A 65,911-nucleotide genomic window follows, 5' to 3' on the forward strand; every position below is an offset into this window, starting at 1 on the left:
GACAGGACCTCTGATTGACCTCCAATGGCATAATGTAACCCTCAGATTGCACCAAAGGACAGATAATTATAAACAAACTATCTGCACCCCCTCGGGATTTAAATAAACTCATCAATACGTTGGCACAGTGCAGCTGACTTCCTCGATATACCTGCATGTTTAGCCTTGACGGTTTATAGTACCTGTGGTCCTCCCATCGCTATAGAAACAAGGCCTGCCAACATCTCTGGAGAGGATCCTAGCAGGCCTTTGTGGCCTCTCTGACATTTTAGTTTAAACCATCTCAAGCGAATGGCTCACTGGCCAAATTGAAACAGCGGGCAGGTTAAACTCTGCATTTGGGTCAACTCCAGGCTGATGGCCGCTGCAAGGCCAGTGCACCAAGATGGCTGCTGAGATGTCTGGGGACCTGCCTGAACAGTCCCTGGGCCTGCGATGACAGCGCTCCAGTGCCGACAGGGTTAAGGCGCAGGAACACTTCAGGTCTTATTTGTTGCAGTTCACTGGTCTCCAATCCCACCTCCCCGCACACCCCGCACCAACCCCCACCACCCCCCACCACCCCTCCCCAACCAAACCGCGCCCAACACACAACCACCAACCCTTCATCTCCCAAGACTCCCAATTATCTGGTAATGGATCAGCCGTCCTTCAGGCATGCCAGGGGAATAACACAACAGCCAATGGGTTCTCTGCCTCTCCTCAATGTAAACAGGTGAGCAGAGGGGAGCGGGGCTCCTGAGCGGACCATACGTGGGAGAGGTCGCACCAGGGGCCCTAATCCAGCAGAGAGAGAGAGGGGGGGAGAGAGAGAGAGAGAGAGAGGCGCATTGCTTCAGCAAACAAAACTCCCCGACTCACTGAATCACCTTGACAGCACCTTCAGCAGCAGCAGGTATGTCACTCTCCTTCCCCTTAGTGTTCCTCTTTTCTTTAACATGACTCTCGGCATTGTTTCTTTTCCCTGGGCTTGTTTAAGTTGAAAGCTGGGTGTGGGCAGGGTTAATCGGGCAATGTGTATCTTTTAACGGGTTAAGCTTGTTAAAACCGAGAACCTGTTGATTTTAATGACTGTGTGTCGGTGAGACAGATGGACACTTGCTAACCGTTTATCATTAAGTGTTGTTGTGACAGGCTTTTATTACCAGGACTTCCCTTCTTGTAGTTTACAAATACAAAAGCTGCCAGCTGGCTTGAGACAGCCCCGGAGTGAGGTTATATCGAGGAAAGGTACGGAGCTCAGTTGCACACTCAACTAGAAGGAGTTGGTTTATGATGATAACGTTTGCAATTCTGTGGTTTATCACCCTCCCTCACCAATCTCTGTATAAAATGGCTGCACCTCGAGACATCAGAACTGACGGCATTGCTTAAAGGGACATCGTCCTTTTATTGCCAGCTGGACCAGCCTGGTGGCTGTTGGTGAGGACTGTCACAATGGCACAGCCCAGGGCCTTCTTGGCAAATCCAAGGCATTGGCTGAAACCTTCTTTCCTCCTCCTCCACCTCCCCCCACCATTCCCCCAATGCCCACAGAGGATCGGCGCCTTTAAGATCCGCGGTTGCCTCCTGTTGTCGATCAGCCACGTGATGCAACAGTTATCCCGACAAGAACAGCCGACTGGGTTAACAGGTTGAATGAGGAGTTAACTAGGGGATAGCGTACAGCCCCATGAGCTGATGTTTATCACACTTCATTACTGCCTTCGATGTGTTTAATGCAGATGGAACAAATTCAATCATCGACTGGCAGAAAGCAAAGGCTAACATTTCTATAGCGCCTTTCACCACCTCACAATCTTCTAAAATCTCCTTCAGTACTGACCCTCCAACACTCCCTCAGTACTGACCCTCTGACACTCACTCAGTACTGACCCTCCGACACTCCCTCAGTACTGACCCTCCGACACTCCCTCAATACTGACCCTCTAACTCTCCCTCAGTACTGACCCTCCGACACTCCCTCAATACTGACCCTCTAACTCTCCCTCAGTACTGACCCTCCGACACTCCCTCAGTACTGACCCTCTAACATTCCCCCCGGTACTGACCCTCCGACATTCCCTCAGTACTGACCCTCTAACGCTCCCTCAATACTGACCCTCTAACTCTTCCTCAGTACTGACCCTCCGACACTCCCTCAGTACTGACCCTCTAACTCTCCCTCAGTACTGACCCTCCGACACTCTCTCAGTACTGACCCTCCAAAACTCCCTCAGCACTGACCCTCTGACACTCCCTCAGTACTGACCCTCTAACTCTCCCTCAGTACCAACCCTCTGACACCCCTCAGTACCGACACCCTGACCCTCCCTCAGTACTAACCCCATGATTCTCCCTCAGGACTGATCCCCTGACCCTCCCTCAGTACTGACCCCGTGAATCTTCCTCAGTACTGATCCCCTGACACTCTCTCAGTACTGACCCTCAGACACTCCCTCAGCATTGACCCTCTGACACTCCCTCAGTACTGATCCGCTCACTCTCCCTCAGTGCTGACTCTCTGACGCTCCCTCAGTACAGACCCTCTGACATTTCCTCATTACTCACATCCTGACACTCCTTCAGTACTGAACCCCTGGTACTCACTCAGTGCTGACCCCCTAAGACTCGCTCAGCACTGGCCCTTGACACCCCTTCAGTACTGAGGCTCTGACACTCCCACAGTACTGACCCCCTGACACTCCCACAGTACTGACCCCCTGACACTCCCTCAGTACTGATCCCCTAGGACTCCCTGAAAACTGACCCTCTGACACTCCTCAGTACTGACCCCCTAGGACTCCCTCAGTACTGACCCTCTGACTCTCACTCAGTGCTGACCCTGTGGCACTCACACAGTATTGACCCTCTGACACTCCTTCGTTACTGACCTCCTGACACTCCCTCAGTACTGGCCCCCTGACACTCCATCATTACTGATCCCCTGACTCTTCCTCATTACTGACCCTCTGGCATTCCCTCATTACTGACCCCCTGACACTCCATCAGTACTGGCCCCCAGACACTCCGTCAGTACTGACCCTCTGACACTCACTCAGTGCTGACCCTACGACACTCCCACAGTATTGACCCTACGACACTCCCTTAGCACTAACCCTCTGACACACTCTCAGTACTGACCCCCTAAGACTCCCTCAGTACTGACCTTTGACTATACCCCATTACTGACCTCCTGACATTCCCTCAGTACTGAACCCCTGACACTTACTCAGTGCTGACCCTGTGACAATTCCATAGTATTGACCCAGACAGTCCCTCATCACTAGCCCTTTGACACTCCCTCAATACTGACCCCCTGGCACTCCCTCAGTAATGGCCCCCTAAGATTCCCTCAAACTGTCCCCTGACAATCCCTCAGTGCTGAACCCTGACCCGCCCTCAGTACCGACTCTCTAACACTGTCTCAGCACTGACCCCCTATAAATCCCTCAGTACTGACCCCCTGACCCTCTTACAGTACTGTGCCGCTTGACACTCTTTCAGTACTGACCCTCTGATAGTACTGTCTCTCTCACCCCCCCTCATTACCACGCCACTCGATACTCCTTCTGTATTGACCATCTGATAATCTCTCAGTACTGACCCTCTGACTCTCTTAAAGTACTGACCCTCTGCCCTCTTGCAGTACTGACCCTCCGACCCTCTTAAAGTACTGACCCTCTGCCCTCTTGCAGTACTGACCCTCTGCCCTCTTGCAGTACTGACCCTCTGACCCTCTTAAAGTACTGACCCTCTGACCCTCTTGCAGTACTGACCCTCTGACCCTCTTAAAGTACTGACTCTCTGACCCTCTTGCAGTACTGACCTTCTGACCCTCTTAAAGTACTGACTCTGTGACCCCCCTCATTACCACACAACTTGACACTCCTTCAGTACTGACCATCTGATACTCTCTCAGTACTGACCTCCTTGACACTCCCTCAGTACTGATCCCCAAGACTCCCTCAATTCTGACCCTCTGACACTCCCTCAATACTGACTCCTGACACTCCCTCAGTAATGACCCCCTAAGACTCCCTCAGTACTGACCCCCTAAGACTCCCTCAGTACTGACCCCCTAGGACTCCCTCAGTACTGACCCCCGACCCACTCTCAGTACCAACCCTCTGACACACTCTCAGTACTGATCCTCTGACACTCCCTCAGTACTGACTCCCTGACACTCACTCATGCTGACCCTGTGACACTCCCACAGTATTGATCCTCTGACACTCCCTCAGTACTGACCCCCAGACACTCCCTCAGTACTGACCCCCTAGGACTCCCTCAGTACTGACCCCTGACCCACCCTCAGTACTGACCCTCTGACCCTCTTTCATTACTGACCCTCTGACCCCCCCTCAGTACTGACCCCCTTGACACTCCTCCAATACTGACCCTCTGACATTCCCATAGTACTGACTCTTGACACACCCTCAGTACTGACCATCAGAAACTCTCTCAGTACTGACCCCCTGACACTCCCTCAGTTCTGACCCTCTGACACTCCCTCAGTACTGATCCCCCAAAACCCTCTCAGTACTGACGCCGTCACACTCCCTCAGCACTGACCCCATGCGACTCCCTCAGTACTGACCCTCTGACAATCCCTCAGTACTGACCCTTTGACACTCCCACAGTTCTGACCCCCTAATACTGCCTCAGTACTGGCCCCCGACACTCCCTCAGTACTGACCTCTTGACACGCCCTCAGTACTGATCATCAGAAACTCTTTCAGTACCGACACCCTTGATGCTCCCTCAGTTCTGACCTTCTGACCCTCCCTCAGTACTGAGCCCCTAAGGCTCCCTCAGTACTGACCCTGTGACTCTCCCTCAGTACCAATCCCCTAGACTCTCCCACAGTACTGACCTCCTGACATGCCTTCAGTACTGACCCCCTTGACGCTCCCTCAGTACTGAGCCCCGACACTCCCTCGGTAATGACTTTCTGACACTCCCTCAGTGTCCGTAGAACCATAGAGCATAGAAAAGGTACTGTACAGAAAGAGATCATTCAGCCCATTGTGTCAAAGAAACTAGCCACTCATTTTAATCCCACTTCCCAGCACCTGGTCCGTAGCCTTGCAGGTTACAGCACTACAGATGCAGATCCAGGTACCTTTTAAATGAGTTGAGCATTTCAGCCTTAACCACCAACTTGGGCAGTGAATTCCAAATGCCCACACCCTCTGGGTGGAAAAGTTTTTCCTCATGTCCCCTCTAATCCTTCCACCAATTACCTTAAAACTGTGCCCCTTGGTAATTGACCCCTCAGCTAGGCTGTGAGGAGACATTGGATTGGCTAGGATTGTTTCCCTTAGAATACAGGAGTCTAATGGGCGACCTAATTGAGGTGTACAAAATTATGAGAGGCCTAGATAGGGTAGAGAACTGTCACTTAGCTAGGCACGGATTGATCAGGGATAGTCAGCATGGTTTTGTTCGAGGAAGATTGTGTCTTATTAACTTAATAGAATTTTTTGAGGAAATAACATTGAGGATTGGTAAGGATAGTGCAATGGAGGTTGTGTACATGGATTTCATTAAGGCATTTGTCCTGCCAGATTCAAGGACCCATGGGCATGCACTCCAAGGTCTCTCACTTCCTCAACCCCTCTCAACAAATTCCCATTTATTGAGTATTCCCTTCCTTTGTTTGCCCTCCCAAATACATCACCTCACACTTTTCCAGGTTGAATTCCAATTGCCACTTCTCCACCCAATCAACAACACTATTGATATCATTCTGGCGTTGGCAGCTATCCCCTTCCCCATCAACTACATGGCCAATTTTTGTGTCATCTGCAAATTCCCAATCATGCCTCCCACATTTAATCCAAATCATTAATATATACAACAAACAGCAAGGGCTCCAACACTGAGCCCTGTGTAACACCATTGGAAACTATTTTCCATTGGCAAAGTCATTGATTGATTGATTGATTGAGTGTTGACTCTTTGTTTCCTGTCGCTGAGCCAATTTTGGATCCAACTCGCCACCTTCCCTGTGTCCCATGGGATCTCACTTTCCTGACCAGACTGTCATGTGAGACCTTGTCAAATGCCTCACTAAAATCCATGTAGACAACATCCACTCCACTACCCTCATCAATCCTCCTTGTTAGCTCCTCAAAAAATTCTATTAAATTAGTATATGATCTTCCCCTAACAAAACCATGCCGAATAACCTTGATCAGTCTGTGCCTTCCTAAATGACACTTTATCCTGTCTCTCAGAATTGTTTCCAATAATTTGCCCACAATCAAAGTCAGACTGACCAGCCTGTCATTTTCTGGCTCATCCCTTCGCACCCTTTTTAAATGATGGTATAATGTTCGCAGACCTCCAATCCTCTGGGACCTCGCCTGTATCTAGTGAGGATTGGAAAATGACCCTCAGAACATCCACCAATTCTTCCCCAGCTTCCTTCAATAGCCTGTGATTCAATCCATCCGGCCCTGGTGAATTATTCACCTTCAAAGCTGCCAGTCCCTCCAGTACACCCTCTCTCACTATGCTTATTGTATCTAATATTTCACACACGTCCCCTTTAACTAGAATGTCTGAATCATCCCTCTTCTTAGTGAAGACAGCAACAAAGTACTCATTGAGAACCCTTCCCACATCATCTGCATCAAACGACAAGTTACCATGTGCATCTCTGATAACCCCTACCTACTTTTTCCTTGGTTACTCAGTTGCTCTTAATGCACTGGTAAAACAACCCCTCAGTACTGACCCTCTGAATCTCCCTCAGTACTGATCCCCTGACACTCCCTCAGTACTGAGCATCCGACACTCCCAAAGTACTGACCCTTGACACACCCACAGTCCTGACCCCATGACACTCTCTCAATCCTGATCCCTGACACTCCCTCAGAATTGATCCCCTGACACTCCCTCAGTATTGATTCCCGACACTGCCTCAGCACTAACCCTCTGATAGTCCCTTAGTACTGACGCTCTGACACTCCCTTAGTACTGATGCTCTATCAGTACTGACCATCCGATGACACTCCCTCAGTACTGACCATCTGATGACACTCCCTCAGTACTGACTGCCTGACACTCCCTCAGTACTGACCATCTGATGACACTCCCTCAGTACTGACCATCTGATGACACTCCCTCAGTACTGACCATCCGATGACGCTCCCTCAGCATTGACCACCTGATGACACTCCCTCAGTACTGACCCTGACACTCTTGCATTCCCTCAGTCCTGACTGCGGATACTCCCTCAGTCTTTGTCCTGACCCTCTGACCCTCTGTCAGTATTACATTGGGAGTGTTGACCTGCATCATGTGCTCCAGTTCCCTGAAGTAGGGATTAAATCCACGAGCCTTTGGGTCAGATGAGAGAGTGTTCCCCGCTGGTCAGTAACAGTTAACAGTTCTCTGCTGGACACCAACATCAGTGCAGAGAGCTGGGATGTCTGATCCTCCATGGGGAAAGCTGCATGGAGCCACACCTAACAGCTCAATCGGTGAAATAGCCTCTGCCTCCCGGGGACCTCCTGTTATTGTCAGAGTGGCTTGTGACATTCACCAGCCCTCAAACCTTCGAATACACCAACCCAAATAAAAGCAGAAATTTGTGCGTCCCCTCGCGCTGAACTCCAGACTCTCAAACACCCCCCTGTTACATTTCAGCCCGTTCCCTTGCCGGTGAAAGGAGGCTCCCATTGATCTCCTGCCTGGTGTTTGGGATCGACACGAGGTGAAACAGTTCCCCGCAGACTGAGATTCCAGATGTTTGATTTTGCAGCATTTGAAAGTTTAATTGGGGAAACTGTTTAAAAAGGAAGAGGAGGCAGAAACTCTTATGTCGGGTGGTTGTGGAATAGTATATGGGCCTAGATACTAGAAGAAAGGGATCATCATAGAACCATAGAAAAATTACGGCACAGAAAGAGGCCATTCAGCCCATCGTGTCTGCGCCAGCCAAAAACAGAAAAAGAAACTAGCTGCTCATTTTAATCCCACTTTCCAGCACCTGGTCTGTAGCCTTGCAGGTTACAGCACTTCAGATGCAGATCCAGGTACCTTTTAACTGAGTTGAGCATTTCAGCCTCAACCACCAACTTAGGCAGTGAATTCCAGATACCCACCATCCTCTGGGTGAAAAGTTTTTTCTTCTTGTCCCTGCAAATCCTCCTGCCAATCACCTTAAATCTATTCCCCCTGGAAATTGACCCCTCGGCTAGGGAAAACAGCTATTTCCTGTCTACCCTATCTAGGCCCCTCATAATTTTGCACACCACAATTAGGTCATCCCTCAGCCTCCTTTGTTCTATGGAAAAGAACCCCAGCCTATCCAATCTTTCCTCGCAGCTGCAATTTTCAAGCCCTGCCAACACTCTTGTAAATCTCCTCTGTACTCTCTCTAGAGCAGTTATGTCCTTCCTGTAATCACAGCTTCCAACCATTGGAAAGAGCTTTCCTCCTATAGAAAAGGAGGAATTTTGAGACGTCCCCCGGGATGAATTTTTGTGATGCGCTGAGTAGGAATTTTGTGATGCTCCCTCGGTAGGAATATTGTGACGCCACCTGAATAGGAATTAAGTGTGAATGTAGTGCCTTGATATTTGTTATATGAGTTGGTTTATAATTTGAGAGTCAGAAGCTTTATTTATCCTTTAGTGACCAGCAGTTGTGGCTCAGTGGGTTCCCCCTAGCTCTCACTCTCACCTTTGAGTCAGAGGGGTGTGGGCTCAATTCTCACCCCAGCCACTTGAACACATAACCCAGGCTGACACTCCAGTGCAGTACTGAGGGAGTGCTGCACTGGTAGAGATGCCGTCTTTTGAATTAGACGTTAAACCAGGCCCCCAACCTCAGCTGGACGGAAATGTTCCCATGCCGCTATTTCGAAGAAGAGAAGTAAAGTTCTCTCCCGTGCCCTGGCCAATCCTTATCCCTCAGCCACCATTACTAAAACATATGATCTGGCCATTGTCATGTTGCTGATCATGGGATCTTGCTGTGCCAAAATTGGCTGCTGTGTTTCTTACATTGGAAAAATGATTCCCCATCTGGAATTGGGTAGGACAGTGGATCAGACACTGTCCTTTCCTCCTCTGGGACTGGATGGGTCAGTGGGTCAGACACTGTCCTTTCCTCCTCTGGGACTGGGTGGGTCAGTGGGTCAGACACTGTCCTTTCCTCCTCTGGGACTGGGTGGGTCAGTGGGTCAGACACTGTCCTTACCTCCTCTGGGACTGGGTGGGTCAGTGGGTCAGACACTGTCCTTACCTCCTCTAGGACTGGGTGTGTCAGTGGGTCAGACACTGTCCTTACCTCCTCTAGGACTGGGTGGGTCAGTGGGTCAGACACTGTCCTTTCCCCCTCTGGGACTGGTTGGGACAGTGGGTCAGACACTGTCCTTTCCTCCTCTGGGACTGGATGGGTCAGTGGGTCAGACACTGTCCTTTCCTTCTCTGGGACTGGGTGGGACAGTGGGTCAGACACTGTCCTTACCTCCTCTAGGACTGGGTGGGTCAGTGGGTCAGACACTGTCCTTTCCCCCTCTGGGACTGGTTGGGACAGTGGGTCAGACACTGTCCTTTCTCCCTTTTTGACCAAGTTTTACTCCAGAGTCTCTAGCCCATGTGCAGTACCGAGAGAGTGCTGCACAGCCAGTGGTGCAGTTTTTGAGGAGGAGACATTAAACCCAGGGCCTATTTATCTGCACTCTCAGGTGAATGTGAAAGAGTCCCTCCCCTGCTCACTATTTTGAAGAAGTTCAGTGGAGTTCTCCCTGGTGTCCTCCAGCCAGCAGGTAATCTGGCCATTATCGAGTTGCTGTTTGTGGGTGCCTGCTGTGCATCAATTGGCTGCTGCATTTCCTGCACAACAGTGATTACACATCAAGAAAAATAACTCAACGTTGAAATTTTTTGGGGTTACTGAGGTTGTGAAAGGTGCTATCAAAATGCAAGCTGTTGCTTTGCTTGCTAAGCGCTGTCGCCTCACATTCTCACAGCACAGGCTGTCCTGGGTGTGAGAGACCTGGGTATAAATAGAGTTGACGAGAGATGAAAAGTGAAGCACAATCACTGCAGTGCTCCTGACTAACAGCTGCTTTTGCCCTTTGAAGGAGGAGCAACCGTTGTCCAGGCTGTGAGACCACACTAGGCTGCAACATTGCCCTAGCCCGAGGGTTCAAGGGTCGTCCTGTCCCCAGAAAGTTCTTTTGCGGGCATGGATGGGGACTGCAACTTCCAATATTCCACCATGCTGCTCCACGGATTCCCGGAAGAAGAAATCCGGGAAACTGTGCTGGAGGATGGCGATGCTTCATATCAAACCGGCCTTGGTCTGGAGATGAACATGGAGGAGGTGAGTTATATCTGAATATCTCCTTTGAGAACTGGATTGTGAATCTTGGGATGACAGGAGCGAAGGACACTGGAGACTGAGCCACATCTTAAAGCACAGAGGGAGGCCATTCAGCCCATCATGTCCAACCGGCTCTCTGAAAGGACTTTCCAATCACTTCCGCTCACTGTCCATCTCATTCTCTCCATCCTCTCTCTCCATCTTCACTCTCTCCATCCTCTCTCTCTCCATCCTCACACTCTCCACCCTCAATCTCTCTATCCTCATTCTCTGCATCCTCACACTCCATCCTCACTCTCCATCCTCACTCTCTTCATCCTTATTCTCTCCACCCTCACTCTCTCCACCGTCACTCTCCGCTCACTCTCTCCATCCTCATTCTCCATCCACACTCTCTCTATCCTCACTCTCCATCCTCATTCTCTCCATTCTCATTCTCCATCTTCACTCTCTCCATTCTCATTCTCTTCGTCCTCACTCTCTCCATCCTCACACTCCCTCTCCCCACTTTCTCCATCCTCACACTTTCTCTCCTCTCTCTCTATATCCACACCCTCACAACCCTCATTCTCTCTACCTTCCCTCTTTCAATCCTAACTCTCCTCAATCTCCGCTCACTCTCCACTCACTCTCTCCATCCTCACTCTCTCCATCCTCACTCTCTCCATTCTCACTCTCCATCCTCAGTCTTTCCATCCTCACTCATCATCCTCATTCTCTCCACCTTCCCTCTCTCCATACTCACTCTCTCTTTCCTCACTCTCTCCATCCTTATTCTCTCCACCCTCACTCTCTCTACCCTCACTCTCTCCATCCTCACTCTCCAACCTCACTCTCCATCCTCACTCTCCATCCTCTCTCTCCATCCTCATTCCCTCCATCCTCACTCTTTCCATCCTTATTCCCTCCACCCTCCCTCTCTCCAGCCTCACTCAAAGTTCACTCTATCCATCCTCACTCTCTCCATTCTCTCCATCGTCACTCTCTCTATCCTCACTCGCTCCATCCTTATTCTCTCCACCCTCACTCTCTCCACGCTCACTCTTCGCTCGCTCTCTCCATCCTCACTCTCCATCCTCATGCTCGTCACTCTCCACTCACTATCTCCATCCTCACTCTCTCCATTCTCACTCTCCTCTATCTCCGCTCACTCTCTCCATCCTCACTCTCTCCATTCTCACTCTCCTCACTCTCCGCTCACTCTCTCCATCTTCACGATCCTCACTCTCTGCTCACTCTCTCCATCCTCACTCTCCACCCTATCTCTATCTTCACTCTCCACTCTTACTATCTCTAACCTCACTCTTTTCACTCTCCACTCACCCTCTCCACCCTCACTCTCTCCATCCACAATCTCTCCGTCCTCACACTCTCTCTCCTCTATCTCTGTATCCTTACCCCTCCACCCTCACTCTCTCTATCCTCACTTTCTCCACCCTCACTCTCTCTATCCTCACATTCTCTATCCTCATTCTCTCTATACCCACGGTCTCCATCCTGACTCTCCATTCTCGCTCTCTCCTTCCATACTCTCCACCCTCACTCTATCCATCCTCACTCTCCGCTCACTCTCTCCATCCTCACGCTCTCCATTCTCACTCTCCTCGCTCTCCACTCATTCTCTCCATCCTCACTCTCTCCACGCTCACTCTCTCCATCCTCACGATCCTCACTCTCTGCTCACTCTCTACATCCTCACTCTCTACCTTCACTCTCTTTATCCTCACTCTCCACCCTTACTATCTCTATCTTCACTCTCCACTCTCACTATCTATAACCTCACTCTTTCCATTCTCCACCCTCTCTCTGCTCACTCTCCGCTCACCCTCTCCACCCTCACTCTCTCCATCCTCACTCTCTCCATCCACATTCTCTCCGTCCTCACACTCTCTCTCCTCTCTCTCTGTATCCTTACCCCTCCACCCTCACTCTCTCTATCCTCTCATTCTCTATCCTCATTCTCTCTATACCCACGGTCTCCATCCTGACTCTCCATTCTCGCTCTCCTTCCATACTCTCCACCCTCACTCTTTTCATCCTCACTCTCCATCCTCACTATCTCTATCCTCATTCCCTCCAACTACACTCTCGTTACCCTCACATTACACCCTCACTCGCAGTCCACCCTTACTCTCTCCATCCCCACTCTCTCCATCCTCACAATCTCCATCCTCACTCTCTCCATCCTTATTCCCTCCGTTCTTACTCTCTCCAGCTTCACTCTCTCCATCCTCCCTCTCTCCATCCTCACACTCTCCACCCTCATTCTCTCTATCCTCATTCTCTCCATCCTCACTTTCTCCATCCTCAGTCTCTCCATCCTCAGTCTCTCCATTCTCAAACACTCTCCCCTCACTCTCTCCATCATCATACTCTTCTCCTCTCTCTCTATATCACACTCTCCATCCTCACTCTCTCCATCCTCATTCTCTCCATCCTCATTCTCTCCATCCTCACTCTCTGCTCACTCTCTCCATCCTCACTCTCCATCCTCACTCTCTCCATCCTCACTCCCTCCATCATTGCTCTCCTCACTCTCTGCTCAATCTCTCCATTCTCACTCTCCATCCTCACTCTCTCCATCCTCACACTCCATCCTCACTCTCCATCCTCACTCTCGCCATCCTCACTCTCTCCATCCTCACTCTCCATCCTCATTCTCTCCATCCTTATTCTCTCCACCTTCCCTCTCTCCATCCTAACTCTCCTCACTCTCTGCTCACTCTCTCCAACCTCACTCTCCGTCCTCACTCTCTCCATCCTCACTCCCTCCATCATTGCTCTCCCCACTCTCCATCCTCATTCTCACTATCCTCACTCTCTCCATCCTCACTCTCCACTCTCGTTCTCTCCATCTTCCCTCTCTCCATCTTCACTCTCTCCATCCTTATTCTTTCCACCCTCACTCTCTGCTCCCTCACTCTCTCCACCTTCACTCTATCCATCCTCACTCTCCGCTCACTCTCTCCATCCTCACTCTCACCGTTTTCACTCTCTCCATCATCACACTCTCTCCATCCTCACTATCTCCACCCACACTCACCACCCTCACTCTCTCTATCCTCATTCCCTCCACCTTCCCTCTCTCCATCCTAACTCTCCTCACTCTCTGCTCATTCTCTCCATCGTCTCTCTCTCCATTCTCACTCGCCTCACTCTCCGCTCGTTCTCTCCATCCTCACTCTCCTCCATCTCCGCTCACTCTCTCCATCCTCACTCTCCATCCTTACTCTCTCCATCCTCACACTCAATCCTCACTCTCCATCCTCAATCTCTCCATTCTCACTCTCCATTCTCGTTCTCTCCACCTTCCCTCTCTCCACGCTCACTCTATCCATCCTCATTCTCTCCATTCTCACTCTCCTCACTCTCCGCTCACTCTCTCCTTCCTCATTCTCACCATTCTCAATCTCTCCATCCTCATACTCTCTCTCATCACTCTCTCTCCTCTCTCTCTATATCCTCACCCTCACCACCCTCACTCTCTCTGTCCTCATTCTCTCCATCCTCACTCTCTCCATCCTCACTCTCTCCATCCTCACTCTCTCCATCCTCACTATCTCCACCCACACTCTCCATCCTCAATCTACGTCCTCATTCTCTCCACCTTCCTTCTCTCCATCCTAACTCTCCGATCATTCTCTCTATCCTCTCTCTCTCCATTCTCACTCACCTCACTCTCCGCTCGCTCTCTTCATCCTCACTCTCTTCATCCTCACTCTCTGCATCCTCACTGTCTCCATTCTCACCCTCCTCACTCATCGCTTGCTCTCTCCATCCTCACTCTCCTCACTCTCCGCTCACTCTCTCCATCCTCACTCTCCATTCTCACCCTCCTCACTCTCCGCTTGCTCTCTCCATCCTCACTCTCCTCACTCTCTGCTAACTATCTCCTCCCTCACTCTTTCCATTCTCATTCTCCTCACTCTCCACGCTTTCTCCATTCTCATTCTCTCTATTCTCACTCTCCTCACTCTCGGCTCACTCTCTCCATCCTCACTCTCCACCTCACTCTCTTCATCCTCACTCTCCATCGTCCGTCTCTCCATTCTCAATCTCTTCATCCTCATTCTCTCCATCCTCATTCTCTCCATCCTCACTCTCCTCACTCTCCACTCACTCTCTCCATCCTCACTCTCTCCATTCTCACTCTCCTCACTCTTCGCTCACTCTCTCCATCCTCACTCTTTCCATGATCATTCTCCTCACTCTCCACTCTCTTTCTCCATCCTCACTCTCCACCCTCACTCTCTCCACCCTCATCCACTCGCCACCCTCGCTCTCTCCACCCTCACTCACTCTCAACCCTTGTTCCTTTTCCTTTCAAAATGCTCTTGGCCTTTTTCATGAAGCCTCATTTCCGAGCAGAACCCCTTTCAGAATGTCAGCTTACTTATCTCCCCCTCCTGCTTCCATTTCCTCCCCAGGGCCTGCGACTTGACCTCAGTGCCAAGGCTGCGGTGTGTGCTGGCTGTGGAGAACCCATCTATGACCGTTACGTGTTGTTTGCGGTGGATAGGCCCTGGCACGCCCGCTGCCTGAAGTGTTGTGTGTGTGACCTAGCCTTGGGCTCAGAGCTCACATGTTTCTCTAAAGACGGCGACATTTATTGCAAGGACGATTATTACAGGTAAGGTGCCGGGCCATTTCTCTCTTTCAGAGGGTGGGCGAGACCATCCTATTCTCAACTGTCTTTGCCCTACTGTCTCCCTGGGTCATGCAGCAAATGACCCTGAATCTTAACATTAAACTCAACCCTACCCCAAATCCCCAACCCTAAACCCCAAACACAAATCCCCAAATTCTAGCCTCTAACCCTACCACAAATCCCCAACCCTAAACCCCAAACACAAATCCCCAAATTCTAGCCTCTAACCCTACCACAAATCCCCAACCCTAAACCCCAAAGCTCAAATTCAATAGCCAGAACAGTCAATGCTAAGACCTCACACCAACCCCACCCCCCAACTCGAATCATCAACATTAGCCTTAAAGCCAACCCCAAACTTTAATGTGAAACCCCAACTCCAATCCAAACCTCAACATTAAACTCAGCTCTAACCCCAAATCCCCAACACTAAACCCCAAATGCCAACCACAAAATCTCAAACTCCAGCCTTTAACCCGAATTCCCCAGCATGAAACCCCAACCCTGATTCCTAAACTCTAAACTCAACTCCAACCTTGAACCCTCAAGACTAAACCCTAATACCAATCCCACCCACAATTACGAAACCTCAACCCCAACCCTGAACCCTGACCTTAAACTTAATCCTGACCCCAAATCCCAACACTAAACCCCAAAAGCCAACCGAAAAACCCCAACACTGAACTGTAACACAAGTGCCGAGCCTGAACACCTGACACTGGTGCAATCCCGAACCCCCAAATCTCCAACACAACCCACAATCCCTAAATCTCCAACACAAGTCCCAACATTGAACCCAGAACTAAACTCAACCCCAATCCTTATTCACCCCTCAGCCCTAACTTCAATTCCAGCCCCCTTATCTCTAACCCCAATAATATCTCTTCTACCTCGGTCACACAACAGGTAGCCAAACTCTAACTGCCCAAACCATAATCTAATGGAGGCAAGCTAACCCGAACCCTCAAATACCCTCACATCAAAGACAAACCCTAACTGTGATCCTAATCCTGAACCTAAACTAAACCAGTTTTACCCTCAGGAATCTAGAACTTGCCTGGTACCCCAACTTCAAAAACTAAAGCCACCTGCAACACTCCAGCAACCAGAACTCACACTGAACAAACATCCCTCATACAAGGAGTCGGCAATTGGGTGGAACCCAGAACCAACCCCGTTAACATAATCCCAGCTTGGGAGAAGACAAATTACCTGAAGGGAGATATTAGTAAGAGAAACAGGAAATAGAAAGCTTGAACCAAACACTAGTGGCAAGCCCCCGTCAAACAAGAGCTCGCAAAATAAGAAGTTCAACATAAGGAGGACGTTCCCCCTCCTGTCCACAACCCCTAAACCCTAACCCATTCCCTAATCCCATTCACTCAATGACCAAGACACCAAGTGTTGGGCAGGATTCAGGAGTGTGGGGGAATGGGTGTGGTTTTAATTTGATTTGTTAAGACCTGCTGTAACAGCCAACAACAGCAATGGCAGATGCATTTATTTAACTCCGTAAAGCCACTTCATGAAATGATATAAGAGAGAAATTACCACCCAGCCATGTAAGGAGATATTGAGGAAGGTGACTCTATTTTTATATTATTCGTAAAGAGCTAAGAATTAATGGACCTCAAGATCCTGAAGGGTCTTGATAGGGTAGATGTGGAGAGGATGTTTCCTCTTGTGGGAGAATCTAGAACCAGGGGTTTTTGTTTATAAATAAAGGGTCGCCTATTTAAGAGATGAGGAGAAATATTTTCTCTCGGAGGTTGGTGAGCCTTTGGAACTCTCTTCCTCAAACGGCAGTGGAAGCAGAGTCTTATTCACCCTATAAGGCAAAGGCAGGTAGATTCTTGACAAACAAGGGGGTAGGTGGGAATGTGGAGTTGAGGTTACATTCAGACCAGCCATGACCTTATTGAACAGAGGAGCAGGCTCGAGGAGCTGAGTGGCCTACTCCTGCTCCTAATTCGTACCTTCATATGTTATGTGAATATATATCCTGGGGTACCACATTTTATTACTGCACTGCGGTCATGTGCCGAGTAACAATGTATCAGTCTATCAGTCTACCAGCTATGCGGAGAATGGCAAGAAATCCACTTGATGAAGCTCCAGCATTCTGAGTTTTCAGGGTCACTTTTAGGGGAGGCAATGGCATAGTGGTATTGTTGCTGGACTAATAATCCAGAGACCCAGGTTAATGATCTGGGGACCAGGGTTCAAATCCCACCATGGCAGATGGTTTGAATTTGAATTCAATCTCTAATGATGACTATGAAACCAAAATCCATCAGATTCATGAATGCCCTTTAGGGAAGGAAATTTGCTCTCCTTACCTGCTCTGGCCTACATGTAACTGCAGACCCACAGCAATGTGGTTGACTCCTAAATGCCCTCTGAACAAGGACAATTTGGGATGGGCATTAGATGTTGGCCTAGCCAGTGATGCCCCCATCCCATGAATGAATTTAAAAATAAGTTTGAAGTGTGTTTATTTCTAACTTACAAGAGTTGGGATTCAATGGAGGTCTAAAAGGAAGAGAAAATAGAAGTAGAGGCAGAGAGGGTTAGCAGAGGATACTCAGAGCTTAGGGTTTAGATGGTTGAAGGCACAGTTGCCAATGCTGGAGTGATGGGATTAACAAGGACAGGAGATACACCAAAGACTTGAGTTAGAGAGAGAGAGAGTCTGGGGGTTGTAGAGCTGGTGCAGGTTACTGGGATAGAGTGGGACAAAGTCATGAAGTCGGTTTAAACTCGAGGATGAGAATCAAGAGTTCGGAAGCCAATGTTGATCAGCGAGCACTGAATATTTGGAGATGGGGGGGGTTTGCTTGGCCATCCCTAGTTGTCCTGGTGACTTTCAGGGTCACTTTTACTGGCACCAGCTCTTTATTAGTTAGTACTAAACCTCTTCAACCTCTCTGTCCGCTCCTTTGAGATGATCCTTAAAACCTACCCCTTTGACCAGGCTTTTGGTCACCCTGCCCTTGTGCCTCCTTATGTGACTCGGTGTCAAAGTCTGTTTGATAATCTCTCCTCGGAAGCACTTTGGAACATGTTACTATGTCAACAGGTGCTTTTTCAATGCAAGTTCTGGTTCTTATTGCATGTATTACATATATTTTCCACATGTCCACTTGCTGCCCATGACTTTCCATCATTCATATCAGACCTTTTATGACCAAAAGTGTTTTTCAGCCCATGAAGTCCTCTTGTAGTCAAGGAAATGGAGCAGCTAATTTATGCACAGCAAGTTTCCTCTAACAGCAATGAGATAACAACCAATCAGTTTTTCTTGTGGTGGTGATTGAGGGATAAATATTGGCCAGGGCGAAACTTTCTGCTCCTCTTCCAAACAGTGGCTGTAGAGTCTTTTATGTCCACCTGAGATGGCTGAGGGGGTCTTTGTTTAATGTCACATCTGAAAGGAGGCACATCTGGCTGTTTGTTATAGTTCCTCAGTACCGCACTGGGAGCACCAGCCTAGAATTTGTGATTGTGTTTCTGAAGTGGAATTTGTAGCCACAACTTCCTGCCTCAGGGGCGAGACAGCTACCCACTGAACCATGATCCACACTGCCCCTTTGCACTCTTTTCCCTTTAACCAGGAGGTTTTGTGTGAAGCAGTGTTCCCGCTGCCACCTGGGGATCCCGGCCTCGGAGATGGTGATGCGGGCCAAGGAGGAGGTCTACCACGTCAGCTGCTTCACGTGTGCCATCTGTGGTGAGGCCCTGATGACGGGCGACCTCTTTGGCACGCGGCAAGGCCTGGTGTACTGCCAGGCCCACTTTGAGCTGCTGTGCCGGGAGGAGGACGAGGCCAGGCTGACGGATGGCCTGACAGAGCTGGCCCTCAGGGTCGATGAGGGAGTCGCAGTGGGTCATGGGGACAGTGACTGGGTCACCCGGAGGGGCAGTGCCCGCAAGCGGAGAGGCACCAAACTCCACGTCGAGGGAGACGACTTTAATCAAGGTGCGTTTTACTGTCGTTCCTTATAATCTTGCTCTTGGAGTCAATCTTTGTGATTGACTCTTTTAAAAGAAACAAGGGAAGAAACAGGAGAGGCATCCCTACGTATATTTGTTAGAAAAAGGTGTGGTGGCAGAGGACTGGCAGATAGTTAATGTAATTCCTATATTTAAGAAAGGGGACAGAACATGTTTAGGACATTATAGACCAATCAGCTTAACATCAATGGCATGAAAAATAATGGAGGCTTTACTAAAAGTGAGAAAAATAATGATGAATAGTCAGCATGGATTTCAAAAGGGATCATCTCTTGCTTGAACAGTTGTATTGAATTTTTTGAGGAGGTTACGGACAGAGTAGACAATGGGAATGTAATAGATGTAATCTATCTAGATTTTCAGAAGACTGTTGATAAGCCCCATAATAGGCTGTTAAGATCAGAGAACAAAGAGTTGGGGACAAGAGGCAGAATGAATGGCCAGTTGGCTTCAACACAGAAAGCAGAGAATGGGAGTAAAGGGGAGTTATCCAGAATGGCAGAAGAAGGATCAGAGCAGGAGCAACTGTTGGTCACAATTTATATTAAAGGTTTGGACTTTGGAATGAGAAACAAATTTGCGGAGGACACCAAATTGGTAGAAAATTGGGAGGGTGGGGACAGGGGATGGTGAACACTGAGGAGAATTGCAACAAATTACAAGAGAACATTAATAAATGTGTTGCATGGGTAAATAACCAGCAAATGAAGTTGAACACAGAAAAATGTGAGGCAGTACGTTGTGCAGGAAGAATAGGGCACCTTGGAAGGTGCAAGTCTTGGTGGAGTAGAGAAACAAAAAGATCCTGGAGTAAAATAATAATCACCAAAAGCTACATCACAGGTCAGCAAGATTGTTAAAAAGCAAACCAAGCACTAGGTTTTATTTCTAAAGGAATAGAATTGTGAAGTTACACTAAAGCTGTATCAAACCTTGGTTAGACCACACTGAGTAGTGCATACAGTATTTTTATAAAACAGATTATAGGAAGAATATAGAGGCACTGGAGACGGTGCAGAGCAGATTTACAAGGATGATTAGCTGAAATACCTGGACACATACATCAGGAAAGGGGTGATAGGCTGGGTCTCTTTTCTCTTGGGAAAAGACGGCCAAGGTGGGGACTAATTGAGATCTTGAAAGTGATGCAAGTTTTTAACATACACCACCCGCGGCCTCCTCCCCTCTCCCTCACGCCGATTCCTCTTGTGGGGAAGAGAATAATGAGCGGCCATCAATATAAGATCGTCACCAAGAAATCTAATAGGGAATTCAGAAGGATGTTCTTTACCAAGAGAGCGGTGAGAATATGGAACTCGCTACCACAGGGAGTGAACAGTATTTAAAGGGAAGCTAGACAAGCAGATGAGGGAGAAGGGAATAGATGGTTACAATGAAAGATTTAGATCAGAAAAGATAGGAGGAGATGTGAGTGGAACATCAACGCCAGCATCAACTGGTTGGGTTGAATGGCCTACTTCTGTACTGTATGTCCTGTGTTCTTTTGCAGTGGGAAATGTGTCCCTCCTTACCCAGTCTGGTCCATGTGTGACTCTAGCCTCAGTAATGCGCTTTACAGAGAGAAATCTGCCCTCTTTACCCAGTCTGGTCTATGTGTGACTCCAGTCTCAGTAATGCCCTTTACAGAGGGAAATCTGCCCTCCTTACCCAGTCTGGTCTATGTGTGACTCTAGCCTCAGTAATGCCCTTTACAGAGGGAAATGTGTCCCTCCTTACCCAGTCTGGTTTATACGTGACTCCAGTCTCAGGAATGCCCTTTACAGAGGGAAGCCTACCCCTGCTTACCCAGCTTGGACTATATATGTGACTTTTGACCCATATCCCATAGTGGTTGACTCCTTCGCCCTCTGACATTGTCCAGGAAGCCATGGGATTGTGTCAAATCTCCATACAGGATCAAGAAGACTCACCAGCATGCTCTGGGTAACTGAGGATGGGCAACATGTGTTGGCCTTACCAGTGATGCCCGCCTGATATTGGGTGGCTGCAAGATGGATGGTCCACATGGTACTGCACCTTCTCCTGCACCACCCCACCTCCATCTCCTGAACACCTTCCTCCCATACCCTATTGCTTCATACCCCTGTATCACCCTTTGGAAAAGATATGTTAACATTGGGAGGAGAGTGCAGATTCAGCAGCAGCTTACCAGGGCCCCAAAGGTTACATAATGAGGAGAGATTACATAAACTAGGCTTGTATTTTTTTTTTATTCATTCATAGGATGTGGGCTTCGCTGGCTGGGCCAGCATTTATTGCCCATCCCTAACTGCCCTTGAGAAGGTGGTGGTGAGCTGCCTTCCTGAACCACTGCGGTCCCTGTGATGTAGGTACATCCACAGTTCTGTTAGAGAGGGAGTTCCAGGATTTTGACCCAGTGACAGTGAAGGAACGGTGATATATTTCCAAGTCGAGATGGTAATTGGCTTGGAGGGGAACTTCCAGGTGGTGGTGTTCCCATCTATTTGCTGCCCTTGTCTTTCTAGATGGTAGAGGTCATGAGTTTGGAAGGTGCTGCCTAAGGAGCCTTGGTGAGTTGCGGCAGTGTGTCTTATAGATGGTACACATGGCTGCCACTGTGTGTTGGTGGTGGAGGGAGTGAATGTAGATGGGGTGCCAATCAAGCTTTGTCTTGGATGGTGTCAAGCTTCTTGAGTGTTGTTGGAGCAGCATTCATCCAGGCAAGTGGAGAACATAGAAGGAGTTTTTAGCCTGGAGTATATAAGGTTAAGGGGGGAATTTGATTGTGTTATTTTACTGATGGGATAAAAAAAAATCTTTTTGTTGGTGTCAGAGTCTAGGACATGGGGACATAACCTAAAAATCAGGCAGGCCATCTGAGAGAAGTTAGGAAACACTTCTTCACACAAAGAGTGGTGGAAGTGTGAAACTGTCCCATAAACAGCAATGGGTACGAGCAAAATGAATAATTTTAAATCTGAGATTGATAGCTTTTTCTGGATAAGGATATAGAGGAGGTGGAGCCAAATTGGGTGGGTAGAGTTAAGATTCAGACCCACCATGCTTTCATTGAATGGTGGTAGAATTTGGAGGGGCTGAATGGCTTCCTCCTGTTCCTTCTCGTGTGGGTTTTGTGATTCCGTGTGAAGTGTTGTTTCCGTGTTCTGGTTTCAGTCTGTCCCGAGGGGGAACAGCCTCTGGAGGAGCCCCGCTACTGTGCCCAACAGAAGGCAAAACGAATCCGTACCTGCTTCAAGCACCACCAACTCCGCACCATGGAGTCTTACTTTGCAGTCAAACACAACCCAGATGGGAAGGACTGGGAGCAGCTCTCCAAGAAGACCGGCCTTCCCAAGCGAGTCCTCCAGGTGAGAACAGCTCACAAGCTCCAGTCACCCACCCCCAGGTACTCGTTAAAACAAGACAGAAAGTTAGCTTAACAATACAGCAAATGATCATCAGGTAAATGGCAGGTTGGCCTTTATTGCAAGGGGTTCGAAAATTAAAGAAGTCTTATCCAGTTGTACAAAGTTTTGGTGAGAACGCATCTGGAATATTGTGTGTAGATTTGGTCTCCACATTTAAGAAGGGATATGCTCACATTGGAGGCTGTACAGCAAAGGTTCACTAGATTGGTCCCTGGGATCCACACTGGTTGGTGAAGATAAAACTAAGGCACAGCAGCTTTCTATGTTGGAGAGCTTTTATTGACTTAATTCACAGTAGACATTATTCCAACACAGCCCCCTGCCCTGTGTCCCAGCTATCCCCATTTATAGGTGCACAGGTAACCCATCACCTGTTTAACAATGTAATTGCCATTAAACCTCAACAATATACTGATAAGATCTCCTATGATGAGAGGCTGAATAAATTGGGGCTTATATTCACTGGGGTTTAGAAAAATGAGAGGAGATCTCACTGAAACATAGAAAATTCTGAAGAGGCTCAAGGGTGGACACTGAGAGATTGTTTCCGCTGTTCGGGGAATCTAAAACATGGGGACAAAGCCTCAGGATAAAGGGCTGAGCATTTAGGATTGAGATGAGGAGAAATTTCTTCACTCAAAAGGTTGTGAATATTTGGTATTCTCTACCCCAGAGGGTTGTGGATGCTCCATCGTTGAATACATTTAAGACTGGGTCAGATGGATTTTTGGCCTCTCAGGAAATTAAGAGTTATGGGGACCAGTAGGGAAAGTGGGGTTGAGGTTTACAATCAAGCTTGATCTTTTTGAATGGTGGAGCAGGCTCAATGGGCTGAATGGTCTACTCCTGCTCCAATGTCTTATGTTCTTTTACAACATGGTAGGGCCCTGAGTTCAAATCCTAACCCCAGCAAAGGCTAAATGTAATAACCAAGAGGATTTGATCAGGAAACTGTTTCCACACCTGCAGGGACGGGGTGAAGGTGTGGGGATGTGAGGGGGTGGGGGGGGGGGTTGCAGGGTGGGGGTGTGTGGGTGTGGGGGGGGGTGGAGTTGCAGGGTAGGGTTTGCGAGGAGGGAGTGTGGGGGGTGTGGGGTTGGGGGGGTGCAGGGTGGGGGTGTGTGGGTGTAGGGATGTGAGGGGCTGGCGGGGTGCAGGGTGGGGGTGTCTGGGTATGGGGGGGGTGGGGATGCAGTGTGGGGTTTGGGAGGTGGGGGTGTGGGGGAGGTGGGGTTTTGGAGGTGGGGGTGGGTGGGTGGGGGTGCAGGGTGGGGGTGGGGGTGTAGGGTGGATGATGGGAGGTGGGGTTGTGGGGTGTGGTAGTGCAGGGTGGGGGTTTTGGAGTTGGGGGCATGGGGGTGCAGGGTGCGGGTTGGGAGGTGGGGGTGTGGGTGGTGTTGGAGGGTGGGGATGTGGGTTGGGAGGTGGGTGTGTGGGAGCAGTGAGGAGCAGGGTTGGGGTTTTGGAGGTGGGATGTGGGGGGTGTTGAGGGGGTGGGGGTGCAGGGTGGGAGTTTTGGAGGTGGGGATGTGGGGGTGCAGGGTGGGATTTGGGAGGTGGGGTTGTGGGGGGTGATAGTGCATGGTGGGGTTTGGGAGGTGGGGGTGGTGGGGGTGCAGGGTGGGGGTTGGAAGGTGGGTGTGTTGGGGGGTGGTAGTGCAGGGTGGGGGTTGGGAGGTGGGGGTCGGGGTTGTGGGGGTGCAGGGTGGGGGTTGGGATGTGGGGGTGTGGGGGGTGTGGGGTGCAGGGTGGGGGTTGGGAGGTTGGGGGTGTGGGCGTGCAGTGTGGGGGTTTTGGAGGTGGGGGTGTGGGGGGTGCAGGGTTGGGGTGGGGAGGTGGGGGTGTGGGGGGTGGTAGTGCAGGGTAGGGGTTGTGAGGTGGGGGAGTGGGGAGTGTGGGGGGTGGGGGTGTAGGGTGGGGGTTGGGAGGCGGGGGTGTGGGGGGTGTGGGGAGGTGGTGGTGGTGCAGGGTGGGGGTTGGGAGGTGGGGTGTGGGGGTGCAGGGTGGGGTTTTGGAGGTGGGGGTGTGGGAGGTGTGGGGGGGTGTGGAGGTGCAGGGTGGGGGTTGGGAGATGGGGATGTGGCGGGTGGTAGTGCAGGATGGGGGTTGGGAGGTGGGGGAGTGGGGAGTGTGGGGTGTTGGGGGTGCAGGGTGGGGTTTGGGAGGTGGGGTTGCAGGGGTGTGGGGGTGCAGGGTGGGGATTGGGAGGTGGGGTGTAGGGGGTGTAGGAGGGCAGGGTGGGGGTTGGGAGGTGGGGGTGTGGGGAGTGTGGGAGTGCAGGGTGGGGATTGGGAGGTGGGGCTTTGGGGTTGTGGGAGTGCAGGGTGAGGGTTGGGAGGTGGGGGTATGGGGGTTGTGGGGCTGGGCGTGTGCAGGGTGGGGGTGTGTGAGTGTAGGAGTTTGAGTGTTTGGGGGGTGGGGAGGGGTGTGGGGTCGGGGTATGGGAGTTGCGGGTGGGGGTTGCTGGTGGTGGAGGGGCGGGGATGGTTGGGGCAAGCCCAGGACAACTTAAAATTAGAGAAAGGTCATTCATAAAAGAAGTTCAGAAAGGCTTCTTTGCCCGAACGCTCGGGTTGTGGGACTCTCTCCTGCAGACAGCAGTAGACACTTCCTCAATTAATCATTTCAGATCTGAGATCGATGCAAATGGATCGACCAATGCCCTTCAGGCAAACCCAGCCTTGAATATACTCGAGGGTGGGGCAGATCTACAGCACCTTTCATGACCTTGGGACATCTCAAAACGCTTTAGAGCCAATGAAGTACCTTTTGAAGCGTAGTCACTTAGCAAAGGGGGCACCAAATCCACGCACAGCAAGATCCCACAAACATCAAGTGAGACAACGACCAGATGAGGTCTTTATTTTTAGCAATGTTAATCGAGAGACAAATACTGACTGGGATACTGAGGAGGACTCCCCCGATCTTTGAAAGAGTCGCAGGGGGGTCTTTTACATCCAGATGAGAGGGCAACGGGGCCCTTGGTTTAATGATTCATCTGGAAGGTGCTGCACTGGGAGTGTCGGCCTTCACTGATGTGCTCAAGTCCTGGAGTGGGACTTGAACCAGTGACCTTTCTGACTGGGAGGCAAGAGCGCTGCCCAGTGGCAGTGTCAGAATGTAAAGGTGGAAGGACGGTGGGAGAGGCAAGGGAGGAACTGGGGGGGTGGGGTGCGGGGGCGGTGGGATGGTGGGGGAGGGAAGGGGGTGTAAAGTAGATTGTTCCTGCCCAATGGGTAGATGTTTATTTGTCCCCTTTTAACTGTTTGTAGGTTTGGTTTCAGAACGCTCGAGCTAAGCTGCGGAAGAGCCTCCTGCAGGAGGAGAACACAGACAGCGACAATGTGTCGGATCCTCATGAGCTGCCTCACTCCCCGGTGGCCCAGCACACCACGGGACCCCTGGGGCCCCCGAGCCCCCTCTTCTCCACCCCCAGTGGCATGGCACCCTGCCCCCAACCAACCCGGCCTTCGATGGCACCCATCTTCCTGAACTTCGATCCCGCGGAGCCTCCTGACTCCCTCCAGACAATCGACCGTACCAACCTGTGCTAAAGGCGCTCTTTCAAGGACAAATTGCACCAAATAGAGAAAACTCCCGCGGGATCTTGGCACAGCCTGCACCGGGAGGCGGGTCTCGGCAGTGGCTTTTTTGGGAATTATACATTGACGCATTTAGATTGGGAAGCTAGGTAAGCACGTGAGGGAGAAAGGAATGGAAGGATATGGTGATAGGCTGAGATGAAGAGGAGTGGGAGGAGGCTCATGTGGAAGACAAACACCAGCAAAGGCCAGTTGGGCCGAATGGCCTGTTTCTGTGCCGTGCTAAATTCAGCCTAATTCTATGAGTGAAGGGGTCAGGATCCAGAATGCAGAAACTTCCCACCGGTGAATTAATTGCCAACACACAGGGAGCCCCCACCCTCCAATCGCGAAGGGAGGTAAACCCGTCAGGTACACCGAGAAGATTGATGTGCCATTAAACCGGGATTCTCAGCCATGGAGGGTGTGGGATTACAAAGGAATCAGCCTCCTCCCCTGCCGGGCCATTGAGATGTCTGGCTCCCATTCACTTGTCTATTACCTGAACGATTTGCCCTTGGCCCCGCACACTGTTGGGGTCAGTTAGGGATCGTCCCAATGCCCCCCACCCCTGGGTACTGTGCCAGTCACATGCCTACTGCTGGGGGGTCACCAACCCCCCACAATTTCCTTGGAGTCTCCAGGAATGAAAGATTCAACTCCTGGACCGAGCAACTCGAGGAGAGAGAGAGAGAACTCATTGGGGAATCACACAAGGAAATATTTGTTTCATTTCATTTTCTTTCAACGGTTTTGATAAATTAGCTGTAGAACAATCTGAGCTGGAGCAAGGGTGAAACGCTGTTGGAGCGAGCGAGGTAATTGGAGGTAGGAGTTCAAGTCATAAAGGCCTCTGGGAATATGTCCGCCAGAGTTTGGTTCTGCTCAACGCCGATCTCTTCCGGACTGTATTTGGTATCGAGTAGCTGGCAATATCAAACATTTATCATCCCCATAGATCCTTGCTAGAAAGTGACTGGATCTGTAACGGAAATAGTTTGAGATTCTGTGTGTGTGAGAGGGAGAGAAAGAGAGCCATAAGTAAATTGTGTTAAATCAGTGTTATAACATTGAACACGCTAAAGTTAGAGGGAGTTATGGAAACATGTGGCTCTTACTGAGATATCTTATAGACAGAGAGAGAGAGAGTGTGTATTAAAGAGAGCCATAGTAAGATTTACTGGGGTCTTACTGAGAAAGGTTATAGTACCCCTCTTTTAGAAAGAGCTATCACATGATGTATTGAGAGCTTAGTGAGATACATGATAGAAAGAGAGAGTGAGCGCTCCTTAATGAGAAAAACAGTAGTAAGATTTACTGGGGTCTTAGTGAGGTAGGTCATAGGGAGAGAGAGTATCCCTTTATTAGAAAGAGCTGTCGTATGACTTATTGCCATCTTAGTGAGATAGCTTATAGAGATAGAGCTTCTTATGAAAGGGATCTGTAGTAAGGTATGCTGGAATCTTCATGAGATAGCTTAGAGAGAGAGGGAGCTCCTTATTAAAGGGAGCATGTAGTAAGATATACTGTGCTCTTTGTGAGATAGCTTATATATAGAGAATCCCTTTCTTAGGAAGAGCTGTCTTATGGTGTATTGGGGTCATGGTGAGATAGATCGTAAAGTGCCCAAGCTCTTACTAGAGAGAGAGCTGCAGTAACATTTACCAGAGTTTCAGCATAAAACATTATAGAGAGAGAGTGTGCTTATTAGAAGGATCTGTAGAATGATGTATTGTGGTCTTACTGAGATTTGATAATAGAGAGTGAGAAAGGCCCTCTATTAAAAAAAAGCTGTGGTAAAATTTATTGAGCTTTTAGTGAAATAAGTTATAGAGAAATATTGTAAGCTGCATTGACATCTTCATAAGATACCTTATAGGGAAGGAGAGTGCCTCTTGATTAGGGAGAGCTGTAGTATGATGCATTGGAATCTTAGCGAGATACAATATATAGAGAGCCCAATTAGTAGAGAGACCTATAGTACGATGCACTGGGATCTTAGCAAGATACGACACAGGGAGAGGGCCCCTTCATTACAGAGAGCTACAGTACGATGCACTGGGATCATAGCGAGATACATTACAGAGAGAGAGACACTTTAGAATAGCGAGCTATAGTTCAGTGAGATGATACTGGCTTGAGAATTGGACAGTTTCTCCTCATCATGGCCCTAATTTTGGTGAGTGATTATGAGAATGCTCAGTATAAATAGTCAATTATACTGAACTGGGTAGGACAGTAAGACAAATACTGTCCTTTCCCCCTCTGGGACTGGGTGGGACAGTGGGTCAGACACTGTCCTTTCCCCCCTCTGGAACTGGGTGGGACAGTGGATCAGACACTGTCCTTTCCCTTTCTGGGGCTGGGTGGGGCAGTGGGTCAGGCCATACAGACAGCACTCAGGCCATACAAACAGCATTCAGTCACAGAGCCTAATTGCTGTCTGTTACATCGTTATTGAGTTCTGTCTATTCTAGAGTGACTGGGTGCTCTCTATTACAGTCTGATCGGGTACTGCCTCTGACAGTGTGACTGAGTGCTGTCCGTAACACTGTAACAGAGAGCACCCAGTCACTCTGTAACAGACAACACTAAGTTAGACTGTACAGACAGTACTCAGTCATGCTGTAACAGTCATCACCCAGTCACACTGCAACTGATAGTACTCAATTAGGCTGTACGGACAGCATCCAATTACACTGTAATAGACGGCACTCAGTCCAACTGTACAGACAGTACTTAGTCATCCTGTAACAGAAAGCATACATTCACTCTGTAGCAGACTGCACCCTGTCTGACATTAACAGACAGCACTCAGTATGACTGTAACAGACAGCAATACTATCACACTGCACAGTCAGCACTCAGTCATACTGTAACAGATAACACTCAGTCAGACTGTACAGACAGCACTCAGCCACAATGTAACAGGCAGGACTCAACCACAATGTAACAAACAACATCCTGTCACTGTAGAATAGACAGAGCTCAGAAAAGCCATAATAGACAGCACCCAGTCAGACTGTAACAAACATCACTGTCAGATGGTAACAGAAGGCACTCAGTCAGAATGTAACAGACAGCACCCAGTCACACTGAACAGGCAGCAGTTACTCTGAAACAGACGGCACCCAGTCAGACTGTAACAAACATCACTGTCAGACTGTAACAGACAACACCCAGTTACTCAGTAATAGACAGCACGCAGTCATACTGTAACAGACAGAACCCAGTCATGCTGTAAGAGATAGCATTCAGTCACCATAACAGACAGCACTCAGTCACATTGTAACAGACAGCACCCAGACATGCTGTAAAAGACAGAACTCAGTCACACTATAATAGACAGCACTCAGTTGGGCTGTATAGACAGCAGTCGGTCAGACTGTACAGACAGCAATCAGTTCAGCTGTAAAAGACAGCACCCAGTCACACTGTTAACAGATAGCACTCAATCATACTTTAACAGACAGCACTCAAACTATACAGACAGCACTCAGTCACACTGCAACACAGAGCACCCAGTCAGACTGTAACAGACAGCACTCACTCAGGCTGTACAGGTAGCACTCAGTCACATTGTAACGAATAGCACTTAATTCGACTGTAACAGACAGCATGCAATCACAACACAACAGACAGCACCTTGTCTCACTAACAGGCAACACTCAGTCAGACAGTAGAGACAGCACTCAGTCAAATTGTAACAAACTGCACTCTGTAACAGACAGCATTCAGTCACACTGTAACAGACTGAATCCAGTCAGACTGTAAGACAGAGACCAGACAGGTTGTAACAAACAAAACCGGCACTCTATAACAGTCAACACTTAGTCACAATGTAGCAGAGAGAAATCAATCATTTTGTAACAGACAATACCCATTCAGACTATAAGATGGCACCAAGTCACACTGTAACAGGCATCACCCAGTCAGATAGTAACAGACAGCACACTGTCACACTGTAACAGATAACACACAGTCAGACTGTAACAGGCATCACTCAGTCACACTGTAACAGACAGCAGAAAGTCACAGTGTAACAGACAGCACTCAATAACACCATAACACACAACAGTCAATCACACTGTAGCAGACATCACCTAGTCAGACTGTAACAGACAGCATCCAGTCACTCTTCAAGAGACAGCACTTAGCAACAATGTAACAGAAAGTAAGACAGCACCCAGTTACATTGTAACAGACAGCACCTACTCATGCAGTAACTCGGTTGGACTGTAACAGGCAGCACTCAGTCAGACTGTAACAGAGAGTACCTACTTAGACTGTAACAGACAGCACCTAATCACACTGTAACAGACTACACCCACTCACACTAGAACAGGCAACACACACTTGTGCGGTAACAGACACTGAGTCACACTGTAACAGACAACACCCAATCAGCACTCTGTAACAGACAGCACCCAGTCAGGCTGTGATGGACAGCAAAGAGTTACTCTATAACAGACAACACTTAGCCTGACTACAACAGATAGTACTCAGTCATTCTGTAACAGACAGCACCCAATCAGCATTCTGTAATAGACAGCATTCAATGAACTGTACCAGACAGCGCCCAGTCACTCTAACAGACATCACTCTGTCTGACTCTAACAGGCAGCACCCAGTCAGACTGTAACAGACAGCACTCAATCACTCTGCAATACAGCATTCAGTTAGACTGTAACAGACAGCGTTCAGTTACTCTGTAACAGACATCACGCAGTCTGACTCTAACAGACAGCACCCAGTTAGATTGGAACAGACAGCACCAATTAACACTGTTGTATGCAGCACCAGGTCAGATTGCAGCAGGCAGTACTCAGTCACTCTATAACAGACAGCACCCAGTCATACTGTAACAAACAGCACCCAGTCAGACTGTAACAGACAGCACCCAGTCAGCACTCTGCTATAGGCAGCATTCAGTTAGTCTGTAACAGACAGCACTCAGTTACTCTGTAACAGACATCACTCAGTCTGACTCTAACAGACAGCACCCAGTCAGACTGCAACAGGCAGTACTCAGTCACTCTGTAACAGACAACACCCAGTCATACTGTAACAGACAGCACCCAGTCAGACTGTAATAGATAGCAATCAGTCATAATGTAACAAATAACACCAGTCAAATTCTAGCAGACACTATAGCCAGACTATAACAGGTTACATTGGGTCAGAACTAGTCATTGAAGAAGTTTCCTTGCCTCTGCAGTATAGATATCTGTGGCTTATTGAACCAATCACCTCTTAAACCCTCGAAGATTGGCTTATTACTGAAAATTAATTGGCAATTTCAGGATTTATCTAAATGATCTGATTTGTTAGACTCAGCCTGGTGAACACTGGTTCAATAGCACTTCCATGAGTTTAGAGTGTCTGACTGGCGTATATTGAAGACATTTACAGTAATAAAGTCTGCAAAGTACAAAGTGTTTCTCGTGGTCCCTTTGTGAATGAACAAAGCGTAAGATGTAAGAATGTTGCTATATCCTGTGCAATGAGCTGTTAAATGAAATAATAAAGGGGATTTTCTACCTAATGCTCCTGATTCAATCATTCATGTGTAAGATTTGAATGATGCATAAACTAGATTCACTTCCTTTCCTGACATAACTCAAAACAAATTTGTGTACATCATTTTACAAAACAACCATTTCACAATTGCAACACAAAACATCAAGCCTAGTATGTGAATAAATTGACATTGTGTAATGCTGTTAATCAATAACACCAATGTCTTGCATTTATATAGCACCTTTAATGCAATAAAATGTCTCAAGGGGTCTTCCCAGGAGAGATTATCAAACGGAATTAGACACTCAGCATCATAAGGAGATATTGGGGCAGATTGGTCAATGTGGTCACTTTTATGGGTCTCTTAAAGGAGAAGAGGAGAGATAATTCCACAGCTTAGAACCAGTCAGTTAAAGGCACAGCCATCAAACCTGAAGCAATATCAATTCTGTGGGTGCTTAAGAGGCCAGAATTGAAGGAACACAGGGATTCTGGAGGATTTTTTTCCTTTTCCCTTTAATGGGATGTGGGCATTGCTGACAAGGCTAGCATTTGTTGCTCATCCTTAATCACCCTTGACCTGAATAGCTATTAGGCCATTTCAGAGGGTAGTTAAGACAATTCACATGTAGGTAAGGTTTATTTCACTAAAGGGCATTAGTAAACCAGATGGGTTTTTATGACAATCACTGAGACTAGTTTTACACTGAATTTAAATTCCACCAGTTGCCCTGGTAGGATTTGACACTTTCCCCCCCAAAGCAGTAGGCTGGCTCCCTGGTCCAGTGATATTACCACCACACCACAGTCTCCCCAGCTGATAAACTAGAGGAGATTCTGGGACTAAGGAAGGGTTGAGGGAGGGACTTAATAAATGAGAATTTTAAAAGCACAACTTTTCTTGACCAGGAGGTCAACAAGAAGAGGGATGTTTATGAAAGGGATTTATTAAGATATGGTGAGAGTTCAGATTCAGAGCAGACCTGTCAATGAGCTCAACCTTATGGAGGATGGAAACTGGAAGGACAACCAGGAGTGAGTTGGAACAGCCGAATCTAGGCGGAGCACAGGAATGGCTAAGGGTTTCAGCAGCAGATGAGCTGAGGCTGGGGTGAAGTCGGACAATGTGGTAAATAGACAGTCTTAGTGACGGTGCACATTTGTGGTCAGAAGCACATCTTGGGGTTAAACGTGACACTATTGTGAACAGTCTGGTTGGAACTCAGACAATTGCCAGGGAGAGGGATGGATTTGGTAACTTGGGATCGAGTTTGCAGTGGGGACCAGAATCAATAGGTTCAGTCTTTCCAGTGTTTAGTTGGGGGAAATTTCAGCTCATCCTGTACTCGATGTGAACAAGCAATCTGACAACTCAGAGACAGTGGGCGGAATCGTCCCAGATTCGCAGGCATGAAGAAGGGCGTTTTACCTGTTGGCCACAATGGTGGCTTTTCACACTACATCGCCCGCTTCCCGCCTCATTAATTATGCAGCCACAGAAAACAGGCTGTCTCGCTGGCGGGCGGCCTCTGAATCGCCCGCCATGCTGTTACCTCACTCCGGGTGCCATGTCTAAACTGCAGCCGCTCAATGCTTGCAGCCCAGGTCTGCCCCAGTGATGACACGGCCCTGAAAGCCAAGAACAGTTCAGTGACCTGTCACTGGAACATCTTTCGGAAGCCGCTGTGATGCCCTCCTCCCCCGTCCTGTCTGCAATCTCACCACTCCGACTTGGGAGGCGGTGCCAGTGGTGGTCAGTCTCCCCAGGAGACTGCCTCCTCAGCCCTCACCACCTTGAGGCCACTTGTACAGATCAACATGTGCCCCCACACACACCCTGGGTGACCCTCCTTCCCCACTACAGCCCTCACGCTGCAGCCTCTTCCCTTGCCTGAGGCCACTTCTCCCCCTTCCCCAAGCAAGCCCTAGCTCTGCAGTCGTTGAAAAGCCACCCACATATGGCTGATCTGTTAGGTAGAGACCTACCCGTGAGGCCCCCTAGAAGTGATGTGGTGCTGTCTCCGAAGCCTGGTGCTGTTGACCGCAAGTGCTGCCTGAAGCAAGGTAGGCAAACAAACCTCGAAGTCCTGAGCGAAGTGCAGCTCGCCAGGTGCATGTCACTTATGTACAGTTGTGAAATGCGTCAGCGAATCACGCCCACATTCCCGGAAGACCCAACGTGGGGGATGATTCCGGTGGGCAGGGCTCATAATTAGATGCAGATATATTAAAACGACGTTCCCAATGTGCAGCGGCTGGATGCAGCCTGCCATTGTCGGGCGGTGAGAACGATTGCAAACTGGCTTCACGACGTCATGAAACCGATGTTTGGTCTCACTGCCATATTGTCCGTTCACACCGCCAAGACACCCGATGCCAGCGGGCATGGAAAATTCCGTCCACTTGGCAAAACGACAGACCACTTTCCATTTCTCCCCTTTTTACTTCAATGGAATTAAATCTGGGAAAGAGATGGCAAATGGGCTGTGTCTTGTTCTAACACACCGCCATTTCCACCTTCGCGGCTAAAGTCCATTTTAACCCAAGTAAAATGATGGGGTTATGTACACTATTGGCTTTACATCCCTCCACACGTTCTCCAGTGAAGTCACTGAACAGCAATATTAGGCAGAGAATGCTGCCTTGATGTCAAGGACAGTCACTCTCACCTTAACTCAACATTTCATCCGGTCCCGTAGGATTCCTGTCCGGAGAGTTGGCTTAAAATTAACTCCTAATGAAATGCTCCCCATTAACACAGAGCTGCAATACTAACATTGCTTCACTTAATAACGTCTCTGATAACACAACTATTGGCACCTGAGAGAAACAGGAGGAGACCATTCAGTCCCTCAAGCCTGTAACACAGGAGCAGGAGGAGGCCATTCTGGCCCTCAAGCCTGTTATATAGGAACATTCATCCCCTTGAGCCTGTTACACAGGAATGGGATGAGGCCATTCAACCTCTTGAGCCTGTTTCGCAGGAGAAGGAGGAGGCCATTCTGCCCCTTGAGCCTGTGCCACCATCTAATGAAATCATGAAATCATACTTCTCTGTGTCCGAAGGATATATAGGATGGTTGGGGGAACCTGCTGTGCACAAATAGGCAGCCATGTTTCCTGCATTACAACAGCAACTGCACTTCAGAAGTTCTTCATTGGCTGTAAAGTGCTTTGGGACATCTTGAGATTGTGAAAGGTGCTACAAAAATGCAAGTTATTTCTCAACATCGGTAACAAAGGAGTTAATGTCTTCAATACTTATTAATCAAAGCTAGCATGAGTTAAACGCATTTATTTTCTGCTGACAATGAGAACTCACTTCTGTGTAAACCTCAAACAATCAATCTTTGTAATCGATAAGCAGTGAGTTAAGGTGAGAGTGACTGCCCTTGACATCAAGGTAGCATTTGACTGAGTGTGACATCAAGGAGCCCTAGCAAAACTGGAGTCAATGAGAATTGGGGGAAAACTCTCCACTGACTGGTGTCAGACTGAGCACAAAGGAAGATGGTTGTGGTTGTTGGAGGTCAGTCATCTCAGCTCCAGGGCATCACTGCAGGGGTTCCTCAGAATACAAACACAGGTTTGTAAACTTAATAAGTAAATAACTGTTTATTGAACAAACTGTCTTTAACCAGTGGCAAAAGAAAGAAATATGATCTGCTAATTTCTAACTCTATAAGTTAAACTCTTTCCCTTTTTAAATCCCTACACACACACACACATATAAGACACATAAGATACACAAAAACCTGGATTTTAAGAGTGGAATAAAGCAGTTCAATGACACCAATTCTGGAGTACAGGATTCAATGGGCTGATTTTGATCGATGTCTCCCAAATTTCTCTCAGTTCTTTGTTGATAAAATGAGGTGGTCTCCCAGCACTTTTAGTCTTTAGTTCACTGGTTGAGTACTTAGCTTTCAATATCTCTAATGGTGATTTTTCCTTTTGGCTGTTGACAGGGCTTTTCAGATAGAGAGAGAGAGAGAGAGAGAGCAGGTTATAGCGATATGAGGAGGGAAAAAGCCAGTTAGGTTTATTGTAGAATTACTGGAATCTTACACACAGAGAACAAAGGGGTGTTAGGTCTTTTCTCTTTTCAGGCTGGTAGCTTTTCTCTGCTGCATTGCTCTCATACAAACCCTGGTCACCTGGTTAGGAGCCAATTAAAAATATTGTTCCCTAACAGGTCCCCATTAGACCAGACTCCACCTCAGACCATCCTGTCTTTCATGGCACACTCTGTTCCATGACAGCAACATTGTATATATCCCTCACACTGTTCCAGTAGACATATCTTTCAAACTGCAGCCATTGTAATTTTAATCCACAGTCCAGCAGAAATAAAAAGGTATGTTATTTAAATTATCTCTAGCACCTTCTTGAAATCCAGATTCACTCTAGACAATAATCTTTCTGAATAGCATCATCTTTCACGCCACACACTAAATGATTTATGAACATGTCATTTAGAGTCGTATTGAACTCACACTGTTCCATTAGCTGATTTAAATTTGCCATGTAGCATGCAATTGTCTCAGCCAGGGTTCTGTTTCATGAATTAAACCTGAACCTCTGCATTATGACCCTTCACAAGGTCCACCAATTCATTGAAACTTTTCAAATCTGGGGCACTGGACGCCTTCAAACTTTGAATCAAACCATGGGTTTTGCTCCCACAAATACTCAAGAGGATCTCTCGCACATTCTCTTCCCCTGTAATCTCGTTCACTTGAAAAAAGAAAGTGAGGCATTCTATATATTGAAACCATTCATCTGTGCCTGGTTCAAAAGGATCAATTCTGCCAAATTGTGGCATTTTGAGAGAGGGTAGCTTCTTCAATTCTAATGGAGCTTGCTACTTGCAATCACTGGGCAAGGTACAGTGCCGATTTCTTTTTAACTTGATTTCTTCTGTCCAATCCTGTTTTATCCTCATCACCAGTTTATTGTAGGGTGGCCAAGTTGTACTCTTAGTAATACAGTTGAATTGCAGACACTTCTTAAGTGGAAACATTAAGTTTATTTACCATATACACAGCAGCAACTGCACATGTGCTTTCAACACCCATTCTATCTCCACACTGCTGAGGCACTCCACACTGCTATCCTATTTGTTACTAAAGATAATTTGATCTTTCCTAACAAGAATTATTTTTAAGGTACATTACACACTAGATAAAACTATAACTACTACAATTTACAACAAGAGACAATCTAACCATCAACCCTTGATGTTCAATGGCATTACCATCGCTGAACCCCCATTATCAACATCCTGGGGTTACCATTGACCAGAAGGTGAACTGGACTAGCCATATAAATACTGTGGCTACAAGAGCAGGTCAGAGGCTAGGAATCCTGTGGTGAGTAACTCACCTCCTGACTCCCCAAAGTCTGTCCACCATGTACAAGGCACAAGTCAGGAGTGTGATGGAATACTCCCCACTTGCCTGGATGAATGCAGTTCAACCAACACTCAAGAAACTCAACACCATCCAGGACAAAGCAGCCCGCTTGATTGGCACCACATTCACAAACATTCACTTCCTCCACCACTGATGCAAAGTAACAGCAGTGTGTATTATCTACAAGATGCACTGCAGAAACTCACCAAGGCTCCTTAGACAGCACCTTCCAAACACACGACTACTACCACCCAGAAGGACAAGGGCAGCAGACACATGGGAACACCACCACCTGGAAGTTCCCCTCCAAGGCACTCATCATCCTGACTTGGAAATATATCACCATTCCTACACAGTCGCTGGGTCAAGATCCTGGAACTCCCTCCCTAACAGCACTGTGGGTGTACCTACATCACATGGACTGCAGCGGTTCAAGAAGGCAGTTCACTACCATCTTCTCAAGGGCAATTAGGGATGGGCAATAAATGCTGGGCATGCCAGCAAAGCCTACATCCTATGAATGAATAAAAAAAGCTCCACCTGTGTAAGGCTGTGTGTGAGAGAGAGTGTGTGAGTGTGTGTGTGTGTGGTGGGAGTGTGTGTGTGTGTGTGAGTATGTGTATGTGTGCATATGTGTGTGTGGGAGTGTGTGTGAGAGTGTGGATGTGTGTATGTCAATGTGTGTGAATATGTGAGAGTGTGTACATGTATGTGTGTGAGCGTGGGTGTTTGTATGTGAGTATGTGCCTGTGTGCGTGAGAGAGAGAGTGTGTGTGTGAGTATGTGTGTGGGGGGAGTGTGTCTGTGTGTGGGTGCTTGTGTGTGTGTGTGAGTATTGGTGTGTGTGTGTAAATGTGAGTGTGTGAATGTGAGAGTGTGGGTGTGTGTATGTGAGTGTGTGTGTGGGAGTGTGTGTGTGTGCACAAGAGAGTATCTGTGTGCATGTGAGTGTGTGTGTGTGTGTGTGAATGTGTATGTGTGTGTGGGGGGTAGTGTGTGTGTGTAAATGTGTGTGTGTGTGAGTGTGTAGGAGTGTGTGTGTGTGTGTGTGTGTGAATGTGAGAGTGTGTTGGTGTGTTGTATGTGGGAGTCTGTGTGTGTGAATGTGTGTGTGTGTTTGTGGGAGTGAATGTGTGTGGGGGGAGTGTGCGTGTGTGTGAATGTGAGAGTTTGTGTGTTGTGTGTGTGGTCACGAGTATGTGTGTAAGTGTGTGTGGGAAGGTGTGTGAGTGTGAATGTGTAAGTGTGTGTGGGGGAGTGTGTGTGAATGTGTGTGTGTGTGGGAGTGTGTGTGTGTGAGCATGTGCGTGTGGGTGCGTGTGTGTGTGTGTGTTATGAGACAGCCTTTCGGTAAAGCTGAGTTACTTAAAAACCCCAGAGGGAAACTTTAAACAACTGTCATTACCTATAATTTTAAGTGTTATGTTTGAGATGCAACTCTAAATTCAGGAATCAGACCACCAGTTCTTGAGGTTTTATGTTAAACTAAATGAAACATTTTATTAATTTACACAGGTTAAAATATATATACACATGGCTACAAATTACGACTATCATAACTTTTATCAAATTCCCAAACTAATCTCCATTAAGGCACTAGTAACCTATAGACTTAACCAGACACAAGGCAAAGCATTTTCACCTTACAAATTCAAAATGAGCTTCCTTTCTTATGGTTCCTGTGTCTATGGTTACAGCTACTTTGATATTATATTGCCTCCGCTCTGCACACACAAAACTGCTGAAGTTATACCTAGCACAGCTCTTTGAATGTAAATTCTCATTGTATCACCAACCTCTTTGAACTCACCTCTTCTAACAATAAAACCCCTTTCATAGTATAAATTTTATTAATAATATAAACATATTGCTTGGTCTCTGCTCACTAGGTGCCAAATTTCACCCCACTTCTTGAGTGCTCTATTCAAAAAATGCAAATGCACTCTACCTCTCGTATGTCTCAAAACTAGTACACATCAAAGCACCCAGACTAGCTGGCTTTAATTCACACACCCACAGACTAAATCTCTAATTTAAAAGAAAAATATTTTCCAATAATATTATATACATCAATAGCTTTATGTCAATGTGTGTGAATGTTGATGTGAATGTGTGTGTGCATGTGTCTGTGTGTATGTATGTGTGTGAGAGTGTGTGTGTATGTGAGAGTGTGTGTGTGAATATGTGTGTGAGTGTGAGTGCGAGGGATTGTGTGTCTGTGTGTGTGAGTGTGTGTGTGTGTCTGCATGTGTGTTTGAGAGTGTGTGTGTCAGTGAGTGTGTGTGCCTGTGTGTGTGAGAGAGTATGTGTGTGTGTGTGAGTGTATGTGTGTGTGTGTGTGTGTGTGTTTGTGTTTGAGAGTGTGTGTGTGTGAGTGTTTGTGTTTGAGAGTGAATGTGTGCCTGTGTATGTGTTTGAGAGTATGTGTGTGTGTGTGTGTGTGTGAGTGTATGTGTTTGCCTGTGTGTGCAGCCCTGACTGTGAGAGATTGGGTTAGCCACCACGATTCTGACTGATTCCTCTCACCGAATATGTCCCTCACTATCAGTGGCATTAACCTGAGGAAAACTAATGTGCTGGATCAGGTTGAGTCCTTCACGCCTGTTCCCCAAAGTGAATGATGTATTAGATTTGGCAAAGGGATGGGCTGGTTTCAGATGTGGAGGGACATGGATGGGGGTTCCTGTCAACCCATTTACTCCCATTTTTCCAGCAATCTCACTGAGCAGAATCGTCCCAGATTTGCACTCAGTGCGGTAGCAGGTGGGGAAACAGAGGTTTCACACGTTGGCTGCAATGGTGGCTTTTCATGTCACGTTGTCCCATTCCCGGTGTGTCCCACTTCATTAATAATGCATTCCGGGAAACACACTGCATCATTGATGGGGCAGTCTCTGATTCGCCCACCCCACCGTCACCTCAGGCTGTCAGCAATCTGAGCGCCATATTTAAAGGGAGCCCCTGCACAGAGCTGGCTCTCTCTAAGGGATTGGAAGCTGCTTGGAAGCTATGACTGCCAAAGGGAGGAAACCCCCAAATTTAGCGATTTAGCGATGTCATCCTCAGGCACCTACTGGGTGCTGTGGATGTCCGCCATGAAGTCCTCTACCCCTCCTCTAGGCAAGGACCAGCAAGCAAGGTCACCAATCCAGGATGGGAGGTGGTGACAGTGGTAGTCAGCACTAATGCCCTACAAAAGAGGGCAGCCATCCAGTGCTGAAAGAGGATGAATGATCTCCTCTATTCCGCCATACATACTCATACCCTCACGAACCCATCACATATCCATAGGGATCTCACTCACTGTCAGTTCAAGGGACATCATCATTCACTCTCTCATACACACACCTTCATCTGCCCTGTGGATCGTGTCCTCGGCCCATCTGTGGCTCACTCACCATCGCCACCCACACATGCCAAGCATCCTCCTCCTCCTCATCTGCCCTGGCAGTGTCCTGCTTACACTCTCTCCATCTGTCTTCATGCAGGACAAGCTGGCACACAACAAGAGGGAGAGGTCGAAGACCGGTGGAGGAATGCCCAACATCAAGGTCCTCACAGGCTTTGAAATTAGAATCATCCAGCTGGCCAGAGATGATCTGGGCCATTCCTGTGCTGACGGTGAGGTTGGTGCTGCTCTACCAAGTGAGGGTCCAGCAGTGCAACATCCATCAGACAGCCACGCTGTGAGTGATGTGTCCCGTTTCACAGGCCACTACTGTGCACTAATGATCTCCCCTTGCTTTCGCAGCACATCTGGGAAGCAGCTGAGGGGCTGCACGAGCCAGGTCCTCAACTCAAGCCCCAAAGACGCCTCGGAAGAAGAATCTGATGACACCCTCATTGTAGACCCATCACAGCGCTCACCCACACTCTCCAGCAGCGCAGAGACACACACCTCGGTGGGACCTAGCTTTAGACTAGCCTGGGATCACAATCCGGTGAGCATATCGCACTGTCTGATCCACAACAGGCGGCGGCAGGGACTTCACAGGTTTCCTGCACTCGCTGGACTGCTGGAGGCCAGATATCTGCTGAGTCCGAGTCAGATGATGAGCCTCTGGACTCGGTCAAACCTCAGTTTCTGGAGCTGCAAAGGCAAGCTCGGGAACATCAGGAAGGGATGTCCGCCGTGCTCCTCAGATTGCAAGACACAGTGAAGGAGTCTGAGGTGATAGCACCGGCCCTTGCGAAACCTGGCCCATTCCGGCATGCCATCACACCGAGGTCAACGCTGGCCAAATGGTGGTTGCCATAGAGACTTTGGCCCAGGACTCGGTCCTGCACTTCTGCAAGGGCTGAACTCCATTGCTGATGCCATCGTTGGCCTCCAACATGAGAGGTTGCGGGTTAGCTCGATCTCGCTCCAGCTTTCCTGCCTCCTCAAGGAGAGCAGCCATGGGCTCTTGGGCACCCGTAGGGAGGAGGATCAGCAGGTGCGCAACCTGGGGTCATCCACCCAGGTGGCTCTGGGAGTCTGAATCCCCTCTTCCTGTGACCTCAGCAGCTCCAGCTCCACAAGCTGAGGAGGGTGCCACTGCCACACAACAGGACCCCGAATGCAGGCCGGGGCCCTCCAGGTCTCGGCAATCCAGAGGATGGCCGTAAAGGTTATCACAGACTAGGCATCTCAGTCAGCAGGCTCCCTCCACCTCCGTTGTGGATGTCCGGGAAGCACCAAGATGTAGCAGCAGGATTAGGAAAGTTAAGAAGATGTAGTTTCACCACGTGGGCACAGGCATTAATCACTTGTACAAGATGTTTACTTTGTTAATAAACTCTCAACAATGTCTCCTTGCCTATGGCCCCTTGTTCTGATGAGTAGTGTTTGTGTCACTCAGATGCGAAACCATGGTCCCTACACAAGATTAAAGCAGCTGCCCCAGTCCAGGGCCTCTTCCCTGTGCTTTCTGCAACCTTCCCAGCACACTGATGGTGCACCTTCACTGTCACTGGTCACATTAGTCATGCCTACACTCCGGTGAGGCTTATCACTGCTGCCAGAATGCCCTGGGCCAGCAGCACAGAGTTCCATCATTCTCTCTGTGTGCTCTCAGCAGCTTTGAGATGCAGTTGGCCCCTCATCTCATCAGCATCTGTGTTTGGTGACAGTGTGGTCTCGAAGGGTCCAGCTCATGAAGGGTGCCATAGGTTCAGGAGAAGTTAAAGTTTCCCCGCTGTGTCTCCATGATATGACCCTGTTCACAGAGAGTAAGTGATCTGCCATCAGCCAGATAGGAGTCAGACATTCAGACAAGCTATGAATGGGGTGTCCCCACTGCATGTCGTCATCTTTCTCCTGGAATGGAGGGACTATGGGCATCCGCTGTGTCTCCATGACAGAAGCTTTATCACAGAGGGTATGTGCACTGCTACCAACCAGACATGAGTCAAACATTCACAGATACAATGCGAGGATCAATGGTGTCTCCTCACTGCCTGTCATCATCATCCTCCACGAGTCTAGCAATTATGAGGCCCACCGAGCGTGCCTGCTTCGTCTGGCCAATGTGATGGCCTCATCCACACCTTCGGGGACTGCCTCACCCTCATCCCCATCAACAACTTCCTCATCGGAGTAGTCCTCCTCCATCTCCTCCTTAGCCAGCTCGTCTCCCCGTTGCAGCGCCAGGTTGTAACCGGCGCAGCAGACGATGACGATGTGTGACACCCTCTGCGGGCTATATTGCAGGGCTCCACCAGACCAGTCCCAGCACTGGAACCTCATTTTCAACATTCCACCTTCCCAAGGGTGATTAGGGGTAGGCAATAAATGCTGGGAACTGTGCACAGACCTGCAGGATGAACGTTCAGTGAGTGGAAGCCCTTGCGGTTGGCATAGTTGACTGCTTGTTGCCATGGAGATCTAAATGCCATGTGAGTGCAGTCATTGGCACCCTGTACCTGTGGGGAAACCTGAGATCTGCCCAAATCCCAGCGCTCTTGCTTCCTGGTTTTCCTGATCCCGGGTGAAATGCACGAAGTTCTGTATCTTCGCAAAGATGACGTCTGTGACCTCCTGGACACACTTGTTCCTGGAGGCTTGTGAGATCCCACACAGGTCACCTGTGAAGTCCTGAAAGGAACCACTGGTGTAAAAATTGTGCACCACAGTCACTTTCACAGCCTCTGGCAGTGGATGCCCTCCATGTCCCCGTGGTGCCAAATCCTGCAGTAGTTGGCAGATGTGACTGACCAGTTCCCTGAACGTGCGCAGACTTCGGTGGCACCGGCTCTCAGTCATCTGCAGGAATGACAAGTGCCATCTGTAAACCCTGGGTCTATCTAGGTGCCAACCAGCAATGGCTCTTGTGGTTCTTCAGCAGTGTGTGCGCAGGAGCCCCACCTGCCCCTTCTTCCTGAGGGTGCTGCTTCTCCCTCTGCCTAGTCAGGTGCCTCTGTCGCTCTCTTCTCCTTCGTCTCTGCTCTCTGTAAGCCATGAGGCATAGAGCTAGGTCAGCAGGCTCCATGCTCCTGATGTACTCCTCCTGGAGGATGAGAGAGACGCATGGATTAGCTTGGGTCTCCTAGGGACCTCTCATGGTTACATAGCTTGACATATCAGTGCAGTATTGAGAGAGTGCTGTGTTGTCGGAGGTGCCATTTACACGTGGGACATTAAACCATAGCTGCTCCCTTAGGTGGATGTTGTAAAAGGTATCATGGCCTCTATCTTGAAAAAGAGCAATGTCCTGGGCAATATTTCTCCCTCAATCAAAATCACACAAAGAAACAGATTATCTGGTCATTACTGCTTGTGGGATCTTGCTGTGTGGATGTTGTCTGCCCTATTTCCCACATTACTTCAAGAAGTAATTCATTGAGTGTGAAGAGCCTTGGGACATCCTGAGGATGTGGCAGGTGCTAAAAGAAGGCAAATGTTTCTTGCTGTCCTCTGCTGTGCTCCTGCTCCCCCTTTAACATTGTCTCTCCTCATTCATCCTTCCTGTCTTGGGAATGTTTATCATGACGATGGGTCTGGCTCAAACCCTGACCCCTCCCACCTCCTGTCCCGCTTGACGTATGACAAGCTGCCCCTCTGTTCTGACCCTGTGAGGTTACACAAGATAAATTGATGCTGGAGATATAGTTTGTCCCTGAGTGTGAAACAACCTTCGGCTCATTATCCAGATTGTGCAAGTCCCACTCTGCTCCATTCCATTCCCCGGAATTCTATCCAGCAATTCTTCCTTCCTCACTGGTCTGGAAACACTCTGATCAGGGGAGTTCTTTAGTCTGTATTTCAGGAATTCCTCCTCCTTGCTATTTACACTGTTGCTATCCCTGTCTATATTAGGATATTTGAAGTCCTCCATGTTTTTTCATATATTCTTTCACAGGATGTGGGCTTCGCTGGCTGGGCCAACATTCATTGCCCATCCTTAATTGCCCTTGAGAAGGTGGCGGTGAGCCACCTTCTTGAACCATTGCAGTTCATGTGGCATAAGTTCAACCACAGTGCTGTTAGGGAGGGAGTTCCAGGATTTTGACCCAGCGATGGGATATATTTCCAAGTCAGGATGGTGAGTGACTTGGAGGGGAATTTCTAGGTGGTGGTGTTCCCATCCATCTGCTGCCCTTGCCCTTCTAGATGGTAGTGGTAGTTTGGAAGGTGCTGTCGAAGGACCCTTGGTGAAATCCTGCAGTGCGTCTTGGAGATGGTACACACTGCTGCTACTGTGCAACAGTGGTGGAGGGAGTGAATGTTGAAAGTTGGATGGGTTGCCAGTCAATCAGACTGGTAGTTGGAGATGGTCATTGCCTGGCATTTGTGTGTTGAGAATGTTACTGGCCACTTGTCATCCCAAGCCTGAGTGTTGTCCAGGTCTTGCTACAGGGCATGGACCTATCCCTTTTCCAAAGGGTGCAATTAAATAAAGGACAGAAGTAAGGAAATAGTTGGAGGCTACAATGTGGCAACATCAGGGTCTCTCTGGGTGGATGGAATAGAATGGGCCGAAAGGCCTCAGTGGTCATGCTTACAACAATACTTGGATTGGGTGGGTAAGGAGTGAAGAGTTGAGATCTTTGTAAGACTGATGGGTGAGTGAGAGACTGAGGGATGCAGATTAGTCTGCAAGGAAAGAGGAATGTTTTGAGTGGGGAGAATGGAAAAATCTGCTCTGAATCTGCCCTCAGCCTGCAGTAATGTTGCCAACCCTCCAGGGTTGGCCTGGAGTCTCCAGCAATTGAAGATCAATCTCCAGGACACTGCTGTGTGCAACCCGCAGATAAATCATCAGGACGTTCAAAAATAAATCATTTTTTTGTCATTTCCTTTGAACACTTCTCTTCTCCAGATGTTTGGCTGACAGATGCTTGACTGTGTTGGGTAATGAGCCTTTTTTGCTTTTGAATTGGCATAGGAAGGCACAAGGATGGATGTGTTGGCTGGCTAATAGGCAAGTCATGTGATGACACCTCCAGGAATATATCTGATGACAGTTAGCAACCCTAGCCTGTGCTGCTGGGCTGACCCTTTCGGTGTGAAGGACACTGCGTATCACTCTGTCATCAGCCACATCTCACAGCAGACTTCAGCTGCTACCACACTGATAAGACCTCACCATGTTAACTATCTTCCTGCTCATCTTATTTTCTCTCTTAATCACCTTAAAATTCTGGAGACATGGAAGGTTCCAGAAGCAACGAAGCCAACAGCAGCTGCCTGGTCCAACTTCACTGCCGTTCATAGGCAACCTGCAGGACCTGAGACAGCAAAATCTCCACATCCACCTCACCAAATTGGCCAAGAGATTCGGGCCAATCTACAGACTGAGGACATGGAGACAAGGTAGGCAATCTGGGAGACTGTAGGGGGAATGCTGCCAATACTGAGATATCTTTGGACACAGTAAATGATAGAGAGAGTGGGGACAGTAACCAGATTAGAGTGTGAACATTACTAGTAATGTGTTAGTGTTTGTGATAATAAATAGGAGTATGTTTATAGTCAGTGGAAAAATAAGTAGTTTTTCTCAGTGTAAATACTTCCTTTACAAGGTCCCAGGCACCTTTTAATCAATGAGAACCAGCCTCTAAGTTTTTTGCTGAATCACATTAATATATTTCCCCTATATATTCCATCTCCTTATGTTTAATCAGTTCCCCGGAGCCAGGATCTGCGCTGTGCACAGTGCTGGTCTCCATATTATAACCATCAACATAAAATAGTCACTAATAAATCCAATGGGATTTTCAGGAGAAACTTCTTTACCCAGAGAGTGGTGAGAATGTGGAACTCGCTACCACAGGGAGTGATTGAGGTGAATAGTTTGGATGCATTTAAGGGGAAGCTGGATAAACACATGAGGGAGAGAGGGATTGAAGGATGTGTTGATAGGGGTGAAATGAAGTGGGCTGGCATAAGGTTCAAGTGGAGCATTAACAGCAGCTTGGGGCTAGTTGGGCTGAATGGCCTGTGCTGTAAATACTTTGTAAAAATTCCTATTGAAAAGTTCAAAGGCTTTTACTTCATTTTAGAAATCGTTGTGCTAAACAGTACGGAACTGATTAAGGAGGCACTGGTGAAGAGATCGTCAGACTTTGCTGGGCGACCTGAGACATTTATAGGTATGAGGCCTGTTTTAATCACTTTGCACTTTCCACTGCCACTTTGAAGGGAGTCAAGATTTAGTTCGTGTTTTTGGGATTTATTTTTGCGATAGTGTCAGATCCTCAAAGGGTGAATGCCAGCAGTCCTCTGAACTCCTCAAACCAGTGGGGCTGAATCTGTGTGGGGTAATAAGGAGTAGGTCAGAGGGTCAATGTTAGGAATACCCCCTGAACTGGTTGTCTATCCATGCTAATCAGGAGATGGTGGCTATGCCCATTCGATTGAGAAGGTTACCCACAATCAGCAGCCTTTCAGCACATACCTTAGTTATAGTTAGAGCAGAATTACCACATATGCCAGGGCTAACACCCAATACTAATACTAACACATACTTAGAATCATTTAGGCAATGATTCACATCTCTCACCCTTCTACCTCTCCTCTGCTTTCCTCTTCACTCTCTCACCTCTTCACCCTGTTTTTTCTTCGCTCTCTCATTCCAATCTTTCTCTCTCTTTTCTTCACCTTCTCCTCCTCTTCCCTCTCCTCTTCTTCACCCTCTTTGCTCTTCTCTCTCTCTTTCCTCTTGACCTCTTTCTCCTCTTCACACTCTCCTCCACTTTCCTCTTTCCCTCTGCTCCACTTTCCTCCTCTCTATTCCCTCTGCTCTTCTCTCTCTCTTTCCTTTTCACCCTCTCTTCTCTTCACCCCCTTTCCTCTTCACTCTCTTTCTTTTTTACTCTCTCACCCTTTCACACTCTCCTCCTCTTATCTCGCTGCTCCACTTTCCTCTCCTTCACTCTCTCTCCTCTTCATGCTCTCCTCTTCTCTCTCTCTTTTCTCTTCACTCTATTCAATCTTCATTTCTACTTGACTCCCCTCTCTCCCTCTCTCTCTCTCTCTCTTCCTCTCTCTTCCCCCAAACTAATATCTTTCCTTCCTCCTTCTTTCTTGTCTCATTACTCATTCACACCATTCACTTTAGGAACAGGACGGAAATCAGACTGCCTTCCAATCATCAACGCTACCCTGTAACTCTATCCAGGAAATGCCTGAGCAGAAATGGTCGCTGTGGACAGGATCAGCTTGAATGGCGAAAGTTGCTCATCCAACCCCTCTGTCTCCTGACACATGAGGACTGACCGGGTTGCGATCAGCAACACTTCTGGGATCTAATATCCCTTGTGTTGTTAATTTTGGATTGAGATACTGCAGAGTGAGAAACCCTGTAGCCCTGTTCGGTACACTTAGATACAGCCAGGAGGGAACTGATGGCCTTACAATGTGTGGTTCAGGCCTGGTAACCTAGGATACGTGTTCATCTTCACTGTTGGCTGGTGATTTGGGGGAGGGGAGTGCCCGACTGTTAAAAACACTGCCTGCAATGAAAGTCAGGAGGATTCGATAATGAGAGCAGGCTTCAGTCCAGGCAGTGAGGAGAGGAATACATCACCACTACGCCGCCACCCCCCCCCCCCCGCCCCCACCCCCACCCCCACCCCCCAACCCCCCCACAACCACCCCACCCCACCCACCCCCTCCCCCCAAGTCTCTGCTCCATATTAAAGCACTCTCTGCATCTGTTTCAGTGTGATAGATTCCTACACAGATCAAGAATCAGCCCCCTGTTAGGCTTCCGTTTAGGAAGGACTGAGGGTCTTGGAGACGATGCTCAGGAGACTTACCAGAATGGTTCCAGGGATTGGGAGCAGTAGGGGGTGGGGTTTAGCACAAGGTTAGGTTGGAAAGACTGGGGCCTGTTCTCCTTGTAACAAAGGAGATTGAGGGAAGATTTGACAGAGGTGTGCAAGATTATGACAGACTTAGAAAAGATAGGCAAGGAAAAACTCTTCCCATTAGCTGTTGGTGCAAGGAAAAGGTTTTGGGAAGAGATGGGATCTGAGAAGGACCATGCTTATAGAGCGAGTGGCAATGACTTGGAATTCACTGCTCATGAGGGTGGTGGGAGTGGAAATGGTCAATTAATTCAAAAAGAAATTGGACGGGAACTTACAGGGGTTCGAGTTGGGGGAATGGAACTAGCTGGATTGCTCTACAGAGAGCTGACATGGACTCAATGGGCAGAATGGCCTTCTTCTGTTCCATAAGTGACTCTATAACTTGATTCACCGGCCCAGTATCCAGTCCTGCTGAGTATGGGCAGGATGCTCAGTATGTTCCAGCTCGGTGTTTTCCAGCTCGGGCTGTGTTTTTGCCCCAGTCTCCCTGGCCTAATTGCCTTTAGCTGCCTCTGTTTACTGCAGGAAACTTCATATCGTTCGGTGGGAAGGACCTGTCCCTCGGAGATTACACCACAGCCTGGAAGATCCAGAAGAAGTTGGCTCACAATGCGATACAGCGGAGTCGGAGTATGGGCCTTGAGTCTGTGGTGGAACAAGAGGCTCAGAGACTGTGTGAGGTACAGACAGGAATGTTCCCATACGGAGATAGGGGGATGAATCAGGCCACACTCACCTGATGTGACTTTACCTGCATTTTACCAAATTGGGGAGAGCATATTCTTTTAATAACTGTCTCTCTTTATTATTCCCCTAGGCATTCCAGAGCTACGTGGGGGCGCCAGTGTACACAACTAAAGATTTCTCCATGTCCATCTGTAATGTCATCGCCACCCTAATCTTTGGCACAGCGGTGAATATTTATAAAGATATTTATGTCATTTTATTGCTGGGCAGTTTCAGTAAACAGTCCCTGTTACGTTCTCTAACACTGCTGCTCAATGGGCTGGTCTATCCTTGTAGGTGAGAGAGGGGTAACAGTGACTAACACCAATGATCCTGGTGCTGGTTACCATGGTGACCCACCTCTCTGACTTTTTTTATTCATTCACAGGACGTGGGCTTCACTGGTTGGGCCAACATTTATTGTCCATCCCTAATTGCCCTTGAGAAGGTGGTGGTGAGCTGCCTTCTTGAACTGCTGCAGTCTATGTGGTGTAGGTACACCCATGGTGTTGTTAGGAAGGAAGTTCCAGGATTTTTATCCAGTGACAGTGAAGGAATAGCGATAAATTTCCAAATCAGGATGGTGAGTGTCTTGGAAGGGATCTTCCAGGTAGTTGTGTTCCCATCTATCTGCTGCCCTTGTCCTTCTAGATGGTTGTAGATTTGGAAGGCGCTGTCTAAGGATCCTTGGTGAGCATCTGCAGCACATTTTGTACATGGTACACACTGCTGCTACTGTGTGTTGGTGGTGGAGGGATTGAATGTTAGTGGATGTGGTGCCAATCAAGCAGGCTGCTTTGTCCTGGATGGTGTCAAGCTTCTTGAGCATTGTTGGAGGATCACTCATCCAGGCAAGAGGGGAATATTCCATCACACTCCTGGCTCTTGCCTTGTAGATGCTGGACAGGCTTTGGGGAGTCAGAAGGTGAGTTACTCACTGCAGGATTCACAACCCTCAGAGTGCACCACCATCTTCTCAAGGGCAATTAGGGATGAGCAATGGATCACACACATGGGATCAATGTCAATCAATGGATCACACAAACAGGGTCAGTGTTGATCAATGGATCACACACATGGTGTCAATGTCAATCAATGGATCACACAAACAGGGTCAGTGTTGATCAATGGATCATGCATATAAGGTCAGTGTCGATCAATGGATCACACACACAGGGTCAGTGTTGATCAATGGATTACACACACACAGGTTCCGTGTTGGCAAACTCTAGCATGTGGTTGGTCAGTTGTGATCTGTCATATTCCATTGTTTGACTGATTTCAGTATGAGAAGAATGATCCCGAGCTGCAGAATATACATGACTGCTTGGTGGAACTGGTCAGTCTCTGGGGGTCTCCCTCGATCAGCCTTCTCGACTTATTTCCCATTCTGCAGGTAAGACAGATGAGAGGTCCCACCTCATGGTCACTTTCTCTATCTCTGTGTTCACATTGTGGAGCATCACACTGTCTATAATAGTCGGCAGTGTGGCTGCTTGTGAGTACCAGATTGGCGCGTCTTTCTGCAGCTAGATTTCAACGGAGAGAGCATTTGGGATTGATCTAAAATTGACTGCTGATTGTCAAAATCTCCCATGCTGTCCTTACACAGCACTGGAGTTCCCACGTACTGGCTGTTTATGAATAACGTTGGATATTCATGCATTGAATGGTTTCTTTTCCCCGTGTGATTATCATTAGCATTTTCCGAATTCTGCCTGGAAGGATTTTCAAAAGGCAGTGGAGAAACGAGATTCCTTCGTGCGGCAGCAGATTGAGAGGCACAAGGTGGGTGAGCACCGTTCCACAGTACCCAGTGCAGAGCAAAGAGTTAACTCTAATAATAGCTACTGAGCATATGTGTAAGGAGCTAGGTCATCATGATCATAAGACCATAAGACATAGGAGTGGAAATTAGGCCATTCAGCCCATCGAGTCTGCTCCGCCATTCAATCATAGCTGATAAGTTTCTCAACCCCATTCTCCTGCCTTCTCCCCGTAACCTTTGATCCCCTTACCAAACAAGAACCTATCTATCTCGGTCTTAAATACACTCATTAACCTGGCCTCCACAGCCTTCTGTGGCAATGAATTCCATAGATTCACCACTCTCTGGCTAAAGAAGTTTCTCCTCATCTCTGTTCTAAAAGGTCTTCCCTTTCCTCTGAGGCTGTGCCCTTAGGTCCTAGTCTCTCCTACTAATGGAACATCTTCCCCACGTCCACTCTATCCAGGCCTTTCAGTATTCTGTAAGTTTCAATCAGATCCCCCCCCTCATCCTTCTAAACTCCATCGAGTATAGGCCCAGAGTCCTCAAACGTTCCTCATATTTTAAGCCTTTCATTTCTGGGATCATTCTCGTGAACCTCCTCTGGACCCTCTCCAGGGCAGCACATCCTTCCTGAGATACGGGGCCCAAAATTGCTCTCAATATTCTAAATGTGGTCTGACCAGAGCCTTATAAAGCCTCAGCAGCACATCCCTGCTTTTATATTCTAGTCCTCTCGAAATAAATGCCAACATTGCATTTGCCTTCCTAACTACTGACTCAACCTGCAAGTTAACCTTAAGAGAATCCTGGACCAGGACTCCCAAGTCCCTTTGCACTCCAGATTTCTGAATTCTCTCCCCATTTAGAAAGTGTCACTCACTGAGAGCAGATGAGTGAGAAGCAACTTGGAGAGGAGATGTAGCTATTTCCAGCTGTCCTGTAACCTTGTATAAAGTTAGTAATGTCAAAGAAAATATTTTGAAGGAAAGACCATTGCCTGCAGAAAGATATCTCTACTCGAGTAAGAGAACCAATGTCTCCTGAGACAAACTACTATATCATGCTATAGGGAGGAAGTGATTGCACTGGAGAGGGTGCAGACAAGATTCACCAGGACATTGCCTGGGCTGGAGTGTTTCAGCTATGAAGAGAGACCGGATAGGATAGGGTTGTTTTCCTTAGAGCAGTGAAGGCTGAGGGGGTACCTGATAGAGGTATACAAAATTATGAGGGGCATAGCTGGGGTAGATAGGAAGAAACTTTTCCTCTTAGTGGAAGTATCAATAACCAGGGGGCGTAGATTTAAGGCAAGGGGCAGGTTCAGAGGGAACAATTTTTCACCCAGAGGGCGTTTGGAATCTGGAACACACTGCCTGAGGGGGTGGTAGAGGCGGGAAACCTCACAACATATAAGTATTTAGATCAGCGAAACAGCATAGCATACAGGGCTACGGGCCAATTGCTGGAAAATGGGATTAGAATAGATAGGTGCTTGATGGCTGACATGGACACAATGGGCCGAAGGGCCTGTTTCTGTACTGTATAACTCTACGACCCTAAACCCACAATAACAGATACAGGCTAAAATAATTCCTGCTGGGCTCTAAGACCTTGGCAAGAATTTCCTGACGTCCCATGTCTTTGGTGGGTGATGCAGGTTGCTGGGTGGATGCCTCACAAGGGAGTGGCTTCTCAGGAAGAGATTGTCATGGAGTCTATGATCTTTCACCCGTTAACATGAATAGGAGGGCGACCATGGGCAGCGTCACCTGGATTTTCCCATAAGTCGCCCTCTGTCCCTGAGGCTTGATCTCCACAAGAGATCAGGTTGCTCTGCAGTGATTATTTTGTCTGTGTATAGGGATTGGAAGCGTTGGGGCCATTCTCCTACTCTCAGTCCCATCAGCAGGGTGGGTCGATCTGAGATTAAGGCCACTCCTCTGCGCCCGAACAGTGGCCAGAGTCTCCGGAGAGAACGTCAGGAGAGAAAGTAAAATGAGCAAAAACTGGAAATCTGAAATAAAAACATTGTCCTCTCTCAGCCCCTGCTCTTCTTTCAAAATGGGGTCTGTGGGATCTTTACATCCTACCGAGAAAGCAGAGAAGGCCTCACTTCAACGTCTCATCCAAAAGGCAATACCTGCAGCTACCCTACACTCCCTCGGTACTGCATTGGGAGCGTAAATTTAGATTAGTGTTTCCAAAACATTTTCCTGATGTGGCCCCATTTTAAAGTCTCAGACTTTGTGTGACTGCAGAGTGAAATGTTTTTTTACTGATTTTGCGGGCCTGGCTGGACCAGCATTTATTGCCCATCCCCAATTGCCGTTGAGAAGCTGGTGGTGAGTCGCCTTCTTGAACCCGCTGCAGTCCATATGCTGTAGGTACACCCACAGTGCAGTTTGGGAGGGAGTGCCAGGGCTTTGACCCAGTGACAGTGAAGGAACTGGATATCTTTCCAAGTCAGGATGGTGAGTGACTTGCAGGGTCTATTCCAGGCGGTGGTGTTCCCATCTACCTGCTGCCCTTGTTCTGCTAGATGCAGGAATGCAGGAGAAACAATTCCCGGTCCAGTGAAGCTCAGCGTCCCACAGGACAAGTCTCTACCTCCCTGGTCCCAGAAATGTGCTTTGACAATCCGAACAACCACAAAAGATCGCCTCCTACTGCACCGGAAGGGCATTGCGGGGTGGAAGAGCTACGGAGCAGGTGTGGGCGCGGCGGAGGCTTCAACTGTTGGGGGCGGTGGGGGCGTGGTTGAGCGCGGCGGGGGTGTGGTTGAGCGCGGCGGGGGTGTGGTTTGGTGCGGTGGGGGCGTGGTTGAGCGCGGTGGGGGGTGTGGTTTGGTGCGGTGGGGGCGTGGTTGGGCGCGGTGGGACAGTGCTTTGGTGCGGTGGGGGCGTGGTTGGCAGCGGCAGTCAGGCCTCAGACGGCAGCTCATTAGGCCACACCCAGCAACAAGAGCGCACGGATTTAAAGGGGCCTGGCAACTGCCAGAAATCAGCCCGAGCTCCATGGCCCCCATTGCTGCTTCTGAAATCGCAACCCCAAAAATCCCATCCCTTGACCCCCAGGCCTACGCTTTGTTCCCAGGATCTGAATTCGAGCCCATAACTATCTGACACAAAGACACGCACGTACTCACTGAGCCACAGCTCCTACCTTAGGCAGGGTGGCTGGAAGTGGTGAAATGGGTTTGAACAGTCTCACTGGTGTACAACCCCATGCAGCCCAATGGTGACACTAACTGACCATGTCAGCCAGTCAGCTGTGAGGAGAATGGAAGGTAAATGCCATGCTGGTGCAGGAGGGGGCGAAGCACATTTTGGCAGAAGTGGGTGGCGCGTCGTTCTGCGAAATGCCGGGCCTCATATAACCTGGCATCGCTTCTCCAGCATTCCTGCCGACCTATGTCAGTGTTTATGGGATCCCAGGTGGAGATGCCACCCTTGAGTCCCTCAATGGTAAGAGAAGATAAAGAATGTGAGGAATTAAAGTCTGATACTGATACAGTAAAGAGCTTTCCCATTGGTCCCAGCATCTTCGTGAGTCAGCCCAAGAAGTAACAACAGTAACTTACATTTATATAGCACCTTCTAACATAGTGAAACATCCTAAGGAGCTTCACGGGAGAGATTATGAGACAAAATTTGACACGGAGCCACATAAGGAGATATTAAGACACGTGAGCGAAAGCTTGGTTGAAGAGGCTTTAAGAGGTATCTTAAAAAAAAAGTTTTAAAAAGACTTACATTTCTATAGCGCCTTTCATCACCTTAGGCTGCCCCAAAACACTTGAGAGCCCAATGATGTAATTTTGACGTGTCTCCATTGTAAAGTAGGAAAAGCGGCAGCCAGTTTGTGCACAACAAGATCCCACAAACAGCAATGGGGCAATTACCAGGTAATGTTATTTAGTGATGTTGATTGATGGATTGAACCAGGCAGAACCGCCTTGCTCTTCTTTGAAAGAGCGGCCATGGGACCTTTTACATCCACCTGAGAGGGCAGACTGGGCCTTGCATTAACGTCTCATCTGAGAATTAAAAGGAAGAGAGGGAGGTAGAGAGAGGGACAGGTTTAGGGAGGGAATTCCCCAGCTTAGGGTCCGGGTGGCTGAAGACAGGGCCACCACTGGCCAGGGAAAAGAAAATCAAAGATGCGCGAGAGGCCGGGATTGGAGGAGCACCGGGATCCCGGAGGGTTATGGGGCTGGAAGAGGATACAGGGGTAGGGAGGGGCAATGCTTTGGGAGCATTGGAAAACAAGGATGAGAATTTCCAAATTGAGGCGTTGTCAGACTGCTGGCCAATGTAGGTCAGTGAAGCTGTCAGTGGGATTTGGTGTGAATTAGAACTCAGGATGGTGGAGTTTTGGATAGGTTGAAGTTTTTGGAGGGTGGAAGATGGGAGGCTTCCCAGGAGAGCATTGGAATGTCAAAATCTAGAGATGCCAAAGTTACATTTGTGGGTTTTGGCAGCGGATGAGCGGAGGCAGTGGTGGAGACAGGCGATGTAACAGTCTGAGCTTTGTGTTCTAGGAGACATTTCAGAAGGGGAAGATCCGAGATAGCACGGATGCGCTGATGAAGTATTTCTGGGAGCAGGACAAAGGCACCACCGAGTTGGGGGAGGTGACAGAGGAACATATTCACATGGTGATTGTGGACTTGTTTGTGGGCGGAACAGAAACAACATCTTCCACTCTGGGCTGGGCAATCGCCTTCCTGATTCAGAGGCCAGAGGTGAGTAACAGCCCAGCAACTGTACATGGCCCTTGTTCAAAGCAGCATCGTCATTTCCTGCAGTCCCTCCATTCCTTTTCACTAAGGTAGTTTGAAACGACTGTTTTCATACACTGGTTACAAAGTCAGGCCTCAGCTTGGAGATGGGGGATGAATGTTCTCCTGTCTTCAACAGTCTTCTGGTAACTCCACTGTGCTCAGCCTTTGAACACAAGGGCCTGAATTTCACTCCCCCTGCCGGTGGGATTTTGGGGGTTGGGGGGAGGGGGTGGTGGGTGGGTGGGTGGAGCATGAAATAGAAGGAATGGGCTTCTCGCCTGCTGCTGGAACCTTCTCTCTCCATCCCCAAAACCCCAATTCCGCCCCCCCCACCTAAGCATTCCTACCCCTTGGGACCCCAAGAACTTACCTTTCTGTCCAGTCTGACACCTTCAGGAAGCTCCTCCTCTGTCCACTGCAGCTTTTCTTTTTATTCATTCATGGGATGTGGGCATCACTGGCTAGGCCCATCCCAAATTGCCCTTGTTTAGAGGGCAGTTAAGAGTCAAACACATTGCAGTGGGTCTGGAAGCCAGACCAGGTAAGGATGCCAGATTCCCTGAAGGAGATGAGTGAACCAGATGGGTTTTTATGACAATCGGCCATGGTTTCATAGTCATCATCAGACTTTTAATTCCAGATTCTCATTGAGCTCAAATTTTACCATCTGCTGTGGTGAGATTTGAACCCAGCTCTCCAGAGCATTACCCTGGGTCTCTGGAATACTAGTCCAGCAATAATTCTGTTACACCACCACCTTCCCAGTGCTGCATGGGCTAGAGGGCTGCTGGCCTATCAGATCAGCCGGCAGCTCTCTGAAGCGGGACTTCCCCCTGAGTGAGGGGCGGAAGTCCAGCCTGAAGCCACTTGATGCTCATTGGAGTGTGAAAATGCTGTGGGATAGGCTGTGTCCCTGCCGACTCTTCAGGTGACGGGATAGGAAACCCCGCCATCCTAAAATCCTGGCCTAGAAATGGGGGCAGGAGTAGACCACATGGCCCATCGAGCCTGCTCCACCCTTCAGTACAATCATGGCGGATCTTGGGCTGCATTTTCCCGCCCTCACCCCATATCCCATAATGCCCTGAGACACCAAAAATCTGTCCATCCCAGCCTTAGATGTGGCAATTCATCACACACATTGTTCACCTCCGAGGGTATTTCTTACCATTTTGCTGGGGGGGGGGGAGGATTTGAAGCTAAAAAATGAGTTAACTATTGGTTTATGTACAGCGCTGGCTCCACATTACAGGAAGATGTGATTGCACTGGAGGGGCCACAGAGGAGATTGGCTGCCTGGACTGGAGAATTTTAGCTCAGACGAAGGAGTGGAGAGGCGTGGGTTGTTTTAACTGCAATGTATGAAATGATGAGGGGCCTAGATAGGGTGGATAGGAAGGACCTGTTTCGATTAGAGGATATCTTGTGGTGCAGTGGGAGCTTCCTGTCCTCTGAGCCACAAGCTCTGGGTTCGAGCCTCACCACAGGAGCTGATGGCCGAGGAAGGTGCGTTCATAATATGACTCAAACAGGCTGAGTATCAACTTGCAAATCCTTCCAACACACACCAAGGGCAGGCGGTAAGAGCGGGAGAGATTCCTGGTCAGCCATGTGATGGAAAGAACGTCGGAGCCTCTTACATGCACGCTGTAGTCTGGAGCTGTGTTGAAGTGCTTGTTGCCACAGCAACCCAGACTCCCTGAGTAACCTGTAGCACACCACCACCCTTTCTATTAGCAGAGGAGTCAGTCTCCGTCTCTACTGCAAATTTCAATGATTCGATGGTGGGTGGTGGGTGGGAGACACCAAGTGAGAACAGGCAGGGAGGGGAGGTCACGCCTACATGCGGTGGTCTGGCCTCTACACAACTCACTCCCTTTCAGAAGGTTGACCTTTGTCTCTGCAGATTCAGGACAGGATTTACCGTGAAATATGCGACCTGGTCGGAGATGATTGTTACCCAACCTACGCCGACAAGAGGGAGCTGCCCCTTCTGTCTGCCACCATTGCTGAGGTTCTGCGGCTGAGACCTGTGGTCCCCCTGTCACTGCTGCACCGCACAACCTGTGACACGAGGTAGCTCCACACCCTGGTCATTTCTTGCTCAGTTTGGACGTCGTTTTTCTGGGGTCACCTTAGCTCCCTGGCCCCTTTACCCCATGGGGCTGAACGGAGCTGGCTGGGCTTTGAGGTTCCGCTGACGTGAAACCGGTGCAATCTAGTTCATTCCTCCTTCATTTGACGTTGAACAAAAATATTCATTATGAGATAAACATGTTGTGCAGTCTGGAGGTAAGAAAGATGAGGATGAGGCTTTCAGCTTCAGCTGAGGATGGTGCAGAGACGAGTGATATAATGGGGCTGGAATTAGGCAACCTGTGACGGAGTGGACATCTTATAGGCTTTGTTGAGGTGCGAGAATAGGGAATTCATGGGCAGGACAAATCAGGCAATCAAGCCTGTGCCACCCTGTGATGGTCAAAGCAACTTAACTAGAGACTTCCCACCCTCCCCTGATTCCCACCCAACTCCCTCCCCCACGCCCACCCCCCCCCACCCCACCCCCCCACCCCACACCCCCCTCACCACCCCAAATCCCATGCAGTCATGTGATCTCCTCAGAGGGAAAAGAAACCCAGGTCCAGAGTAAGAATATTCTGGAAAATACCTGTCGGATTCCCTCAGGCAAGGGAAGCTAATCCAGGAGATGGACATTGCCAGCACAAGGGTTGTTGTTTTTTTAGTGATGGGGAGCCATTGTTAAGATCAATTTAATTACTGTTTTTCTTTTGAAGTGTTGCAGGTTATTTTATTCAGAAGGGAACTAATGTCATCACCAACCTTTTTGGAGCTCATCAGGATGAAAGCAAATGGACGGATCCAGCAGAATTCAGACCAGGTAATGAGCAGTGAGTGATGGATTGGGACTGACCCAGCAGAATTCAGACCAGGTAATGAGCAGTGAGTGATGGATTGGGACTGACCCAGCAGAATTCAGACCAGGTAATGAGCAGTGAGTGATGGATTGGGACTGACCCAGCAGAATACAGACCAGGTAATGAGCAGTGAGTGATGGATTTGGACTGACCCAGCAGAATACAGACCAGGTAATGAGCAGTGAGTGATGGATTTGGACTGACCCAGCAGAATACAGACCAGGTAATGAGCAGTGAGTGATGGATTGGGACTGACCCAGCAGAATACAGACCAGGTAATGAGCAGTGAGTGATGGATTGGGACTGACCCAGCAGAATTCAGACCAGGTAATGAGCAGTGAGTGATGGATTGGGACTGACCCAGCAGAATTCAGACCAGGTAATGAGCAGTGAGTGATGGATTGGGACTGACCCAGCAGAATTCAGACCAGGTAATGAGCAGTGAGTGATGGATTGGGACTGACCCAGCAGAATTCAGACCAGGTAATGAGCAGTGAGTGATGGATTGGGACTGACCCAGCAGAATTCAGACCAGGTAATGAGCAGTGAGTGATGGATTGGGACTGACCCAGCAGAATTCAGACCAGGTAATGAGCAGTGAGTGATGGATTGGGACTGACCCAGCAGAATTCAGACCAGGTAATGAGCAGTGAGTGATGGATTGGGACTGACCCAGCAGAATTCAGACCAGGTAATGAGCAGTGAGTGATGGATTGGGACTGACCCAGCAGAATTCAGACCAGGTAATGAGCAGTGAGTGATGGATTGGGACTGACCCAGCAGAATTCAGACCAGGTAATGAGCAGTGAGTGATGGATTGGGACTGACCCAGCAGAATTCAGACCAGGTAATGAGCAGTGAGTGATGGATTGGGACTGACCCAGCAGAATTCAGACCAGGTAATGAGCAGTGAGTGATGGATTGGGACTGACCCAGCAGAATTCAGACCAGGTAATGAGCAGTGAGTGATGGATTGGGACTGACCCAGCAGAATTCAGACCAGGTAATGAGCAGTGAGTGATGGATTGGGACTGACCCAGCAGAATTCAGACCAGGTAATGAGCAGTGAGTGATGGATTGGGACTGACCCAGCAGAATTCAGACCAGGTAATGAGCAGTGAGTGATGGATTGGGACTGACCCAGCAGAATTCAGACCAGGTAATGAGCAGTGAGTAGTGGATTGGGACTGACCCAGAAGAATTCAGACCAAGTAACCAACAGTAAGTAATGGATTGGGACTAACCCAGCAGAATTCAGACCAGGTAATGAACAGTGAGTAATGGATTGGGACTGACCCAGCAGAATTCAGACCAGGTAATGAGCAGTGAGTAATGGATTTGGACTGACCCAGCAGAATTCAGACCAGGTAATGAACAGTGAGTAATGGATTGGGACTGACCCAGCAGAATTCAGACCAGGTAATGAGCAGTGAGTAACGGATTGGGACCGACCCAGAAGAATTCAGACCAGTTAATGAGCAATGAGCAATGAATTGGGACTGACCCAGCAGAATTCAGACCTGGTAATAAGCAGTGAGTAATGGATTGGGACTGACCCAGCAGAATTAAGACCCGACAATGAGCAGTGAGTAATGGATTGGGACTGACCCAGCAGAATTCAGACCAGGTAATGAGCAGTGAGTAATGGATTGGGACTGACCCAGCAGAATTCAGACCAGGTAATGAACAGTAAGCAATGGATTGGGACTGACCCAGCAGAATCAAGACCTGGTAATGAGCAGTGAGTAATGGATTGGGACGACCCAGCAGAATTCAAACCCAGTAATGAACAGTGAGTAATGGATTGGGACTGGCCCAGCAGAATTCAGACCAGGTAATGAACAGTGAGTAATGGATTGGGACGACCCAGCAGAATTCAGACCCAGTAATGAGCACTGAGTAATGGATTGGGACTGACCCAGCAGAATTCAGACCCAGTAATGAACAGTGAGTAATGGAGTGGGACTGACCCAGCAGAATTCAGCGCAAGCCTTAATCAAAATTGAGCCAGCAAATTGAGGATTCACTCATTTTGTTATGTAGAACGTCTCTTGGAGACAGATGATGCCGAGACGTCCGTGCAGAGTGTCATCTCTTTCGGGGCTGGCGCTCGAACCTGTCTGGGGGAACCCATAGCTCGGGTGGAGCTCTTCCTTTTCTTGGCGTATCTCCTGAAGGATTTTCAGTTCCTGCCAGCGAAGGACGGACATCTCCCGGACCTCCAGGGACAGCCTGGAATTCTGCTCAAAGTCAAACCCTATCGCGTATCGATTGTACGCAGATCAGCTCTTAAACACAATGAATACTGAAGGCTGGAGCTTGTTTGGGGGACTGGAGGTTTGGGAAAGGGGTAGTGGGGGTGGGGTTAAGCGGTGGCGGCTTGGTGGGGGGTGGGGGGGGGATGGGGGTTGGTAATGGGCTTTGAAGGGGGCTGACATTCTGCACATTTGCCTCCTGATTTCTGTGACCATTTTGCGCTAAGTGACTTTGCTTATTTTTCTATTCATCATTGTCCGATCAATATTCCAACAGATAGGAGGAGAGCGAGGCGCACAGCAGTGCTCTGTACTGCCAAACTATAGGGTTCACGGTAGATGGTCAAAGGGTGATTTTATTGAAGAATTCTGCGACGAATAACTCACCACCTGGCTCCCCAAAACCTGTCCACCATCTACAAGGCACAAGTCAGGAGTGTGATGGAATACTCCCCACTTGCCTGGATGAGTACAACTCCCACAACACTCAAGAAGCTTGACACCATCCAGGACAAAGCAGCCCACTTAATTGGCACAACATCCACAAATATTCACTCCCTCCACCACCAACACACAGTAGCCGCAGTGTGTACCATCTACAAGATGCACTGCAGGAATTCACCAAGGTTCCTTAGACAACACCTTCCAAACCACAACCACTGTCATGTGAGGGACAAGGGCAGCAGATAGATGGGAACACCACCACCTGGAAGTTCCCCTATAAGCCACTCACTGTCCTGACTTGGAAATATATTGCCATTCCTTCACTGTCACTGGGTCAAAATCATGGAACTCCTGTCCTAACAGCACTGTGGGTGTACCTACACCACAGGGACTGCTGTGGTTCAGGAGGGCAGCTCACCACCACCGTCTCAAGGGCAATTAGGGATGGGCAATAAACAAAAGCCTTGCCAGCAAAGCCTACATCCCTTGAATGATTTTTTTAGAATTATGATTGTTTTATGTCATGTGTTTAATAAACGCACCATGCTGAAATTTGTTGGTTGTGATTGGTCCATCTGAACAACTGTGCTGATTGGTTACTCACTGTGGCACCGCTAGGTGTGGGTGTGGGGGTTGCAGGCACCTAACTGGTCACTGGGTTCAGGGAAATCACCATGGCCGGAGGGGGCAGATTGCCATAATAGATCCCACCAAACTTTCCAGTGCAGAGTAAAATATCTCTATCTGTGCTGACACTCCATGCAGGGAGTGAGTGTCCCTATCTGTGCCGACACTCCAGTGGAGGGAATGAGTGTCCCTATCTGTGCTGACACTCCAGTGCAGGGAGTGAGTGCCCCTATCTGTGCTGACACTCCAGTGCAGGGAGTGAGTGTCTCTATCTGTGCTGACACTCCAGTGCAGGGAGTGAGTGTCCCTATCTGTGCTGACAGTCCAGTGCAGGGAGTGAGTGTCCCTATCTGTGCTGACACTCCAGTGCAGGGAGTGAGTGTCCCCATCTGTGCTGACATTCCAGTGCAGGAGTGAATGTCCCTATCATTGTTGACACTCCAGTGCAGGGAGTGAGTGTCTCTATCTGTGCTGACAGTCCAGTGCAGGGAGTGAGTGTCCCTATCTGTGCTGACACTCCAGTGCAGGGAGTGAGTGTCCCTATCTGTGCTGACACTCCAGTGCAAGAGTGAATGTCCCTATCAATGTTGACACTCCAGTGCAGGGAGTGTGTCCCAATCTGTGCTGACACTCCAGTGCAGGGACTGTGTCCCTATCTGTGCTGACAGTCCAGTGCAGTGAGTGTTGCACAGTCTTTCTGATTAAACGTTTAACTGAGGCCCTGTCTGCCCCCTCAGATCCCCTAGCATAAACAGAAGGCATTCTCTAACATTTATCCTTCAAGCAGCTCACTTAGACAAACGAGTTATTGTCCGATTGCTCTTTGTGGGAGCTTGCTGTGCACAAGCCGTGTTTCCTGCCATGCAGCAGTGACGACACTTCAAATCCTCCCACTGGCTCTTCGATTTTTTTTCCCCAGGATTTCTCGCAGCAGTCTCCAGGAGATTGATCTCCAATTGGTGGAGAATCCAGGACAATCCTGGAGGATTAAAGCTCCTAAACGGAAGGGGACGGGATTCTCTGTGCCCAGACAATCCAATAGCCGCAAGTACGGGGAATAGATCGGCCCCATATACCTGGACGCATTTATCTACCCTTTAATCCTGACTCCTGCTATTCTTGACCTGGGAATACTTGGTGCAAAAACTGGAGGCCAAACACTGGGTTTGTGTCCCATTGTCCAACACTGACAACCCGCACCTTGATTTGATACATTATATGTACGTGTGTACTGGAAAAAATGATAGTTTACAAAAGGATCAGGAGCCTTCATCAACCTACTCTTTTTGTAGCAATCAGATTTTTAAAAGACTCGTATGAGGTGTGGAAGATGATGAAAGGGTTTGATGGGGTGGAGAGAGAGAGAGAAACTTACATCTGGTGGGAAAGCCCACAAGGCATCATAACGTTCAAATTCGAGCTAGAGTATTCGCGAATGTTGTTCAGAAACAACTTTTCCCAAGTCCAGTGGAAATGTAGCATTCACTCAACTCATAAGGCCATTGAGGGTGGGCACCAATTGGAAATTTCAAGGTTTAAATTTTTGTTAGGCAATGGGTGTTAAAGGTTATAGAACCAACGTAGGCCAATGGAACTAAGCGACGGATCAACTGTGATCCAACTTAATGGTGGAAGAGGCTGGTGAGGCTAACTGGTTTACTCCTGCTTTTATAACAACCTAAGCAATCGGAGCTGAGAAGGCCATTCAGTTCATCAAACCTGTTCTACCATTTGTAACGGGGCTAAGACCTCACACTATATTTTTATGAATATCAACACAGCTAAATCCTAGAATTTTAAAATTGGACAATGATCTTTTAAAATGACTGAGGTACTGTCTGGCTGTGACCTTGGAACAGTAGGAGCTAATCTGGCAGTATTGAAGGAATTTGTGCCTCATTATCCCTGAAGAGATGTTTATATCCCCTGTGGGTTGCAGAGACTAAATTCAAAGGGAGTTATACAAAGGCTATCTACACCTGGAGTCTACTACCTGCTAGGACAAATCTTAATTTCAAATTCTTAATGGTTGGAACATTAACAACCTCAGGAACCCAAACAAAGGAATACACACCCTTTGTCAAAAGCAAAGTGGAGAAATGGGAGTCATGTGACATGAGCCCCCTAGCCGGGAGAAGCAGTTAATACTGTCTTGCTGTACTGTGATGCTCAGTCTGACATCTTCCATCTACCAAGCAGCAGCTCAGCAAAAGGGGCTCTGTCCAGGCTTCAATGCCTGCTCCTATCTATACTGTCTCTACAAGACCTTTTGAACTTCCAAACCATTGACTACAAAACTAATTCGTCTCTGCATGCCTACCTCATCATGGAAGTCAACTCTACTGGAAATGTGAATTATCCAGCATCAGTTTTCAACCTGCTGACCCCTGTGAAAGAATACCACTTAGACTTTGATTCTGGACACTGGACCCAAGTGAAAAAATTCTTTGCTCTGTGGTCCTTGCCCTGTAAATCTTCCTTTCTCTATCCCTGTTTACTGTATGAATACACTGGGGGCTACATAGTGACACCCCTTTTATTTTTGAGCATGCGTGAATAAATTATTCCTTTGTATTCATCCTCTCTCGAGCGAGATTCCTGTGGGGTTATTAATGGAAATTGGATCACACCAACACTGAGGGGTTGGGAAATATGCCACCACTTATAAAAGGTGAAATCAAAATCAAAACACCTTTCTGTTTATGGACGTGTGGTGAGTGGAGAAATCTGGGCTGTTTAAGTTAAGCTCCCTCCTGTCCTTAATGCTTTAATGAGATCATAACTGGTCCTTTTCCTGCCTGATCCTCATAGACCTCAATTGCACTAGTGTCCAAAAATCATTCGATCATAATCTTGAATATGCTCAATGACTGAACATCCTCTGCTGTCTGGGGTAGAGAACTCCAAACTTTCGCAACCATCTGAGTGAAGAAATTTCTCCTCTTCCCAGTCCAAAATAGCAGACGTCTTATCCTGAGACTACTTCCTCTAATTCTAGATTTCCCAGCCAGGTTGAGCATCCTCTCAGTGTCTGCCCTGTCAAGCTCTCCCAGTATTTTATATGCTTCATTTCGATCACATTTCATCTTTTGCCATAGGACATAACCCATTCTATATTGTCCTCATGGGAAAACCTCTTCATCCCAGGTCTCAATCTAGTGAACCTTTGTTGCACACACTGTAAGACAAGTATGTCTTTTTTTAGGTAAGGAGATGAAACAGTACAGTTCTGGAGGCCTGGTCTCACTAAACCCACAACTGCAGTTGGAATTCCCTACTCTACTGTCCTCTTTCAACAAAAGCCAGCATGCCAGTTGCCTTCCTAATTGCTTGCTGTACCTGCATGTGTAAGCATTCCTGTGTATGCATCCCAGAGGCCGACCTGAAATATGTTTCTTGGTGACAAATCTGCGGTCCCTTTCTCTCAAGGATGAGAGTCAGGGTCAAACAACAGTGAGAACTATTTATCTCCACAGTGCTTGGAATAGATTCAGAGCCAATTCCCAGCTGTATCCTTGACACGTTGTGCTGCCCACATACTGCTACATGATGGGAAGGCCCAGCTCCTCGGAGGACCCGATCAAATGAGGGCGGCCAGTCTGAGCTTGGAGATTGAATGGAATGGAAGCAAATCTTTTCATGAGCATAAATAATTCAGACACTAAGCAATTAATTTTACTGGCACATTGAAGCTTCATTATGTTTCCATAGAGACGTGTTGGAGCTTAGGAACCTCTTTGCAAGACAAGGAACACAATTAACCCAGGAGTGAGCCATCCAGACTAACTTTCACACAATTAGAATGATTGACCTGATAGGAAGGCTTCCATTAACAAGGCATCTTGTTGGAGTATCCTAGTGGCAAGAATGTACCCTTCAGAAAGGTTGACTCAATGCTCATTTTACCGTTGAGATTCCTGAGCTTCAGGTCAGGATTTCCCTGGGAGGCAATTACACAGAATCCTGGCAGTACATAAGGTCAAGACGGCAACAGGGGCTGTGAGACAAACTGCAGCTCGGAGCAACAAGAGCCAGAATTGAAACTTCACCAAAGAAGCCTGTTTCAACATGGTGAGTAGCAGTCTCCATCAATGGCCTCATTTCCACTTTCCACAGGTTCCCAGGGTAAGACCAGTGTCCAGGAAACTCTCTCTGATGGTC

The 65,911-nt window shown here is 48.4% G+C and overlaps 2 protein-coding genes across 2 annotated transcripts; both read left to right on the forward strand.

Moving 5' to 3' along the window:
- The first annotated feature begins 10,188 nt into the window (after nucleotides 1–10,188).
- On the forward strand, nucleotides 10,189–25,952 carry LOC121291306 (LIM/homeobox protein Lhx9-like). The gene is made up of 5 exons (XM_041212379.1): nucleotides 10,189–10,326; nucleotides 14,754–14,956; nucleotides 18,589–18,953; nucleotides 22,145–22,338; nucleotides 25,671–25,952. The coding sequence occupies exons 1-5, from the start codon at nucleotides 10,189–10,191 to the stop codon at nucleotides 25,950–25,952; spliced, it is 1,182 nt and encodes a 393-aa protein (XP_041068313.1).
- Nucleotides 25,953–45,481: 19,529 nt separating this feature from the next.
- LOC121291307 (steroid 21-hydroxylase) lies at nucleotides 45,482–60,733 on the forward strand. The gene is made up of 11 exons (XM_041212380.1): nucleotides 45,482–45,707; nucleotides 46,397–46,486; nucleotides 48,734–48,888; nucleotides 49,026–49,121; nucleotides 50,220–50,330; nucleotides 50,636–50,743; nucleotides 53,327–53,503; nucleotides 55,246–55,449; nucleotides 57,395–57,564; nucleotides 58,284–58,387; nucleotides 60,468–60,733. Exons 1-11 carry the CDS (start codon nucleotides 45,482–45,484, stop codon nucleotides 60,731–60,733), a joined length of 1,707 nt encoding a protein of 568 aa, XP_041068314.1.
- Nucleotides 60,734–65,911: the final 5,178 nt, after the last annotated feature.

This window comes from Carcharodon carcharias, chromosome 19, assembly GCF_017639515.1.
Source record: "Carcharodon carcharias isolate sCarCar2 chromosome 19, sCarCar2.pri, whole genome shotgun sequence".
In the NCBI taxonomy this organism is placed as follows: domain Eukaryota; kingdom Metazoa; phylum Chordata; class Chondrichthyes; order Lamniformes; family Lamnidae; genus Carcharodon; species Carcharodon carcharias.

What these genes read in the sequence shown, in the direction of transcription:
- LOC121291307 (XM_041212380.1), top strand. Translation starts at nt 45,482, where the DNA reads ATGTTAACTATCTTCCTGCTCATCTTATTTTCTCTCTTAATCACCTTA. An exon ending in CGCACAACCTGTGACACGAG is followed by an intron (nt 57,565 to 58,283) that starts GTAGCTCCACAC and finishes TTTCTTTTGAAG; the next exon opens with TGTTGCAGGTTATTTTATTC. An exon ending in TCCAGCAGAATTCAGACCAG is followed by an intron (nt 58,388 to 60,467) that starts GTAATGAGCAGT and finishes TTTGTTATGTAG; the next exon opens with AACGTCTCTTGGAGACAGAT.
- LOC121291306 (XM_041212379.1), top strand. Translation starts at nt 10,189, where the DNA reads ATGGATGGGGACTGCAACTTCCAATATTCCACCATGCTGCTCCACGGA. An exon ending in TGCAAGGACGATTATTACAG is followed by an intron (nt 14,957 to 18,588) that starts GTAAGGTGCCGG and finishes CCCTTTAACCAG; the next exon opens with GAGGTTTTGTGTGAAGCAGT. An exon ending in TTCCCAAGCGAGTCCTCCAG is followed by an intron (nt 22,339 to 25,670) that starts GTGAGAACAGCT and finishes AACTGTTTGTAG; the next exon opens with GTTTGGTTTCAGAACGCTCG.